General features: G+C 45.7%; 1 pseudogene; it reads left to right on the top strand.

The window, feature by feature from the left end:
* Positions 1 to 23,348: 23,348 nt before the first annotated feature.
* On the top strand, positions 23,349 to 60,032 carry LOC115087525 (annotated as a pseudogene).
* The last annotated feature ends 12,057 nt before the right edge of the window (positions 60,033 to 72,089 follow it).

Below are 72,089 nucleotides of genomic sequence, written 5' to 3'. Positions count from 1 at the left end.
ATAGTTGCAGGAGGAAAACCTTTGAGCAGTACATGATTTGTAAGAAATCCTTCGTGTTGCACTGAGGTACCTAAAATGGCAATTTAATTTTGATCAATCTGTTACTACAAATGGAGTGCATTAGAAATGGAGTGCATTAGAATTTCAGTAGTTTAAGCTCCATTTGGCCAAAGTCTTCATCTTTCTTAAGGAAAAAGGGAAGTGCAATGCAGACATTTGGCTGAATGGGAAAACTCATTTGGAAATATGGTACTTGGAAGTCGGTATTGAGGCAATCATAAGGAAGATACAGGAGCTAAGGTGCATTTCATTTATATTCAGTAAAGCTGTTATATGAAGGCTTCAGTAGCACAGAGAATGAGAGCCCATAAGTGATTCCTGAAACCTTGTACCAGGTAGAGAGCTTTGCCTGTCAAGAATGACGACAGTGCAGCAGCTTGGCATGGGGAGGTCTCTCTCTTCCTGCCACTTGCATGGCAAGCAATGAGCACAAGTCTATAAATGAACTAGAGAGTGATCTACCCAGCCTTCCTTGGATATATCTGCCCTCTTCAAACTGCAGGAAGGAAGCATAGTGATGCAGGGTGTAGGAATCATCATTAAAACCTGGGAACCTCGTTCAGAATTGCCACGTATGCAGCACAGATCACCTGCACATTCAGCGAATGACAGTGCTTGCTGTTGCAGAGCAAGGCTTCTCTTTCACTGGGTGGGACAAGTGCAATGTGTGTGCGTACAATTGCACTCATCACATTTGATACCCCAGCCATGTTATAAAAGTGCTCTTTGAGGTCTTGCTATTGTTGCCTCTGATTAGGGAATTCAATATGATTCCTGGTATGGTTCCTCATGGTTCGTAGTACCTGGTGTAAACATCAAGAGAAGATGGCCTGCCCCATTCCTCAAATTACAGCCACTGTCGCTTGAAAAAAAAAACCCCTGAAACAAGAAAATGTAGTGAGTTCAGGGATTGACATGATCAGGTGTGGCATAAGACCCATCTGTCAGAGGATCAAGATATTCTTTAAGATCCTCATATAAGACCAAAATGGCTACTGTGCTCAGTTGGTACCTTTGGACCAGCTTGAGAAGACCAAGGAGTGTGGAGCACTCATGGAAAATGCATGCATGATGTGGCCTTATTTCTCTTCTCTGAGGCCCAGCTTGCTGGGGCACCAACACCTGCTCCTGCTGCTGTCCCTGCTGTAGTTTATCTGCACCTACTGTTATCTTGCACTGCAGCTTCTGCTCTGCCTCTGGCGCCAGCTCTGGTTTAGCTCCATCTCATTCGGCATGCTACCTGCAGCAGACAACAGAAACCAAATGAAACCATGGTGACTGGACTCAAGTGACATGGCTAGGTACTCTTGTATAGCCAGTCAACTGTGTGCGTGTGGCTAGGATGATGCCACCATTAGTGTTGGTTACCTTGCTAAAATGCGGTAATGCGAGTTAAAGATGAAAATCAGTTTAATTCCACTTTCAAAACCTATGTTAGCATCAATATGCATTATTTCTCTGTTCGTTAATTTCAAATTTGGTTGTTTTCATAAATTTCTACCCCATTTCTGTCCCTTCCCTCATTAGCATAAAATTCTGCACTGTTGACTTAGCACATATTATTATTAAGTGTGGAAAAATAGGATGTAGTATTTGAATACTGTGCACTATTTTCCCTTGCTAAGATGTTTGTGCAGCATAGTAAATAGATCACTTACAGGCTGATACAGTACAGTGCGCTGTTTACCGGCATTTGGACGCATGTTTTCGACGTGCTAGCTTTACCCCTTATTCAGTAAGGGGAAATAGCGTTTTTTATGCGCTAGCATTACCCCTTATTCAGTAAGGGGTAATAGCGAATGAAAACGCGTATCCAACCCCCCCGAGACTAATAGTGCCCGCAACATGCAAATGCATGTTGATGGCACTTTAGTCATTCCCGCACGATACAGTAAGTAAAATGTGCAGCCAAGCCGCATATTTTACTTTAAGAAATTAGTGCCTACCCAAAGGTAGGCGTTAATTTCTGCCAGCACTAGGGAAGTGCACAGAAAAGCAGTAAAAACTGCTTTTCTGTGCACCCTCCGACTTAATATCATGGCGATATTAAGTCGGAGGCCCCCAAAGTTAAAAAACGTTAAAAATAAAAAAAAAACTTAAAATGGGCCTGCGGCTCGCGGGTTGAAAACCGGGCGCTCAATTTTGCCGGTGTCCGGTTTCCGAACCCATGGCTGCCAGCGGGTTTGAGAACCGATGCCGGCAAAATTGAGCGTCGGCTGTCAAACTCGCTGACAGCCACCGCTTCCATCAAAAAAGGTTAGTAGGGGGGGATTTAGGTAGGGCTAGGGGGGTGGGTTAGATAGGGGAAGGGAGGGGAAGGTGGGGGGAGGCGGAAGGAAAGTTCCCTTCGAGGCCGCTCCGATTTCGTAGCGGCCTCGGAGGGAACGGGCAGCGCGCGCAGGGCTCAGCGCGCACAAGTTGCACAAATGTGCACCCCCTTGCGCGCGCTGACCCCGGATTTTATAAGATACGCGCGGCTATGCACGTTTCTTATAAAATCCGGCGTACTTTTGTTTGCACCTGGTGTGCGAACAAAAGTACACGCGCGCTGTTTTTTAACAAAAGATTGGACATTTTGATTATTAAATAAATAAGCTTTTAGCATAACTTATGCGCGTAACCCTTTTAAAATCCGGCCCTATGGTGGGAGGACTATAAAATTAATAATCTACATCCAGATCTAGATCCCTCATGTTTTAAGGAAGCAAGTAAAACTGTTTTAAAAAACATACCTGACATAGCAAAACAGAACTATAAAAGATACAGAGCTATTACAGTTAACAAAAAAGGTGATTGATCCGAAGGCACTGGTACATATGAAAAGTTTATTAAATAAAGATAAGCAACTTCTAGTCTAGTAGGAAAGACTTGACTTCTCTCCAACAGAAAGCTATGTACTATCTACAGTATTTCAGAAACAAACTCCATACATTTGGAAACAAATCTGGCAGACTTGGCTAGAATGGTAAGTAGCCAAAATTTATCAAATCAAGCTACAGCTATTAAACATGAAAAAGGAATCCTAATAACTTAACTTTGACTACAGAATTAAAGAGGGATTTTTGTTCTTGTTATGCAAAACTGCATGCCAAATTCCAGGAGAACCTTATGAATAGAGAAACTTTTTTCAGTGATATCAGCTTGCCAAGAATGTCCCTGGAGCAATGACAAAAATTAAATGTTCCTAGTAATCTAGAAGGAATTACAAGGTAATCAAAGATCTCAAACTAACAAAGGCTCTTGATCCAGATGGTATAAAATCAGAATTATATAAGATCTTGGGAGACCTTATTGTTGGGAGACCTTTTTGTTCCTCATGAGACCTTATTGTTCCTCATGAGAGGCTTCTAGGAAAAGTAAAAAGTTATGGGATAGGTGGCGATGTCCTTTCGTGGATAGCAAACTGGCTAAAAGACAGGAAACAGAGAGTAGGATTAAATCGACAATTTTCTCAGTGGAAGAGAGTGGACAGTGGATGGAGTGCCTCAAGGATCTGTATTGGGACCCTTACTTTTCAATATATTCATAAATGATCTGGAAAGAAATACGACGAGTGAGATAATCAAATTTGCAGATGACACAAAATTGTTCAGAGTAGTTGACCTGCTACTAGACCTGCTCTCAAGTCTAAATTTTACCCCCCAAGTAAACCACCCCACACATAAAGCAGGATACGCCCTTGACCTGATTTTTACTAACAGTTTCTTCACGGACACCTCTATTTCATAACCCCAGTTCCCTGGTCTGATCACTATCTTCTATCTTGCAAGTCTCAATTGAACTACAACCTCCCTTCTAACGATAATAACAAACAAAAAATATTCAAATACCGTCCTCCCTTTCAAACTAATCCCCTCCTTCGTGAGCTGGGACATCAACTAGCGAATCTTGATCTATCAAACATAAACAACGCTATTCAATCCTGGTCTCATATCACAGAAAAAACTGCCAATATCGTTAACCCAGAGAAAATCAAACGTCTGAAGAACAAAAAAGAAAATCAAAACCCTTGGTACAACTCCACTCTAAAAAACATGAAAAATGCTCTCAGGAAAATTGAAAAAGAATGGCAAAAAAACAAGCTCCCCTTAACACTACAGAAGTACCGTACTCAACTAGCTGCATACAAAAAATCTATCCAAAACACAAAACGGGACTACTATGGTAAAAAAATAATAAACTCCACTAATAAATCGAAATCCTTGTTCAACATTGTAAACAACCTCATCACAGATAACAGCATCCCTACTGTTTCTGTCTCCAAAAAAAACCTAAGCCAAGACTTAGCTATCTTTTTCAACGACAAAATCTCCAAAATCATAGACTCCCTCAACTCTACATCAAACTTGCATATGCAAATGCAAACTTCAACAAATAACATCTCTCCCTGGTTCGAATTCAGACACATCTCCATCTTGGAAACTGAAAAAATGATTAAAAAAATCAACCCTGCACGACATGATTTAGACTCCATTCCCACTCGAGCTCTTAAGGAAATTGCTCATCCTTTAGCCCCAACAATTGCAGCAATCATCAACAAATCCCTAGAAGAAGGCGAGCTACCTCCCATGCTTAAAATTGCCACTATCACACCTCTTTTAAAGAAAAAATACCTCAACCCTGACGACCTTAACAATTACTGCCCGATTTCTAATCTACCCTTCTTTGCCAAATTGACTGAGAAGGCGGTACTGAAACAACTCAATGATCATTTAGATGACAACAAAATCCTTTACCCCACCCAATTTGGTTTTAGGAAAAACCACAGCACTGAAACCCTCTTACTCAACCTTTCCAATACAATACTAAGAGGTCTTGACAACAAAAAAGGATATTTACTGATTCTTCTAGACCTCTCCGCAGCCTTCGATACGGTGGACCACAATTTGCTTATTTCTAGTCTGGAAGCCATTGGTCTCGCTGAAAAAACCCTAAGTTGGTTTTCATCCTTCCTGAAAAATAGATTTTTCAGAGTCTCCTACAACAACTCTTCTTCAAATGCCATCCCCCTCAATACAGGTGTACCACAAGGATCAGCACTCTCTCCCATTCTGTTTAATATCTACCATATTCCGCTATGCCATCTCCTATCCAAACTTGATATTACCTATTACATGTACGCCGATGATATTCAAATTCTCATTCCAATTTCCTCCTCCATTGAAGATTCTATGTCTAGAGCTGCCTCACTCCTTGATTCAATCAGAAACATGTTACTCCAGCTCAAATTATGCTTAAACATGAACAAAACCGAATGCATTCTAATCGCCAGAAATAATGCCAGACCAAAAATTATCCCACCTTTCCAATTCAACAACACCACCATCCAACTCAAAGACAACGTTAAAGACTTGGGCTTCTGGATTGATAGCGATCTAAACTATAAAATACACATCTCTTCAAAAATAAAAGAAGGATTTCATAAATTACATGTAATCAAACACCTAAAACCTCTGCTTCACCCCCATGATTTCAAAACCGTCCTTCAAACCCTAATCTTCTCTGGTCTGGACTATTGCAATTCTCTACTAATTGGCTTACCTAAATCATCCCTAAGACCCTTACAACTTCTTCAGAATGCTGCTGCCAGAGTTCTGACGGGTAAAAGAAAATTTGATCATATCACACCCGTACTCAAGCAATTACAATGGCTCACAATTGAACAAAGAATCGAATTTAAGATCCTCTCAACTTTACAGAAAGCAATATACAAAGCAGACTACACCGCACTTGATGACATCATTCATATCCAGTACTCTCCACGCACAACAAGATTAACTAGTAAACTACAGCTAGTGATCCCATCACTCCCATATGCTAAACTCTCTTCCACCAGAAACAGAGCCATTTCTATCATCGGCCCAAAACTGTGGAACTCCTTACCTCAGTTCCTCACCTCTCAAGAAAACCCAAAATCTTTTAAGAAAGAACTAAAAGCCTGGCTACTCTGCCAATCTCATACTGACAGCCTGCACAACAATCTCAAAACTTAATCCCACAGCTTCCCTTATTTTGTCATTTATTCCCCCCCTCTGTCTAATCATCCTGTTTCCTACAGATATCTAAGACTATTTTATCATTATACTTGATCTCAGTCTATTCAATGTACCTTTCCTTTGGTACACCTTATCTGGTTTATATTCAATGTGCCTATCCTTTGGGATAGCTTGCCTTGTCCATATGTTTGACATGACAGTTCTCAGATTGTTAAATGTTGTTTTTTCTTCCATGTCTTCAATAGTTTTATGTAACAGGTTGTTATAATTGTAAACCGGAGTGAAGGCTACTCTGCTCTACCTCGGTATATAAAAAAAAATGCTAAATAAATAAATAAATAAATAAATAAATAGTTAAATCACAAGCAGATTGTGATAAATTGCAGGAAGACCTTGTGAGACTGGAAAATTGGGCATCAAAATGGCAGATGAAATTTAATGTGGATAAGTGCAAGGTGATGCATATAGGGAAAAATAACCCATGTTATAGATACACAATGTTAGGTTCCATATTAGGTGCTACAACCCAAGAAAGAGATCTAGGTGTCATAGTGGATAACACATTGAAATCATCAGTTCAGTGTGCTGCGGCAGTCAAAAAAGCAAACAGAATGTTGGGAATTATTAGAAAGGGAATGGTGACTAAAACGGAAAATGTCATAATGCCTCTGTATCGCTCCATGATGAGACCGCACCTTGAATACTGTGTACAATTCTGGTCGCCGAATCTCAAAAAATATATAATGGCGATGGAGAAGGTACAGAGAAGGGCTACCAAAATGATAAGGGGAATGGAACAACTTCCCTACGAGGAAAGACTAAAGAGGTTAGGACTTTTCAGCTTGGAGAAGAGACGACTGAGGGGGGATATGATAGAGGTGTTTAAAATCATGAAAGGTCTTGAACGGGTAGATGTGAATCGGTTATTTACTCTTTCGGCTAATAGAAAGACTAGGGGGCACTCCATGAAGTTAGCGTGTGGCACATTTAAAACTAATCGGAGAAAGTTCTTTTTCACTCAATGCACAATTAAACTCTGGAATTTGTTGCCAGAGGATGTGGTTAGTGCAGTTAGTATAGCTGTGTTTAAAAAAGGTTTGGATAAGTTCTTGGAGGAGAAGTCCATTACCTGCTATTAATTGAGTTGACTTAGAAAATAGCCACTGCTATTACTAGCAACGGTAACATGGAATAAACTTAGTTTTTGGGTACGTGCCAGGTTCTTATGGCCTGGATTGGCTACTGTTGGAAACAGGATGCTGGGCTTGATGGACCCTTGGTCTAACCCAGAATGGAATGTTCTTATGTTCTTGAACCTTTGCAACATGTCTAATAATTTTTATGATAAAAATAGATTCCTCTTGAACTCTAATTTAGCAGCTATAACTATCATTCATAGGAAAGGAAGGGATGCCTGAATCTGCCCTATAACTCTCACTAATCAAGATCTTAAAATTTTAGCCAGAATTATAACTAACAAATTTAAACTCATTATCCCTACACTTATTGCAAAAGACCAAATAGGTTTTGAACTAAATAGACATGCAGTCTCCTTTGTTCAATGACTAATTGCAGTTACACAGTCAGCTAAGAATAATGAAAATAAGGCTTTGCTACATAATATTCTTGCAGAAAAAACGATTGATAAAAGTATCTGGGAACTATATGGCTGATATACAGCTGCTGAGCAGTTAATTAGCTGGGGTTTATTGATCATTAGGGATGTGAATTGGGTGCCCAATCGTTCACGCTTTTGGGTTCGTCTGGCCGCAGGAAAATCTCGTTTTCCCGCGGATCACCATTTTTTTTTTTAGTGAAAAATCGTTTTCGGGTTAGTGCGCGCTAACTCCCGTTAGCGCGCACTAACTCATGTTAGCGCACGCTAACAAAAATAGCAAAAAGTAAAAAAAATAATAAAAATAAATGTTTTTTTGTTAGCGCGCGCTAACCCGAAAAATGATTTTTACGAAAATTCGGGGGGAAAAGTGATCTTTTCTTTTTTTACCCGATATAGTAATGAATTTAGAAATATCGCATGATATTTCAGTTCGTTAGAAAAACAATTCACATCCCTATTGATCATCTCTAAGAATGTTTGGAAAGCCAAATTTGAAGATCTAGGTGGGGATTCACAGTACGAAACTTTATTGCTTAGTTGTTACTGCTGGCTTTTCCATCTATTTGACTTACTGTCCTCCTAAACTATTGTTTGCGAATGTTTCTCCATTTTTTAAGCAATTGTTAGCTTCCAAAACTCACCTTAATAATATGATCATCTTAGGAGACTTCAATCTCCCAATTGACAATTCTTCTCCCTCTGCACATTGTACCTTGTTTTTGGATAGTCTTGCCTCTCTAGGCTGGCATTAGATAGTACAGGGTGCTACCGATCGGTTAGGCCATACACTTGACCTTATTTTTGTTAATTCCTTGTCCAAATCACACAGCCTGTGGTTCGTTTCTATTTAAAAAGTGCCCTGGTCGGATCATTCCTTAATTCATTTTTCTTTTTTAGCCCATTCCAAACCTAATACTCTGCCTAAAGTGTATCTTTCTCAATCTCATGAAGGACATTTTGATGACACCCAGTTTTTCTTCTCCCTTAATTTCTTCTCAACCCAAGAATTTGGATGATCTGATTATGTTCTGGAATGACTCTTTCACTTCTGTGCTTGACTCAATAGCACCTTTTAAATCCGTTAGGACTTTTCAAAAGAAGTCCCAACCTTAGCTCACCCCGATCTTAAATCTTTACGAAGGACATTCAGATGTAGAAGCGTCAGTGGCGCAAGTCACCTTCTCCATGTTTAGTGTCTAATTTCAAGTTACTTTGGAATCAGTATCATATGCAAATTTTGAAAGCAAAAAAAGGATTTCTACTCTAAACGGAGCAGGAAAATTACATAAAACCCCAATGCTTTATTTCAATTTGTCAGACATCTTACTAGTACTCCAATTCATCTTGATGTTTTCCTGATGATGTCCTTTCTGCAGAGTCTTTTTAAAGTAATTTTAGACTTAAAATTGAGAACCTTAGTTTAGGTTTCTCTAATGTTCTGGACTCCTGAATTTACTGATTCCACTTGGATGACTTTTTCAAATCTTTCTCAAACTGAGATGAGTAGTAATATTATTTCTGCTATGAGTAATGTGTACTGTCCAGAGAACAACTGACTAGTGGCTTTATTTAAAGTTATGAAGGAAGTCATCACTCCTATTTTGACTTCCATTGTCAACTTATCACTTGAGACGGGCTATCTTCCTGCTAGCCTAATAAAAGTAGTTGTCAAGCCCCTTTTGAAAAAGTCGGGTCTGGATATTTCAGATCCAAGTAGTTATAGTCCCATCTCTTCACTGCCATCTGTATCTAAGCTCATTGAGAGTGTAGTTTTACAGCAACTTACAGATTCCATGGAAACCATCAATTTGGTTTCAGACGTATGATGAGTACAGAACTGTTACTACTTTCCCTAACTGATACATTTAAAAGAAGTTTAGACCACAGCCAGCAGTATCTTCTTGTGTCTCTAGACATTTCCGCTGCCTTTGACACCGTTGATCATGGCATACTCCAGTATCGATTAACAGGTATGTGGCATTGCAGGCAAAGTGCTGGACTGTTTTACTTCTTACCTAAGTAATCACTCACAGCCAATCAAATGTAAGAATGACCACTCTCAGTGGTCTGTAATGAAAACGGGCATGATTCACGACTCTGCAGTGTTGGCAGTATTATTTAACTTCAGTAAATTGTTCATGAGTATCTGTGATGGCTATAAAATCTATGCCGATGATCTTCAATTTTTCATTCATCTTCATTCAACTTGGCATGATACCATCGAGCACTTGAAAATTTGTATGTATGGTTACATCACAACAAGTTGTCTCTTAATATGGCAAAAACTGAATTTTTATTGATCAGTAGAACACATTCCTCGAGCCAGCATACTTCTATTTCTTTTGTGAATGTCTTTCTCTACCTGTGAACCGATTAAGAGTCTTGGTGTTTAAATTTATTCTCATCTTTCTCTCCATACTCAAATTAAAGCTACTATTAGATCATTAAATATAATCTTTGTGAACTTGCAGGCTTAAAGCACCTGTTACATTATCACGATTTCCGCACTATTGTGTAGGCCTCTATCTTCCCTGTCATCGATTATTGCAACACCCTTTATCTAGGGCTGCCATATAGCTCTCTATAATCCATTACAACTTTTGATAAATGCTACTGCACCATTGATTTCTGGAACAAAACACCAACAACACATTACTCCAATGCTTGTAGATTTACAGTGGCTTCCAATAGAGCAGCCAATTGCTTATAAACCTGGCATGACAGTATTTACATTGATAAATTCAAACACATGCCCATGGGCTAATGCACTTCTCAAAATCTATTAGCCCTCCCGTCAATTACAATCATCCCAACGAGGTATGCTGGATGTGCCTTCTGTTAGACTTGCTCATCTTTTGACCACAAGAGTATCTGCCTTTTCTGTTGCTGCACCTGCATTTTTTAACACTCTCCTGATTGAATTAAAGGTAGGTCAGTGCACTAAAATATTTAGACTATCTTTAAAAAAACTTCCTCTTAAGGCAAGCTTTTGGTTAATCATCTTGACAACATAATTATAACTAGTTGAATAACCCAAAACTCTAGATACACAAGAAATTATAGGCCCTTTGAGCTCATTTGGGGGTAGATTTTTTAAAAAAGCGAGTTCGCGTACTTTTGTTTGTGCACCAGGCGCAAACAAAAGTACGCTGGATTTTATAAGATACGCGCGTAGCCGCGCGTATCTTCTAAAATCCTGGATCGACGCACGCAAGGCTGCCGATTTTGGGCAGCCGGCGCGCGCCAAGCCACGCAGCCTGTCTCCGTTCCCTCCGAGGCCGCTCCAAAATCAGAGCGGCCTCGGAGGGAACTCTATTTCGCCCTCCCCTCACCATCCCCTCCCTTCCCCTACCTAACCCACCCCCCTGGCCCTATCTAAACCCCCCCCTACCTTTATCCACGGATTTACGCCTCCTGGAGGGAGACGTAAATCCACGCGTGCCAGCGGGCTGCTGGCGCGCCAAGACCCGACCCGGGGGTGGTTCCGGAGGGCGCGGCCATGCCCCCAGAATGCCCCGGCCCGAAACCACGCCCACGGGCCCGCCCCCGAAACGCCGCATCCCGCCCCCAAAACGTCACGTTGTTCGGCCCCGCCCCTGGCACGCCCCGACACGCCCCCTTCGAAAAACCCCGGGACCTACGCGCGTCCCGGGGCTCTGCGCGCACCGGCGGCCTATGGAAAATAGGCGCGCCGGCGTGCAGGGCCCTGCTCGCGTAAATCCGGGCGGATTTACGCGAGCAGGGCTTTTAAAATCCGCCCCTTGGCCTTTTAAGTGAATTTATGTAATCTTTTTATGTTTGTTATTACTATGAAATGTTTTAGTCTTTGTTATTGTATAATGCATTTTATTTTATTTTATGTGTGTTTTGCTATACATCACTTAGGCTATCATGTTAAGCAATTAATAAATTGGAATAAATGAAATGAAATGAAATTAACCAGAATATTCAGCAGCACAGCATTGCCTCTGAATATACCCAGCTATCTTAAAAGTTAGCTGGATAGGTATATCTGACTAACTTTAGACTTACCTACAAAGCAACCAGAATTAGCTGGTTAGGTTAACTGGCTAACTCCGAATATCAGCTAACTCCGTTCTTATCCAGAATGCCTATCGTCCGTCCCAGAAATGCCCCCAACATATCCAGCTAAATTGCTTAACTATGATATTCAGTGATTTATCCAGCTAAACCCAAAATGAATTTTTCCCGAAATTTCAGGGAAAAGTCTGTTGGGTTTCGGGCTCCCCAATCCAGGACGAATTAAGCAATTTTGTTGAAATTTCCTAATTCATCCTGGACGAATGCATATCCTTAAGCAGCACAAGATACATGGCCTAGACCATCTATCTTGTGCATCTATATTGGGTGCCCAGAATTTTTTTTTCAAAACTTTGGTATTTTTAATTCAATCTGCTTTCTGTGATTCCTCCTACATATTATTGTGACGATATTAAGTGGAGGTATCACAGAAAGCAGGAAATGTTCTTTTCCAGTAAGTCCTTTGAGCGCAGCATACCCTTTCTGCATTACAATGGGCGCATTGGCTGCATGGGAAATGTTTCGAATCATGTAGATTAAATAATAGCCTCATCTACATGGAATTTACATATGATGAGCACTATTAGCTATGTGCTCAATTGGAAAAGAGTTTTGGATGTGCTAATTCCCATATTGCATTGGGGGTTATGGACGGGCATCCAAAACGTGTGTCCAATCATGTGTTAAGTCAAGCAGTGGTCGCAGCGCACAGTATTGCATCAGTCTGTTAATTTTTTCAGTCAGAACCCAAAACAGCAGCTGGCTGTGAAATCAGTGAGTCTCTTGGAGAGTGAGGATGCTGAGAAGGGTTGAGAATGGCAAAGGGAGGGAACCTCTGTATAATGGGGAAGGGCTGGTAGCAAGCAAGAACTTGACATCACGATAGAGCAGTGCTGAGATGATGGAAGTTGGTAAGGCACAACTGTGAGCACATGAGCAATAGCACAACAGCAGTTGGTATCTGAGACAGAGTGTGCATATGTGGGTTTCTTTCTTTTCTCTGACACATGGCACACACACACTCTCTCATGCTGTCAGTGTGTGCGTGTCTGTGACTGAGTGTGTGTGTGAGTGTGTGTGTGCGTGCACATGTGACCCAGCTTTGCCTGTAACTAAGTTCTCTTTGAGATTCTAGCATAGGCAGTTGTTGAGCTTTTGAATCCTAACCTACTCCTGAAAGAGGGGAGATCCTTTTATCCAGAATGGGATTTGGTTATTGGTTTTTGTACCCTTGCTACCAGTTTAAGGCAAGGGTAGGGAGAATAAATAATTTTCGTTGGTAGTTATAGACTGTTCTTTCAACCAGAGCTGCTGGGTTTTGGATCATCTTTAAGATTTAGTATTTTTGAACAATGGTGTTTTCACTTACCTGATGTGAGAGAGTATATAATACCTTAAAGGACTGGCCACAGCTATCTGTATCAGTCCTCTTTAAGTCCCAACCCAGCAAGGGATTCTGGGCTAGGATGGATCACTGCAGACCAGGGATAAGAGCAGGGGCGGTTCTATAATGAGGCAGGGTGAGGCGGCCGCCTCAAGCAGCAGAATTTTGAGGTTGCAAAAAATGTCTTCAGAAAACGGCCCCTACAGTGTCTGCCTCCCACTGCACCTGCCACTGCCTCGGCTGCTTGCCTCTTACACTGCCCTCGGAGTTTACAAACTGCACCGGTCTGGGAAAAAAAAAAGATGCAATTTCCTGTCACCGAAGTGCAGTCACTGCACAAGCTCACCACTTCCTACTGCCTTCCTTGTGCTTTGGCTGTTGAAAACATGGACCCTTGAGCCGGCTAGAGTTTGTAGAGAATCCGCTGAAGAAAGGCCCGCAGCGGAACCCGTAGCCAAGAGACAGAATTGAACCAGGAGACCCGACAGGACCTTCACCTATGCCAACCCACGTTCCCTGCAGGTTGAGCCCTTGGGTGCCAGGGCCAGCAGGACTTAGGTGGGGGGTCTCCTGGCAAAGAGGAATCCGGTGAGAGGTCCTAGTCTAGGCAGGCAGCGAAGCAGAGGAAACGGAGATAGTCCAGAGGTCGTGGCAGGCAGCAGAGATGCAAGATGAGAAGTCAGGCCGGAAGTCAGGGCAGACAGCAGACTGGCGGAGACCGGAGACAAGCAAAGGATCAGGACAGGCAGCAAACAAGGAATACCAGGAGACAAGCTGAAGTCAGGAACCAGAGAGTCAAGCCAAGGTGGGAGCAGGAACTGGAATACGGAGGCAGGAGTGGAGAAGGAACTTGAAGACAGTAATGCAGGAGCTGGAACGGAAAAACAGCAACTAGCTACTCAACCGAGTCGACCTATTGCTAAGGCAAAGCAGGAAGGACTGAAGTGGCCTATTTATAGGCCTGTGTGGATGACGTCTTGTTAGGGGCCGGGCCGAGGTTTCCCGCCGTGGCCCCTTTAAATCTTGCAGTGCTGCATGCGCACCTAGGGGTGTAGTCCCCTGCAGTGTTCGGTGGCTTCTCCTTCATTGGGAGAGAACACCGCTGGGAGTCCTTGCCACTTGACCGAGGAGCATGGAGGAGCTGGCAAGAAGCCCCTGCTTCTGCGGGTAAGTGAGGAGGGGGCCCGGTCACGGCTGCCCGCAGCCAGGTTTCCCAACAGTACCCCCCTTTTCACCCCCTTCCCAGGGGTCTTGGCTTGTTAGAGTATTCTTGATGGAACTGGAGTAGTAAAGACTTATCAAGAATGTTGGAGGCAGGCTTCCAAGTGTTCTCCTCAGGTCCAAAACCCTCCCACGAGATCAGGTATTCCCATCTGCGATGATAGAACCAAACATCAAGGACCTCGTGAACTTGATAGATGGGCTCTTCGTCAGCCACCACATCTGGAGTCTTTGGTGGAAGAGGGTGAAAGCATGAGAGAATCACAGGTTTGAGCAGCAAGACATGGAAAACATTGTGTATCCTCAGACTAGCAGCAGGCGTAAATGGTAGGACACTGGGCCAAGTCGATCGGTGATTACAAAAGGTCCAAAGTGCTTAGGTGCCAAGCGCATAGATGGGATGCGAAGGCAAATATGGCGCGTACTCAGCCAAACCTGATCACCAGGGTTAGAGTGGAGCCTTGCGACGACATCTATCAGTATCCTTTTTAGCGGCCTCCGCTGCTTGTAGCAAGTTGCCCTGCGTGGACACCCAGAGGGAATGGAGCTGTCAGGCAGAAAGTTGGACCGCTGGCGATGGTACAGTCAACGGAAGAGGTAAGGTTAGCTTAGGTTGCTTACCAAATACCACTTGAAAAGGAGAGGCTTTAGTTGCTGAATGTATGTGGAGACTGTAGGAAAATTCAGCCCAGGGCAACAGGGCTACCCAATCATCCTGTTTCTCATCCACAAAGGTATGTAGGAATGTCTTCAAGGAACGGTTGGTCCGTTCAGCTTGACCATTGCCTTGTGGGTGGAAGGCTGAAGTGAAGTCTAGGTGGACCCCAAACTTCCTGCAGAGTGCCTTCCAATATTTCGTCTTGAACTGTGGTCCTCTGTCTGAAGCAATTGCTGTGGTAGGCCATGCAATCGAAAGATATGCTGCATGAAGAGCTTGGTGAGTTCTGGTGCCGTAGAAAGCTTGGAGAGAGGCACGAAGTGTGCCATCTTCGAGAATCTGTCTACCGTGACCCAGATGACTCTATTTCCCTCCAATAGGGGCAGGTCCACTACAAAATCCATAGAAATATGGGTCCACGGTTCCGTTGGTACAGGCAAGGGCTGTAATAGCCCCCAGGGGCGACCGGGTAATGGCTTTTGCCGGGTGCATGTGGGGCAAGAACTGACGTATTCTTGAACATCCCGAGTGACTTGTGGCCACCAGTAGTGGCAGGTAAGGAGTTCTGGCCCTTCCTGGATGCCTGGCCAATAGAGAATCGTGTGCCCAAGCAAGAACTTTTCTGCAATGGCATAGTGGGATGACTGTCTTGCCTGCAGGGACCAAATCTGTAGCGGTCAAAAAGACCTTAGCTGGGTCTAGAATGTACTGTGGGACTGCTGGTGTGTCTTCGAGCTCTGTGGTGCGAGAGAGAGCATCCGCTCTAGTATTCTTAGCTGCTGGACGATATAATAGCGTGAAATTGAAGCGGCTGAAAAACAAAGACCAGCGGGCTTGTCGAGAGTTCAGGCATTGAGCTTTACACAGATATTCCAAATTCTTATGGTCGGTGTAAACTACAATGGGGTGTTGGGCCCCCTCCAGCCATTGCTGCCATTCCTCGAAAGCCATCTTAATGGCTAAGAGCTCCTTATCTCCTATGCCATAGTTCCTCTCAGCGGGAGAGAACTTTTGTGAGAAGTAGGAGCAGGAAAGAAGAGGGCCATTACTGGAAACCTGACTAAGGACTGCACCTACAGCCAGGTCTACCTCCACAATGAAGGGTCGCAAAGGATCGGGGTGCTGTAGACACACATCGAGTAGGAAGGCCTGCTTCAAATTGTCGAAGGCTTGGATTGCTTCTGGTGACCATTCCTTGGCATTAGCTCCTTTCCTTGTTAAAGCAGTAAGGGGGACTACTCTTTGAGAGTAGTGAGGTACAAAATGGCGATAAAAGTTCACAAAGCCAAGGAAGCGCAAGGCCTTGATTCCTGTAGGCTGTGGCCAGTTTCAGATGGCGGAGACCTTCTCGAGGTCTATGTGAAACTCAGTGGTGGATACTATGTAACCTAGAATCGGCGGGGATACCTGTTTGAAAACATATTTCTCCACTTTACCAAAGAGGTGATTCTCCTGGAAACGTTGTAGCACCTTATGTACGTCTCGTCGATGAGTGGTAAGATCCTTAGAATATGAGTACGTCATCCAGGTACACAATTACAGAGGATTGAAGCATGTCTCTAAGTACTTCATTCATGAGGTTTTGAAAAACCGCTGGGGCATTACATTTATTTATTTATTTATTTAAAGAATTTATATACCGGGGTTCCTGTATAGTATACATATCACCCCGGTTTACAAGGAACCAAAACTATCGCTAAGGAACCGTAACTATCGCTTCATTTAGCGGTTTACCTTGAACATTTAGCGGTTTACATTGAACATTTAGCGGTTTACATTGAACATAGTTAATTTGAGAAAACATAATAAAACATAAATAAACATAAATAAACATAAAATAGTTAATTTGAGAAAAAGTATATAATATGGTTAACCAGTTAATAACTAAAAGGCAGGTTAATAAGTACATAAGTAAGTAAATAACATTGAACTTGATAGAATCTGGTAACAGGATAAAATATAGTGTTGCATATGCTTAAGTACAGTTTCGTGTTAATTTCTTCAGAGAGATATAAGCTGGGGAAGATACGGAGGATATGAAATGCCTTTTTTCTTGCTCATTAGTTCTATGGGAAAGCTTGTTCGAACAACCAAGTCTTAAGTTTCTTTTTAAATAACCCAAAGGGTTTAAATAACCCAAAGGTTTTTTTTTTTTTTAAAAAAAGGGGTTTTTTTTGGGTTTAAATAACCCAAAGGGCATTACCAGGGACTCATAATGCCCAACCCGCGTGTTAAAGGCGGTTTTCCATTCATCGCCTGGTTTAATTCGCACCAAATTATATGCTCCCCTTAGATCCAGCTTGGTGAAGAGCTTAGCCCCCTGCAGACGGTCCAGGAGCTCCGGGATGAGTGACAGCGGGTATCTATCCCAGCGAGTAATGGCGTTAAGCCCTCGGTAGTCTATGCAGGGTCTGAGGTTTCCATCTTTTTTGGTGACAAAAAAGAATCCAGCTCCTACTGGAGACGTTGAAGGCTGAATAAATCCTCTGTCCAGGTTTTCCTTGATGTGCTGTGCCATGGCCTGTGTTTCGGGTAGTGATAGGGGTTACACACATCCCTGGGGAGGCATCGTTCCTGGTAGAATCTCTATAGCGCAGTTGAAGGATCGGTGCTCTGGGAGTATCTCGGCCTGTTCTTTAGAAAAGATGTCAGCGAATTCCATGTAATGCATTGGTAATGATACTGCTGTGGTTGCTAAAGAAATACTAGGGCTTGGTAAGTCGAGTAAACACTCTGAGAAACAAGTAAGGCTCCATGCTGTGACTTGGAGAGTATCCAGTTGATGAGTGGAGAGTGCTTTTGAAGCCAGGATAGGCCTAGAACGATAGGATGAATTGACTTTGAGAATATAGAAAGAGATCCTTTCTTCATGGAGCACTCCGGTGCGCGGGGGTACTGGAACAGTGGTAGCACCCACGCGGCCTGGCAGAGGCGTACCATGGATAGAAGAAATCCTCAGAGAAGGTGTGCACGGCAATGTGGGAAATTGGACCTGTTCCACCACATCTGCTAAAATGAAATTCCCTCCAGCCCCAGAGTCAATGAAAGCCATGGTAGAGAACAGACCTCATGAATAGGAGATGGATACTGGAACCATGCATTGGGAAGCAGGATTCACACAGCCTAGGGTCAGCTCCCCGGTGACTCCTAGGCTTGGGAGTTTTCCTGCCACTCCTTGCATTGAGCAAGTAAGTGCCCCTTGCCTCCGCAATAGAGACACAAGCCCATGGAGCGCCGACGATGTCTCTCCTCTGGGGTAAGCGGACTGCAACCCAGTTGCATGGGTTCATTCCCTCCAGCAACTTGGGGTTTAGGTGGCGGTGCCAACAGACAAGCAAAGGAAGGAGCTAGGGAGACAGGTCTTCAAGCTGGTTTCAACTCCTTAGCCCGTTGCTGTAGACGGCGATCTATGCGCCCAGTGAGATCAATTAAGGCCTCGAGATCGTCCGGGAGATCTCGGGTCGCAAGTTCGTCTTTAATTCTGGATGAGAGGCCTTCGAGAAAAATGCTTCTGAGGCTGTCTTCTCGCCAACCAAGTTCAGAGGCCAGGGTACGGAACTCGACTGTATAGTCAACCAGAGGCCTGGCACCTTGACGAAGGTGTAGAAGTTCCATGGCTGCAGTGGATTGCCATCCTGGTTCATCGAAAGTCTGCTTGAAAGCAGAAACAAACCGCTGCATATCTCCAAGCTTGGGATCTCAATGCTCCCACATTGGTGATGCCCAGGCCAGAGCGCTGTCATCCAATAAAAACAAAATGTAGGTTGTCTTTACTTGGTCTGATGGAAACTATGTGGGTAGCAGAGTGAATCGCATAAAACAGTGGTTAAGGAACCCACAACACTGTTTGGGATCCCCTGTGTAACGTGGAGGCGCAGGCAAATGTAGAGATGCGGCCAATCCCAAAGCTGAAGTTGGAGTGGGAGCCGGAGGCGGAGCTGCAGCTGAAGATACAGAATCCAAACGGTTTGCTAGTCTCTCCACGGTAGCTGCTAAGAGATCTAGGCAATGTTGCTGTTGCTGCAGACGTTGAGCCAGGCTGGGATGGCCTGGAGGCCAGAAAGATCTGCCAGGTCCATGGCCTTAGCAAACTGTTGAAAACGTGGACCCTTGAGCCGGCTAGAGTTTGTAGAGAATCCGCTGAAGGAAAGCCCGCAGCAGAACCCGTAACCGGGAGGTGGAACTGAACCAGGAGACCTGACAGGACCTTTACCTATACCAACCCACGTTCCCCGCAGGTTGAGCCCTTGGGTGCCGGGGCAGGCAGGACGTAGGTGGGGGACTCCGGGCGAAGAGGAATCTGGTGAGAGGTCCTAGTCGAGGCAGGCAGTGAGGCAGAGAAAACGAAGACAGTCCAGGGGTCGTGGCAGGCAGCAGAGATGCAAGACGAGGAGTCAGGCCAGAAGTCAGGGCAGGCAGCAGACTGGCGGACACCGGAGACAAGCCAAGGATCAGGACGGGCAGAAGACAAGAAATACCAGGAGACAAGCCGAAGTCAGGAACCAGAGAGTCAAGCCAAGGTGGGAGCAGGAACTGGAACACAGAGGAAGGAGCGAAGCAGGCATAAACATGGAGGCAGGAGCAGAGCAGGGATGAACACAGAGGCAGGAGCAGAGCAGGAACTGGAACACAGAGGCAGGAGCGAAGCAGGAACTTGAAGACAGGAACGAAGGAGCTGGAACGGAGAAACAGCAACTAGCTACTCAACTGAGTCGACCTGTTGCTAAGGCAAAGCAGGAAGGACTGAAGTGGCCTTTTTATAGGCCTGTGTGGATGACGTCTTGTTAGGGGCCGGGCTGAGGTTTCCCGCCGCGGCCCCTTTAAATCCTGCAGTGCCACGTGCACGCCTAGGGGCGGAGTCCCCCGCAGTGTTCGGCGGCGTCTCCCTCGTGGGGGAGAGAACGCCGCCGGGAGGCCTTGCCACGGGACTGAGGACCGTGGAGGACTGGCAAGAAGCCCCCGCTTCCGTGGGTAAGTGAGGAGGGGGCCCGGTCACGGCTGCCCGCGATCAGGTTTCCTAACACTGGCACCTGACAAAGCAAGATCTGTGCCGCCGGTTGCACTCTTCAGCAGCACTTGTGGCTTGCAGAGCTGCTTTCTGTATTGGGACTCTGCTTGGCTCCCATGCTATGACGCCAGTCCTGTCTGCCTTTTCTCTGCCTCTGTGGATCATCAGCAAACTGAGCTGCATCTGTTTTTCTGTTTCACTTTCACTGTAAATTTATTTATTTATAAACTTTTTTATACCGACATTCGTGGGTACATCATGCCGGTTTACAATATAACTGCATAAAAGTACACATAAGGAAATAGCCAGAGTCTGCCTCTTTTGTTTTCCTGGCATTTTCCAATTTGCTACTGCCCCACTTACCATACCCCAGTATATGCTGGAATTGCAATGAAAATTACCCTATCCTTCAGGGGGAAAGACTTTGGATATTGAAGCTGGTGCAACCGGGAGAAGAACACCTAGGAGGAGTAAAATGGGCTAAGAGACTATGATTTTTCTGGATGTTGTTTTTTTTTTTTTATGTTGTTCCTAATCATTTTTATTCTGGCATGAATTCTTATTTTCAAACTAATGAAGAGTCTATGAGGTCTCCACCAGATGGCCCTAGTCCCCAGCCCTCATGTTTTAGTTATCTATATTACAGGCTATGCCATTCAATACTGCTCCTCCCGCAGAGGCTTGCAGGCATAGGCAGTCTGTTAGGCAATGGGGGGGGTTAGATCATGTGACTAGGAGGCAGTGTAGCTTTGATTTCAGAGAGGAAAGAGTTGTGCTCAGTGTGCTCTCCACAATCAGGCCCTCAGCTTAGCAAAGGAAAAGGTGAAACACTGCCCTGCCAGTCTTGGTGATGGACTGGAGGAAAGAGGGATTTAGAGAGTGAAGGTTTTTTTCTATTCTTGCTGGTTTTGACCTTCACCTTCTGGGAGGCTGAAAACCCCTCTCCAGAGATGCAAGTTGGAATCTGTATACCCCTTTGCCACTACAAGAGGAGGTTGCGGAGACCTGTGAATTAGATTAAATATTTTCATAGATTGAGTTTCCAACTTTGGGAAGGAAGTATTTTTTCTGCCCCCTTCGCTGCCCAGATCTGGACTGTAATATCTGTTCCAGAACCAGCCTTTCCTTCAGGAGGATCACAAGCTATTCTTTCGAAGAACAGATTGGAAAAGAAGACCATCCAGAGTCCCCCCAATCAGAGTTTCCACCCTGGGACATGGGACACAAGCAGGTGAAGATCAGGCGTGCCCTTCTGGAAATCAGGTACCGTGGGGAAAGGGTCATCCACCCTGGTTAGGATACCCCCAGCCCTCGGGACAAACAATTATCCCTCATCATGGATGGATCTCAAGTTATAAAATCTCAGCACTATGGGACAGTTCCACAGATGGCTACATCATTTAAACTTGTACTGTGTCAAAGTCGAGGAATCTGGATGTAACTGGACATTTTATTTCTTCACTTTATTAATTTTCCTACAATCAATAGCAGTAAATATTATTTTGAACACCCATCCATTAGTCCTGCCTGTTTTGTCCAGGTAAATGTCCCGAAGAGCAAGACTAACACGCACACACACACACACACAAGGTTTCCATAGCCTGGGCCTCGAAAGTATCCTTCACCCCCACAGACAGAATCCCCCCTGGGAGAAAGTGAGCTGAGGACAAAGGTGAAGAGCTAGCCCACAGAAAGAAATTATTGAATGGCCCTTTGGAATCAGCATTATTCCCTGAAAAAGGGTTACACTAAAGTAAATTTTTCTTTGAACACCAGTTGGCCTCGGACATGTTTTTTTTCTCCTCCCTTCCTCATGTGATGAATGGACAGTAAGTGGAGTGGTTACTGGTAATTGTTTTGTTTATTTTGTTGACACCTTTGGGATCTCCTCTTGCAACTCCCTTGCCCAGCCATGGTTAATCGTGGGATCTGAGGATTGGGACTGCTAGACCATGCCAAGGGCCCAGCGAACCCCAGAGAAAGTAGCTCTCAGATGTAGTCAGAAAGCCAAACAGGGGGTCCCGCTGCTTGTGTCAGTGTGTATGTGCCAATAAAGTTTCCTTAATCGGAAAATCTATGTGGGTGCCTCACACTGGCTAGCAGTGTGATCGTCTCATTACTCCCAACTGGTTCAAGAGCTGAATGGTTGGCAAGAGATTTAACACCAAGCCAGGAATTCAGGATATGTATATAAGAGAAACCTTTGGGGGACCCAACCAATTGCATAGTTGGAAGGAGGACTGCACCTCAATGTTTTCATCGCTGGTCTAAGGTGGCTGTTTTTGTGGCTTAATACTGCCAGGCTCCAGTTCATATGATGTACTTCGAGGGTCAGCTTGGTGTGCTTTTGGAGCTGTTGAAGCACATGCTGCAGGGAAAGCGCACAAGGGAGTTAGATACCCAGTGGGCCAGTTTTGAAAAAATATCCTGGGCTGATATTTTTCTACAATCTGCCCCTGCTCATGGGAAAGGAAGCCTTCAGAAGTACCCATTTTCCAACTCACTTTCATATCCCACCAACTTCCAAATCTTATACAATCAAGATAAGGTTAGAAATGTGGTAGGTAAATGAATTTCTTTGAATGCTAGGATTTAATTATTGTGTATCGTGTGTGGCTCAGGCTACTTCACAGTAAATAAAAAAAAATTGTATGTAGTCCTCTTGACAAAATGTATTTTGACTTGCTGGGTAGTAGACCATCTTCCAATATTTAGCCTTTTAAATGGATGATGAAAGACTGTATAGTATATGAAAAGTTGGCACTTCAATTAGAAAAATACCCACAGAAAAAAGAATATATTAACCTTTGGTCTAGGTTTAGTGACACATTATTGCTAATACTGAGAGATTCCTTACATACAACTAATTTGCCAGGCTAAAAGAAGGATATGTGAGGTGTGATTCTGGGCAATTGTATGATGTACAAATGAGTGAATGACTGATGGATGTATGTGTGGGAGCAAAAAGAAAAGATAAATAAAAACCCTCATGATGGACTTATCGAGAATAATTCATGCTTCTGTTTTTTAGTACTTTGCAATGCTGTTAATTGCATCAGTGCACTTTGATTGATTTGAGTATATTCCTAAATAAAAGAAATTATTCAGATGCACAAGCAAGGTTGAAAAACTATTTTTGTAATGTAAAATAAGATTTACATGATTTAATATACAGAAGATGACACATATTTACACATATGTCCATAGAATTGTTTTACTTTTGCTGTAGAATCAAACCTCTGTGCTATCACAGGAAATTGGGTGCTATGACTATACCTCTGTTATATGCAGATTATAAAGACTGGAGTTCAGATCCTTCACCCACTGTTACTTGTTCCTTCTCTGGCAGGGAGAACGTTCCAATGTGGCTCTGGCTGCTGGTCCCTCCTGGGGCTCTACCTTCTGTACCGCTGGTATCAGGGACAGACAGATACTCCAGAACCTCCCAGATAAATATGTGCTCATCACTGGCTGTGACTCAGGCTTTGGAAACCTGCTGGCCCGGCAGCTGGACAGGCAGGGCCTGCGGGTGCTGGCGGCTTGTCTGACACAGCGAGGGGCAGAGCAGCTGAAGGAAGCCACCTCCCAGAGACTGCAAACGCTAATCGTGGATGTCGCCAATAGCCAAAGTGTTGCTGCTGCTGCCGATTGGGTAAAACAGCAAGTGGGAGACAGAGGTAATGATAAAAAGTTCCATGTGTGTAGGGAGTGGGGGTAGATTTTCATATTTCACTTGTCTACCAAAATCACCTGATTTATCAGGTTGTTGTTTCTTCAAGAAAGCAGGACTTCAAGGCCATAGATGAAGTGAGGCAAATTGGCATAGCCTACCTGAGTTGTCCTGAGTCAGGTGACCGTGACAATGCTTCAAGTGCCAGTAAATTGTCCTTTCTGTTAACATGACGTTTTACAGAACTCTTCTGACCAATCTGGAACAAATGTGGTCCTGGTGTTACCCTCACTGCATCTATAGACTTGTAGATGTAACCCTTAGCAGTATGGTTATCCCAAGGGTACACAAACCTCTTTATACTCTTCAGGGCTGCTCTGATTAGCACTCCTCCCATACATGACTCTCTTTCTCCCAAGGGTAAATTCTTTCTGTCGGGGGAAGCTCTCACTTATGGCCAGGGTAGTGGTGTGCGTGTGTGTGTCTGTGTGTGTGTGTGTGTGTGTGTGTGTGTGTCTCTCTCTCTCTCTCTCTCTCTCTCTGTATAGTGTTAGCTGCTACACCCCAGGTTGTGAGATGCTGGGGCAAACCAGGCAGCACAAGGCACTGGGTGTTATATTAAATGCTTACTGATTCTGTAATGGTTAAATCAAAGTCCATTTTCAATAAAGGTGAAATTACAACTGACTGATGAGTAGGTGTCCTTAATCTCTCAGGTATCTGGGCAAAGCTTTCCCATGGTGATTTTAAAGTACCCAAAAGCTTTCCCAGTGGCCTAACTAGAATCTTACTGGACGGTGTCCCCTCGACATGGTGAAAGTCCTACCTGAATCCAGTTGGTCGCGATTACCCAGCCTGCCCTGGTCCCATGGGGTTGAGATCTAAGTGGAAACTCCCAGAATCTCGAGCCTTCTCCTTGATGTTAATACTGATGTCTTCTCTGGTGGTAAAAGTCTCTAAACCATGGGAATCCTGTGGAGAGAGTGAGTCAAAAAACCTCCCACTACAAAATCCGAATACTTGCTTTCTGAAAATCGGTGGCTGCTGTTTTACTATCACTGGTGCTTGCAACATCTAGGTTGTAGATTAAGGCTCACAGATCTTTAGCATTTATCCTTTGTGACTAGGGGGAGCCTTATCCAAAGGGTGCAAGGTTTAAGCAGGAGTCCCCTCTGAAAAAAGTCTGGATACATCTTGGCCATCAAAAATCTCAGTCAGAAGATCTGTCCCTGGTGCTTGCCATATCTAGGGTGCAGAAGGGCTCACAGGTCTTCAGTTCTCTGGAAAGAGATCCCTTTTGCCCCAAAGAGAATCCGACAAAACCCTATCTCACTGCAACTAAATACTCTGCCAGGGTGTGCACAGAGAGGAACAAAAAATAAAGTTTCTGATGAGGTAGGGAGGCCTCAGCAGAGGGTGGAAAAACTATATCTTCACTGATCTGAATTGAAATCAAACTGACTCCTTGGAACTCTAAAATGGCTGGTCTAAATAGGAGCAGGCAACCAACCACAGCCCTCCTGCTGGGAGGGGCTAAGAGGGATGGAAAGATCATGGAAGGTGGCTTCTCCCCAGGGGCTGAAGACTCTGAATGGGTGTCCTCTAAGATCTTTTCAGTTCTTTTACTCATGGTTAGCAGCTTTTCCAATTCCTTAGGTTTATCACAGTCTCAGTCTCTCCTCTGGGCCCCTGATGGGAGGGATCCCTGGATGCAGGTATCTTCCTCTGCTCCAATGCAGGAAGGAAGGGGCAGACAAAACAATCTTCCTCCTGGATGTCTCAGCTTAATGTCCTTTCCGCTTAACTGAAAATAACACCGGAGTTACCCCTTGCAGGTAACCCATCACCTGGGTTTCCCAAACACAGGGTTCCCCATACCCTGAATCCAGGAAAAGGCCAGGTGTCCAGCAAGGCTCCTACCATGAAAATCTCTATCCTGAAAACAACCCAGAAGGATATCCCAACCAGCTACTGAGTAGACTGGAAGGAAAACCCTCCTCACCCTGGTCAGCCTGGGTTAGCCTGATTCCTCTGACTGGGCCTGGAAAACTAAAAAAAAAAAAAGGTAAACTCTTCACAGCCTCCTAACGTTTCGAAATTAAAAAGGACTGCCCACATTCTCTCGGGAGAGAGCTGTTATAAAACCTTTCAGGGGAATGGCCATTCCGGATCCTACGAAAAGAGGGGCTGAATTTGAATGGACCCTCCCTCCATTCACTAACCTATTCTATCTGGCACTTCCTAGAGCTTAGACAAAATCTGAGTATGTGTGAAACTCTTGCACAAATTTTCCAGTAGAATAGACATGTAATATTGCACAGCAATATCCTTGCCACCATTTATGACAAGAACACAGCATAAATCATTTCATCAGAGCATATGCAGCCATATGGGAAATATGAAATTACAAACATACCAGAACATTCCCACCAGAATTTGGATGGAAAATGATAATAATGGGATAAATGGCCAAACTGCTGCTGCTGCCATCCAGAAGGTGCTGATACCACCCTGATATGTAGTGCATGCTCTCACCATCCATGTTGTGATGCTGCTTGCAGGCCGAGCCGCAAGCAGCCTCTCGCCCCTTTTCCAGCTAAGCTGTTGCGTTCCTGATGCGGCCGGGAGGCTGCCGCCGGTACAACTTCGCTCCTGCCATGCTGCCGCTCCCCAATGCGGCCGGGAAGCCATCGAAGCTCCTGCCGCCTTGATTTCCTGCGGCAGGGAGCTGCCGAGAATTTGCTCCTCTTTTCAGCGGCAGGGAGGCCGCCGTCACTGCCACTGTCGCCACACCCTGGACCGCCGCGGACCTGATCCTCTTCAGCGGCAGGAAGCCGCCTTCGCTAAGGCCCTGTCTTGCGGCCTAGTGCCGCCCCTAGGCTTTCCCTCGCGGCAGGAACGCCGCCAACAGTCTGTTTCTGCTTCTGCCTGCCTCTAGGCGCGTGGCCGCGCCTCTCCACTATATTTAAAGGGCCCATGGTGGGAAAACGCCTTGGGCCCCTCCTGATGATATCTCCTGGGCGTCCTCTGACTAGCCCTATAAAAGGGCTTCACTTCCAGTCCTGCTTTGCCTTGCATCGGAGTTCTTTGCTCCTGGAATCTCCTGTCTTCCAGCGCTCCGCCAGGTCTTTGTTCTTCTTTGGAGCTCCATGTCCTGTCTTGGTTCCTGATCCTTTATTGCCAGTCCTGATGTTCCGTGATCCAGTCTTGATATTCCTGACATCTGTGATCCAGTCTTGATGTTCCGTGATCCGGTCCTGATGTCCCTGATGTTCCATGTTCCAGCCTTGATGTCCTGAACCCCTGGTTCCTTGTCGCCACCTTTCCTGGCATGCCATGTAATGGTCCGTGACCAGACCCACAGATGGGCTGTGTAGGGTACCTTGTGGCACAAGGCCTGCCTTCTTGCCTGCAGCACAAACCTCCAAAGGGTCATCCTTGCCTAAAGCCAAGTTCCATCTTGGTCCTGTGTCTTGAATCTCATTCCGGCCCTCGGATTAAGAACATAAGAACATAAGAAAATGCCATACTGGGTCAGACCAAGGGTCCATCAAGCCCAGCATCCTGTTTCCAACAGTGGCCAATCCAGGTCATAAGAACCTGGCAAGTACCCAAAAACTAAGTCTATTCCATGTTACTGTTGCTAATGGCAGTGGCTATTCTCTAAGTTAACTTAATAGCAGTTAATGGACTTCTCCTCCAAGAACTTATCCAATCCTTTTTTAAACACAGCTATACTAACTGCACTGACCACATCCCCTGGTAACAAATTCCAGAGTTTAATTGTGCGTTGAGTAAAAAAGAACTTTCTCCGATTAGTTTTAAATGTGCCCCATGCTAACTTCATGGAGTGCCCCCTAGTCTTTCTACTATCCGAAAAAGTAAATAACCGATTCACATCTACCCGTTCTAGACCTCTCATGATTTTAAACACCTCTATCATATCCCCCCTCAGTCGTCTCTTCTCCAAGCTGAAAAGTCCTAACCTCTTTAGTCTTTCCTCGTAGGGAAGCTGTTCCATTCCCCTTATCATTTTGGTAGCCCTTCTCTGTACCTTCTCCATTGCAATTATATCTTTTTTGAGATGCGGCGACCAGAACTGTACACAGTATTCAAGGTGCGGTCTCACCATGGAGCGATACAGAGGCATTATGACATTTTCCGTTTTATTCACCATTCCCTTTCTAATAATTCCCAACATTCTGTTTGCTTTTTTGACTGCCGCAGCACACTGAACCGACGATTTCAATGTGTTATCCACTATGACACCTAGATCTCTTTCTTGGGTTGAAGCACCTAATATGGAACCTAACATTGTGTAATTATAGCATGGGTTATTTTTCCCTATATGCATTACCTTGCACTTATCCACATTAAATTTCATCTGCCATTTGGATGCCCAATTTTCCAGCCTCACAAGGTCTTCCTGCAATTTATCACAATCTGCTTGTGCTTTAACTACTCTGAACAATTTTGTGTCATCTGCAAATTTGATTATCTCACTCGTCGTATTTCTTTCCAGATCATTTATAAATATATTGAAAAGTAAGGGTCCCAATACAGATCCCTGAGGCACTCCACTGTCCACTCCCTTCCACTGAGAAAATTGCCCATTTAATCCTACTCTCTGTTTCCTGTCTTTTAGCCAGTTTGCAATCCACGAAAGGACATCGCCACCTATCCCATGACTTTTTACTTTTCCTAGAAGCCTCTCATGAGGAACTTTGTCAAACGCCTTCTGAAAATCCAAGTATACTATATCTACCGGTTCACCTTTATCCACATGTTTATTAACTCATTCAAAAAAGTGAAGCAGATTTGTGAGGCAAGACTTGCCTTGGGTAAAGCCATGCTGACTTTGTTCCATTAAACCATGTCTTTCTATATGTTCTATGATTTTGATGTGTCTGCTCCATCCATGTGTTTGACGCTGCTGGAACCTGCACCGCTTCAGCGTGGTCTGCGACCAGCCACAGGCGGCTGTGAAGGACATGCCCCGGTGCAGGCCTCTACAGTATCTGGGACATGTTCCTCGCACTTGCTTCACTTCTCGTGTGGAGTCTGCCCCGCATCCAGTGTGGTCCATGACCAACCCCGTGGGTGGGCTGTATAGGGCATGCTGCGTCGCAGCCTCAACCTAGTACTTGTTCTTGAATCCTTGTCTTCAGTACTTTGTTCCTGAATCTTCGTCTTCAGTACCTTGATCCTGAGTCTTCGTCTTCAGTCTCTGCCTGAACCATCATCTGCCCTCGATCTCCGTCCGTCCTGGCGTGCCTGCTGTTTCCCAGCGGCGGGTCTGAAAGGGCTATCAGGTGGCCGGAGGGCTACCTCAGAGAACAACATTGCGTTGTTGGTTCTCACCTGGTACGCTCGGGTTCGGTGGAGGTCAGGGTCCTGAGTCTACAGTCTCCACCCATGCTCGGACAAGTCTCGCCTGCCTCAGTACTGCCTTGGAGCCCTCTGGGTTCGTGCCGTGGCCCAAGGACACACAATCCCCTCAGAAATGGAACCACTCTCCTAGCGCTCCCTAACAGAACAGATGACTCTTTTAGCCTCAGCTCACGCTCACTGGCAAGATATGGGAGGTATCTCTTCCAAAACCTGTGGAGAGAATTTATGGTTAATATGTCTTCTGTAGATGGTCACCTTCTTCTGAGGTCTCCTCCTGTAACAAAAATGTTATAATGCACTGGATGGGCAGTTGGCACCCAATCTATAAAGGAAATGATTATTTTACATGGCAGTTACAGTTAAAATAAATCCAAGGACAGTTTTTCCAAACAAATTTTAAGATTTTTGTAGAAATTTCTACAAATTTTAAGATTTATAGAAATCTTTTATGTGAAAGATCCTTCTTAGAACATAAATAAGTATTGTGTCATAAATAGTCTTTTCAAACAGAAATACATTTGGTATGTGTTCGCATACTATATAAACTCATAGAATTGAATTAATAGGATGTCATCCATTTTATGGTATTAAATGGCAAAGTCTCTTCCCACATAGGGATAGAAGCAGAGACCTTCCTTTCTTCTAGGCCTCTTGACCAGCCAGGTCATCTGGTTGATTGAAGATGTACTGTCTGGAAGAGTAAAAGTCCAACAGAAAATAGTCCTCCTTAAAGAAGGAAAACAAACCAGTCTCTGGTATGAACAAGTCCCAACATTCCACCATAACAAAGGTAAACATTCTCTTATAGCAAACCTTTCCTCTCTCTTAAGGGGTTACTGCCCATAGACTCTCAGGAGAGAGTTGTTATAAAGCTTCGCAGGGGAATGGCCATTCCAGATCTCAAAAAGGGAGGGGCTGAATTTGAATGGATCCTCTCTCCATACACTAACCTATTCTACCTGGCATTTCCAAGGGCTTACTGATAACCGGAAATGGCTCCTGGTTACACCTTATTGTGTCCTCTTAGGCTGGTCCCTTCCACATGACATCTCTCCTCTATTGCCCTGGTCTTTCAACCTTGCTCTTCCTCCATTGCCTCCCTCAACATATCCTTGGTGTTCTTTATCGCTACTTTGGTGAAGACTTCACAATGGAATTCAAAACTCTCCCAAATGTGACAAATAGTAAAGATCAATAACAGGGAAGCAAAAAGCAGCAAAGTGGGGAGAAACCAAGAAGTGACAAGAGTCCTTCCATCCCCTGGATGAAAAAGTAGCAAAAACCACTCTTAAGTCTATAATAGGTGTTCAAATAAAATAGTATTTACTGTGTTAAAAATGATGATCCAAGCCATAATACCAAATATCAAAAACAACATAAAAAATATGAGAGCAATGAATATTATTGTCAGTTTGCCCATCTTAGGTGTTATCTCCCTTATCACCTCCCTTGCACCATTATCAATGGAGAAAATGTTCTTACCCTGTAGTGTGGGGTAACTGGAATGGGGTTCCAGCATACAGTCAATCAGAGGGTATAAGAATATTTCCAGATACAAAAACTATAGGAAAACTATCCCCAAATACAAAAACATCCAAACTCCGAACTTCTCTCTCAGCTGGAAACCTTCTCAATAGGGATTCAGCCCCATTGAGTCTTTAGCTCAAAAGTATCAAAACTCTTCTTATCCTGGCTTCTTCAGGTAGCTCAGGCAACAGGATCCTTGCCCCAATCCTCTGGGAGACTGCGGATACAACTTTCCCTTTTAACTGGTCAGCTCAAAGTCCAAAAATCTTATTCAAAAGTACATCAATGTTCAACTGCAAAAAGTGATTGGAAAAGACACTAATCAATCTTCTCTTGAGACCCTGTAAAGAGTCTCAAATTCCACTCTCCTTCCTTAAGATCCTGGGGGGATCTAAAACCTCTCAACAACAGCTGGAATCCTGAGGGGATCTCTTAATCCTCCAACCACTGGCTTGAGATCCTGTGGGAGTCTCCAACTCTTCTCTTCCTACTTTCTAGTCCACTCCTCACCCACTAAAACACTGAGCATGATCCAGGAGATTATATACCCCAAATGCCATACCCCCAAAAAGATGGGGTTACAACAATGAGAGGGAATCAAAAAATATCAAAACCTTTCCTACTGCCCCTAACTAGAAAAATCACATAGAAAAACATTAGGAGGAGAAGTCCATTAACTGCTATTAATCAAGTTGTCTTAGAGAATAGCCGATGCTATTACTGGCATCAGTAGCATGGGATCTAATTAGTGTTTTGGTACTTGCCAGGTACTTGAGCCTGGATTGGCCTCTGTTGGAAAAGGATGCTGTTGGTGTTTGAGGTAGTTGTGGGTGGATCCTTGGGCCAATGGCAGATGACCACGCCCCCGGGGGAAGATCCCGAGAGGGACCACCGGTCAGGCTCAGAGTATGCAGACAGACACACACTAGTTCTTTTATTAAACAGTATATTGAACCACCAGAGGTGGCAGTAGTGAGCTGGAAGTGACCAGCAGGGCTGTAGTCCCTTTGGTACTGGAACAGCGATCCTGGATAACTGAGCTGTAGAGAAACTGAATATAGTGAGTAGGCAGGCTATGCAGAGTTCAGGAACAGAGCCTTGATGGTAACACTCACACAATAGTCTCTAGAAGTAGTCCAGATGTTGGAATAGGTTAGGCCCTCGAGGAGCGAGTACCTGGTTCCAGGGAAAGCTCTGAGAGAGAGAAGATAACTCACTGGTGTAGTAGGCAGCAATGACTTCCAGGCAGAAAGAGTATGCAGCAACCAGTCCTGGAACATGGGCCCTAGAGGAGTAAGTGCCGGTTCCTGACTGTGACCTGAAAAACAAAGAGAGAGCAAGGCCCCCGAGGAGCGGGTATCCCTGGTAAGTCCGAGGAGGCAGAGCAGCTTAGGTAGAGTAACCCTTGCTAACTCGATTAGTTAGCGATTTCTAAGACTTTAAATATCCAGTACTGATGATGTCATCTCAGGGGGACGCCCCTGAGGTTCGCGCCACTGCTGGTACATCAGTCAGGGCTGTGCCGCGCGCGCGCCCGCCCTTAGGCCCTTCTGAATCATGGCAGATCGCAGTGTCGAGCCGCTCCGAGGATGCCGGAGGGAGACGGCAGAGAGACGCCGCGGTGGCCAACCTTCCACTCGAGCAAGAGGGAGTCGCCAAAGAGGTGAGGAGGGCAGAGTGGAAACGTCGAGCAGCGACGGTAGCAACAGATGCTGGGCTTGATGGACCCTTGTTCTGAGCCAGCATGGCAATTTCTTATGTTCTTATGCTCTTATGAGTATGTGCGTGCGCTACCCGGTGCACGCACATGTACGCCTGATTTTATAACATGCGTGCGCAGGCGTGCGCAAGTTATAAAATCAAGGGTCGGCACGCGCAAGGGGGTACACAATTGTGCACCATGCGAGCGCCGAGCCTCACTGCCTTCCCCCGTTCCCTCCCAGGCCACCCTGAAATCGGAACGGCCTGGAAGGGAACTTCCCTTCCCCCTAACCTGACATTCCCACCCCTTCCCCTAACCTTTCTCCCCCTAGCCCTACTCTAACCCACCCCCAAAATGTTTATTTTACCTTTTGCACCAATGCGATCCTCCGACAGAGCAGCAATGGCCGCTCTGTCGGAGGCCTCTGGCCCCGCCCCCGCACTGCACTGCCCCTTTTTGTCCCGGGGCTTTACGCGTGTCACCGGGCCTTTTTAAAATAGGCCTGGTGAGCGTAACCCTTTTAAAATCCGGCCCTTAGTGACTGGGAAAGCCCCGTCACATCCCAACAGGAGCAGGGCCAGACTGTTAGGCATAGCTGGACAGGGCCTTCCGCTTGCTCAGCCACCTCACCCTCGGGTTGAGCCTGCAGATTCTGGTGGCTGGCAGAACTTTCCAGGAGCAGTACATGGCTGGCAGAAGTCAGGGCAGGCAGCGTTCAGACAATGCAAGAGTCAAAGCAGGAGGTCTAGGCAGGCAGTGAACAGATGAAGTCAGGGTCCAAACAGGAGGTCAGTGTAGGCAGCAAACCAGCAAAATCAAGGTCCAAGCAGGCGGTCAGGGCAGGCAGCGAACTGACGAAAGTCAAGGCCAGAGACAGTTCAAGTCAGCAATGAGACCAGTCCTAGGAATGCTGGCAGGGAAGTTGGGGTGACACAGCACAAAGGAACCAGGCAAGAGATGGGGACCGGCACAGGAGGCAAAGGCTGGGAATGGAAACAGGAACAGGAACAGGAGGGCAAGGCAGATGAGGGAGACAAGGGCTCAATCCGAAGGGCCAAGGAGAGCAGGGGCCACAGGAAGGACCAGGCAGGACAAGAAAAGACAAGGCCAGAGAGGGCAGGACAAGACTAGGACTGGAAAAACACGAAAATAGATGCCTTGATCTAGGACTGGACAGGACCATGAGAACAGGAAAAAGAATGAGCAACCCAGGCTAACTGTAAACTAACATGAAGCAAGGTACATATAAAAGAGAGAAGGGCGAAACAGACAAGGCGGTCTAATTGGCCACGAAGCAAGGCAGAGCGCAGCTAGTAGGTCTCAAGTCCAAGGAGGCTGAAGGACAAGGAGGGAAGGCTGAGGAGGCCGCAGGACATGGCGAAACAAGAAAGCCACAGATGCCACTCAATAGCAAGGCAAGGCAAGGTGGACCAATGCAAAAGAGCCAAGGTGACTCAATGAAGAGGCACTGAATTGTGGGAGCTGGTCTTACTGAATCGTGGGATCATCAAGGTGGTGGCTAGAGCGGGAGAGAGTGTGGCTCCATGAGTACCTCTGTTGACAGGGGTACTGCCTAGCAGCCAGTGTCATTATACTCTCATTTCTTTCCTCTGAGCAGGTCTCAGCCTCCTCTCAGGGCAGATGGTGTTCTCAGAAGTGTTTTGGTGGTGGTTCCTCTCTGCTGCCTCCTGGCTTCTGATAATACCTTCCTCCCTTCAACAATAGCAGAGGCACAGGACTGGCTCAGAGTCTCTTTCGGAAGCAAAATTCAGATTCCATGTAGGCTAAGCAGTGAGAGTAGGCCGGGCCCAGAATAGCTACAATGGTTCCTCATTCTTTTCCTGTGCCCCCACCCCCCAAGGCATCACCTCAGCTAGAGTATTTTTGGAGGGACTGAGTCTGTCGCTTCCAAGGGTTCTTAGTCAGAAATGAATTTATTCCTTTAGATTTAGCTCATGCCTTTTCATCAGTAGCTCAAGGCAAGTTACAATAAGGTATTTCTCTATCCCAGAGGGCTGACAATAAAAGTTCTCTACTGAGGCAACACAGGATGGCCCCAAGGAGCATCAGTGGGATTTGAACCTGGCTTATTTAGTTCTCAGCTCATTATTTTTACCATTAAGCTACGTCTCACAAACCATTTGGCCACTGCTTTTCATCTGGCCTGACGGAGTTTAGACCCCAGAGACCCTCTATGAGTAATTCTTTCTATTGCACCATGGCAAGAAAGAGGGAGACCGCTTGGCCTATGCAATGCCTATGAAACACATACAAACACTCACTTTTTGGTGGTTCAATTGGGCCTTGGCTTCTACACAGCAGCTGCCACTGTAACAGGGTGAAACCAGGACTGGCTCTTGTGATTTGAAGCTTGTTGGCAACCTTAATCTAGTGTCATTTTATTTTTTTCCTGTTTTAAGTCATTTCCAAATGTTAGCGTGCACTATAACCATTTAAATCAAGTTTCTGCAAGCTAAACAATCAAAATTTCTGTTTTGTTTGAAAATATCACAATGTACGTCATCAGTGTTTTCATGGTTTCAAATGGCTGAACCACCTCCTTCCCAAATCAAGGATGATATTTTGGTAGGGAACAGGACCAGATGAGAGACAGATTGCATTTACTGCCTTTTTGTCACAGGGCTCTGGGGCCTGGTGAACAATGCTGGGATTGCAATCCCAATGGCCCCCTACGAGTGGCTGACCAAAGCTGACTACCAGAAAGTTATGGATGTCAATCTGATGGGACTAGTCGATGTGACCCTCAGCTTCCTTCCTCTGCTGCGGAGAGCCAAGGGCAGGATTGTCAATGTTGCCAGCATTATGGGCAGAATATCATTCGTAGGAGGAGCATACTGTATGTCCAAATATGGTGTGGAGGCGTTTTCAGATGGCCTCAGGTACGGAAAATATCACCAATAATACAACTCCATTAGTCGATGGTAGCTTTTTTTCCCTCCATACTCCTACTTTGTCAGGCCAGCTGCGGCATGTGACACTTTCCACTCCAGAACTATGAAGTTTCCAGCCAATGCAAGCTCAGAATTTTTTTGCTGGCTGTGACAGGCCAAGGTTTAGGCATAGGCAACTGCCTCTGGTGCCAAATTTTCATAGGTGGTGTAATGGGATGCCACCGCTGCTGCCAAGCCAACATCTAGGCCTGCTGCCACCCAGGTCTTCTCTTCCAAACTCCTGCAACTTAGCATCAGCATGAGATGTGAGCAGCACACGCTCACAAGTCCTGCAATGCCCTGTGCCTTGTATGGGTTTCCATGGCAAAAAGCCCTGTAGGAGGAGTGGGCAGGGCTGCTGCAGGGCCTGTGAGTGCGTGCTGGCTCACAGTCCCCATTCTGAGGTTAAATGGTTTATTATCTGGTTATTTATTATTTAGTTAGACCCTAAGTTCCATGTAAACCGGTTTGATATGAATCCTTTTCATGAAGGTCGGTATAGAAAAATGTTAAATAAAATAAATAAATAAATGCATGTTCGAATGGTATAGATCATTGGTTCCCAAACTTGTCCTGGAGGACCCCCAGCCAGTCAGGTTTCCAGGATATCTTCAATGAATATGCATGAGGGATATTTGCATGCACAACCTCCCCTGCATGCAAATTTATTTCATACATATTTATTGTGGATATCCTGAAAACATGACTGGCTGGGAGTCCTCCAGGACAGGTTTGGGAACCACTGGTATAGATTTTTGAGTATTTAAAGGATTTTTATTGTAGTTTTTATCTTTATGTGTATTTATCTGCACATTTTTTATTTATCATTTTATGAATATATTTTAATTGTAGTTGTTTTGCCTACTATTCTCATACCACTTTTGTTTTGTTTTTTTCCACACTTGTGATTTCCTGGCCTCTCTTATTAGTTGTTTGATACCTTTTTACTGAACCAGCACCAGAATTAGCCAAAAATGATGCAGTACTTGAGTTTCCCAAACCGTACAGGCCCTTTTTCAGCCAAGAAAATCATGGATTGATACTCAGACCTGACAAGTAATCTTATGAAATTAATAAAATCTCCCTGTAATTCATGGCCCTAAGTTCAATGTCCCCTGGCACAATAGCTCCATCTGCATCACTGGTCAAAGATGGTGCAAAGCTTTATTCTGATTAAAGTTTTATCCACATACTTCATGTGGATTAAGGTAACATAATATTGATGGCAGAAAAAGAACAAATGATTCATCCAGTCTGCCCAGCAAGTTTCTTATGGTAGTAACTGCCGCTCCATGCAGGTTACCCCCATGTGTCTGTTAAGGGTAGTAACTGCTGCTCCATGAGCAGGCTGATACAGTGTATCTGGATTTCCAGAAAGCATTTGACAAAGTCCCTCATGAGATACTTCTTAGGAAATTTAAAAAAATTATGGGATGGGGGTAGTGACCTATTGTGGACTGGGAACTGCTTAATAGGCAGAAAACAGAGAGTAGGGCTAAATAGTACATTTTCTCAATGGAGAAAGGTGAATAGTGGCGTGCCCCACGGATCTGTTCTGAGACCACTGCTTTTTAATTTATTTATAAATGACCTGGATAAGGGAACAACAAGTGGGGTGATAAATCTGCCGATGACACCAAATTATTCAGAGTTGTCAAATCACAAGAGGATTATGAGAAATTGCAAGAGGACCTTGCAAAACTTGGAGATTGGGCATGCAAATAGCAAATGAAATGTAATCTGAGCAAGAGCAAAGTGATGCCCTTACAGGTAGATTTTAAAAGTGTTGTTCGCACAAAAACGGCACCATGCACACATATGTGGGCCATGCACAAGCAACGCAAATTTTAAGAAATCGGGAAGTAAGCACGTACATACCTGTGCACATATAAAGAATAAGAAGGCTGAAAAGGGGAGAGACAGTCAGACAGACTCACTCTATATGTCTCCCATTGTAAGAGGGGAACTTTCAACAGGGTGGGTTTTCAGGGGGGCGGTGTTACAAGGATCTGTCTAGGGTGCAAAGGTCTGTAGACCCTTGTAACACTGCTCTCCCCGCAAAGCCCATCCTGAGTTGAAAGTGCCCCTCTTACAGTGGGAGATATATAGAGTGTCAGATTCTCTTGCTCTCCCCCTCCCCCCCCCCCCCCCCAAATATGGTCATTTGTGCGAGTGCACTTGTAAAGGCTGCACACATACACATGGCAGGGATATTTTAAATGATACACGTACACTTGCACGCACGATATAAAATTAAGTGCATCTTTGCTTGTGAGCCCAATACGCGCATTTATGAGCACATACGTGCTTCTTTTAAAATGTACCTGTCTGGAAAGAATAAGCCAAATTAAAGCTACACAATGAAAAATTCCACATTAAGAGTCACCATTCAGAAAAAGGATTTAAGTGTCATCATTGAAAATACGTTGAAATCTTCTGCCCAGTGTGCCGCAACAGCCAAGAAAGCAAATAGAATGCTAGGGATTATTAGGAAAGGAATGAAGAATACTACTGAGAGTACCATATATATTGCCTCTGTATTGCTCCATGGTGCGACCTCATCTTGAGTATTATGTGCAATACTGGTCACATCTCAAAAAAGATAAAGCAGAATTAGAAAAGATACAGAGAATGTCGACCAAAATGATAAAGGGGATGGAAGATTCCCTTATGAGGAAAGTATAAAGAGGTAAGGACTCTTCAGTTTGGAGAAGAGACATCTGAGGAGAGTTATGATAGAGGTTTATAAAATATTGAGTGGAATGGAATGAGTAAAAGTTAATCGGTTGTTTATGTTTATTCTTTCAAAAAGTACAAAGACTAGGGGAAACAAAACAAAGTTTCTAGGTGATACATTTAAAAATAATTAAAAAATTATTTTTTTACTCAATGCATAATTAAGCTCTGGAATTCATTGCCAGAGGATGTGGTGAAAGCTATTAGTGTAGCTGCGTTTTAAAAAGGTTTGGACCAGTTTGGCAAGTCTTATGTTCTTATGGTCAGTAAGTGACCAGAGGTCAGTGAAACCCAGGTCTATCTTTACCAGTGATGAAGTCAATACAAAAAGGTGAAAACAAAATATATAATCCCTCCCCATCCCACAGACACACACTAGTCCCTTCCACATCTCTGATCACTTGCAATGCACCTGTTCAGCAGTATGGCAGGCAGTGAATATGTTTAAAGTCCTTGGTTTTCTTCCAGGCGTGACCCTGGCAGTTTTGGAGTGAAGATCAGCATAGTGGAGCCTGGCAAATTCAGGACACCCATTACAGAGTCTCATCCCATGGAAGAGTATCTGCAGAGTCTCTGGAGCCACCTCCCGGTGGAGATCAAGGACATCTATGGACAGAACTTCTTTGATGCCTGTGAGACACCCATTAACTCTTATAATTCAAGCAATCATTGGGGTAATGGAGTGTTGCGGTATCACACCAGTCTGATCCCTCTGGGTCTCTTTTATCGTGTTCAGCATACCTGTTTCTTTTTTGTGTGTTGTGTGAGTGTATATGAGAGGGAAGCATCTGTGTATATGTATGAAAGAGAGGGAAATGTCTGTGTGTGTGTGTGTGTTTGTGTGTGTGTGAGTATGTGTGTTTTTGTGTGTGTGTGTGTGTGTGTGTGTATAAGAAAGAGAGAGAGAAGTATATATATGTGTGTCTATATGAGAGGGAAGTGTATGTGTGTGTATGTGAATATAAAAGAGAGGGAAGTATATGGGTCTGTATGAGAGATAGGGAAGTGTGTGTGTGTGTATGAGCGAGAGGGAAGCATATTTGTGTGTATGAGAGAGGGAAGCGCATGTGTGTGTGCATAGAAATGACGGCAGAAAACCACCAAATAATCCACCCAGTCTGCCCAGCAAGCTTATGTCAGTATCTGCTACACTGTGCAGGTTACCCCAATGCTTATCAGTTTATCAGACTGTAAAAGTCAGGGCCCTCAGATACTGTTTAGAATCCAATTTCCCTTAACTGTTGCGTGAAAGCAGAGAGTAATGTTGGAGTTGCATCAAAAGCATTGGGCTTAGTGATTCAGGGCAGTAAGCACCACATCATGTAGTTACCCCCATGTTTATTTGTTCCCCAAAACATAAAAGTCAGGGCCCTTGCTGGTTGCTGTCTGAATCCGATTCCCCTGTGTGTGTGTGTGTGTGTGTGTGTGTGTGTGTGTGTGTGTGTATGAGAGAGAAGGAAGTGTGTGTGCATATTATGAGAGAGGGAAATGTGTGTGTGCGTATGTATGAGAGAGAGGGAAGCTTTTGTGTGTGTATATGTATGTGAGAGAGAGCAAAGCGTTTGTGTGTAAGTATGTGTATATGAGAGACAGAGAAGTGTTTGTGTGTGTGTATGAAAGAGAGAGGGGGCGTTTGTGTATGCTTATATGAGAGAGAGGGAAACATCTGTGTGTGTGAGAGAGAGACGAGACAGTTTCTCACCTCTCCTACCCTACTAATCCATGAAGATTTCTGAGTGACAGGAAATCAAAAGTTCCTAGGTATGGAGAGTGGGGTATTTTTTTAATCTTTTAGTTTTAATTATTGGGTGTTATTTGATGTGTCTGCTGTTTTGAAATATTTCATTGGTGTTTTGGACAATTTTAAACATTTTTATGAGTTTTTAATTATTGGATAATTTGTCAATTATTTTGAAATATTGGTTTTATTAGAATTGTTTTACTATTATGAATGATTGTTTTATATTTCTTGATTTTCTTGATTATTTTATGAGAAAGCAGAGTTGCTTACCTGTAACAGGTGTTCTCCCAGGACAGCAGGATGTTAGTCCTCACATATGGGTGACATCATCAGATGGAGCCCTGTCTCGGAACACTTTTGTCAAAGTTTCTAGAACTTTGACTGGTACACTGAGCATGCCCAACATGCCACTAGCACTTTGGCCACCAGGGGTCCCCCTTTAGTCTCGATTGTAGCAAAAAGTACGAGCGAAAAATAAAATAAGAAAATAAGAAGACGGTATCGAACCCAACTCCGCAGGGTGTCGGGTGGGTTTCGTGAGGGGCCGCGTGCCCTTAGGATTCTGGGAAACATGGCGGATTGCAGCGTCTAGCTGGTCCGGGGACGCTGGAGGAGGTTGGCAAGATGACACCGCGGCAGCCAATCTTCCATCAAGCAAAGAGGGAGTTGCCAAAGAGGTAAGGTGGGTGTAGTGGAGACATCGGGCAGCGACGGTTGCAACGACGATATTGTGCTACTGACATTGCCATGACCCTGACTGAGTGTGCCTTCACTTGTCCCTGACGTGGAAGGCCTGCTTGCTGGTAGCAGAATTCAATGCAGTCTGCCAACCAGTTGGAGAGAGTCTGCTTGCCCACCGCAATGCCAAGCTTGGTTTTGCCAAATGAAACAAAGAGTTGGGTGGACTTCCTATGGGCTGCAGTGCGATATAAATAAAATGTAAGTGCACGTTTACAGTCCAAGGTGTGCAGAGCTCGCTCACCCGGGTGAGTGTGAGGCCTTGGAAAGAAAGTGGGCAAGACTATGGACTGATTTAAATGGAAATCAGTGACCACCTTAGGCAGGAATTTAGGGTGAGTGCTAGGGATGTGCAGACAAAACGTTTGCGTTGATAAGTTGATAAGTTGAAGTTGAGGGTCGATTTCGTTCAATATGGACATATGGAGAATTCCATAAGTTGAGGGTCTGTCCATACGTTCACCGGTTCCCTAAATAAACATTTAAACCCCTCACCCTCCTTAATCCCCCCCCAAGACTTACCAAAACTCCCTGGTGGTCCAGCGGGGAGTCAGGAAGCCATCCCTGTATTCCTTTGCGAGGAGCACGTGTCGTCGGCGTCACGTCGGAGTGACGTGGACGTCACGTGCTTCCCGCGCCTCCGCTCCGGGACCCCCATTGGACCCAACCGGAACTTTTGGCCAGCTTGGGGGGGCCTCCTGACCCCCCCAAGCTGGCCAAAAGTTCCGGTTGGGTCCAACGGGGGTCCCGGAGCGGAGGCGCGGAGAGCACGTGATGCCGACGTGACGTGCTTCACTGCGCCTCCGCTCCGGGACCCCCGCTGGACCCAACCGGAACTTTTGGCCAGCTTGGGGGGGCCTCCTGACCCCCCAAGCTGGCCAAAAGTTCCGGTTGGGTCCAATGGGGGTCCCGGAGCGGAGGTGCGGGAAGCACGTGACGTCCACGTCACTCCGACGTGACGCCGACGTCACGTGCTCCTCGCAAAGGAATACAGGGATGGCTTCCTGACTCCTCGCTGGACCACCAGGGAGTTTTGGTAAGTTTTGGGGGGGTCAGGAGGGTGGGGGGTTTAAGTGTTTATTTAGGTTCAACGTATTCAACATAGCTATGTTGAATAAGTTGAAAATCGCGATGCGTTGCGCATCATCACTTTTTTAAGTTTAAAAAAAAAAAAGTTGCGTTTTACATATGCGTTCAAAACGAATGCACACCCCTAGTGAGTGCCGAGAACTACCCGGTCATGGAGGAACCTTGTGTAGGGTGAGTAGGTCACAAGGGCCTGTAACTCACTTACCCTGTGAGCAGATGTAATGATTACTAGGAAAATAGTTTTCCATGTAAGATATCTGAGTTCACAGGAGTGTAGGGACTCAAAAGGAGGACACATGAATCACGACCGGTGGTTGTAGAGGAGGCTTAAGCTGTAGTAAGCCTCTCATGAAGCGACTCACCAGGGGTTGAGCCATTATCGGGGCATCCCCTATACCTTGATGGTACGCAGAGATGGCACTGAGGTGTACTCGTATAGAGGAAGTCTGGAGACCAGATTCCGAGAGGTGCCAGAGATAGTCTAATAATTTGGATGTGGGGCAAGAAAAGGGATCAAAGCCCTTCTGTGTGCACCACAAGGTAAACCTCTTCCATTTAGAGCGGTAAGATTTCCGCGTGGAAGGCTTCCGTGAAGCTACGAGGACTTGAGAGATGCCACTAGAAAGATTGAGTGGTTGTAGAATCAACCTTTCAACATCCAGGCCGTCAGAGACAGGGTCTGGAGGTTCAGGTGGCGTAATTTGCTGTGATTCTGTATTATGAGGTTGGGCTTCATGCCCAGGTGAATGGGATCCTAGACAGAGAGGTCGAGAAGAATGGGATACCAGACTTGGCATGGCCAATACGGGGCTATGAGTAACATGGTGCCTCGGTCCTGTTGTAGCTTCACGAGAGTCTTGCTTATCAGTGGAATTGGAGGGTACGCATATAGCAGACCTATGTTCCAGGGACGGGCGAAGGCATACATGGTTGGTGCTATCCAGTCCCTGTGCAGGGAGCAGAAACGTTCCACTTTGCAGTTCTGCTTGGACGGAAAGAGGTCGATGATCGGCTGACCCCACCAGTGGAAGCTTCTGCTCGCAACAGAGGGATCCAAGGACCACTCGTGGGGCTGGAAACATCAGCTGAGGCAGTCTGCCAGTGCATTCTCTGTGCCTGCCAGATAAGTGGCTCGCAGTAGAATTGAGTGCGACAGGGCCCAGGCCCAAATCTGTGCCGCCTCTTGGCACAGCAGATAAGAGCCCATGCCCCCCTGTTTGTTCAGGTACTACATTGCAACTTGATTGTCTGTTTGGATCAAGACTACCTGGTTGGAGATGCATTCCTTGAATGCATTGAGGGCGTACCGCATTGCCCGAAGCTCCAGGAAGTTTATCTGATAGGTCGCTTCGGTTCTTGTCCAAGTCCTTTGGGTTTGAAGGCTTTCAACATGGGCTCCCCAACCTAGGTTGGAGGCGACCGTGGTTAAGGTCACTTGAGAAGCTGGTTGCTGGAAGGGTAGACCTGTTTGTAAGTTGGCCTTGTGCATCCACCAAGCAAGAGACAAACAACGTTGACTGGTTATGTGGACAAGGGACATAAGCGGCTGAGTGGCTTGATGCCATTGAGATTTAAAGTCCATTGTGGCAGTCTCATGGCTAAGCATGCCATTGGGGTTACATGGACTGTTGATGCCATGTGGCTGAGTAATGTGAGCAGTTGGAGAGCTGAGGCTGTTTGTCGACTGCTGATAGAGCTGGCTAGGTTGGACAGTGTGGTTGCGCGGTCATTAGGTAAGAAGCCTTTGGCTACTGTGGTGTCTAGGTCTGCTCCTATGAAGGAGAGATGATAAGATGGTGTCAAGTGGGATTTCAGGTAGTTGATCAGAAATCCCAGTGAGTGCAGGAGCTGTATAGTGAGACCAAGGGAGTCGAGGGCTCCTTGTCTGGACTGGCTTTTTATGAGCCAGTCGTCCAGATATGGAAAGTTGTGTATGCCCTGTGGCGTAAATGTGCAGCCACTACTGCCAGGCACTTGGTGAACACTCGGGGCGCGGAGGCCAGGCCGAATGGCAGTACTCTGTATTGATAATGCCCATGCCCCACTACAAATTGTAGGTACTTGCAATGAGGAGGGAAGATTGCAGTATGATTGTGTGTGTCTTGAAGGTCCAGAGAACAGAGCCAATCCTCTTCATGTAGTAGAGGAAGCATGGTGCCTAGGGACACTGAACCGTTTCTTGAAAAAAAAATGTGCTCAATACATGGAGGTCCAGAATAGGCCAGAGGCCGCCGGTCTTTTTTTGGAATTAGGAAATACCTGGAGTAGAACTCTCTCCCCTGTTGGGTCAAGGGAACCGGTTCTAAGGCCCTGGCACACAGAAGGGTTGAGCGTTCTGACTCGAGAAGTGTTGTGTGATCGTCCCGGCTCCACGATAAACTGGGTGGGGAGTCCGAGGGTACAGTTGAAAAATTTAGACGGTAACCGTAGGTTATGATGGATAGCACCCACTGGTCCGTGGTAATTGGATGCCAATTGGTTGCAAAGTGACAAAGACGGCCTCCCACTGGTGGATTGAATTGCAGGATTAAGGGGGGATGGTTGCTGCTCTCTGGAAAGGAGTCAAAAACTAGTTGCAAGACCAGCTTGTGGAGCTGGCTGCACTCTGCCTCGTCTGGCGGGTATGTTCTCTCTGAGGGACCCAAGCTGGTCGAGCACGGGATGCAGGAGGATAATATCTGCATGGTCTGTAGAATTGCTTTCTGATGTCCCTACATAAGCCCCTGCAGGCTACGGAGGGTGCATCTGAGGTGGCAGTTGATAGTTGACTCAGGGTCTCAAGATAGTCTTTTAACTGGGCCACTGCATCTTAGATTTTGTCCCCGAACAGGTTTTCTCCTGTACAGGGGAGATCTGCAAGCTTATCCTGCACCTCCGGCCGTAAGTCTGAGGCCTTGAGCCATGCCCAGCATCTGGCACTGATGCCCGCTGCCGAGACTCTGGATGCTGCTTCAAAAGAGTCGTAAGCAGCTCTGACCTTGTGCTTACTGTTATGTTCGTGGACCCTTGGGCCGGCTGAGACTGCAGGTATCGTGCTGTGGATACCCACAGTGGGCGTCGCTGCCGGGAGGCAGTGCTGAGGAGAGACTTCGAAGACAGCTTCACCACTGGAAGTCTGAGGTCCCCGCAGGAGGAGCCCGTAGGGACCCAGGCCTCTTGGTCTTAGGTGGATCCTATGCGACCAAGGATCAGAAGAGCAGCCTGCCAAGGTAATCCAATGATGAGATGGCGCTGGCCGGGGAGTTGGATGGTCTGATGAACCCTCGGTCCAAGTTTTCTTTGATATAGGCGGACATGGCCTGGGTCTCTGGGAGTGATAGTGGATAGACCCTTCCTCGAGGTGGCGTGGTGCCGAGGATCAGGTTGATCACACAATCGAAGGGCCGGTGCTCGGGGAGTAGCTCGGTCTTCTCTTTCGAGAATACGTCTCGGAAGGCGTAGTACTGGGGTGGTAGCGCTAGTGGTGTTGTCAAGAGTGGTATCAGCGGTCGAGGCCAGGCAGACAGACGTTCATTAAAGCAGGTCAGCCCCCAGGACGTAATCTGGAGGGAGTCCCAACTGATCACGGGAGAGTGCTTCCGAAGCATTGGCAAGCCTAACACGACTGGATGTATGGATTTCTCCAGGATGAGGAACGAGATCTCCTCGAGGTGTAGGAGACCGGTGTGGAGCGTTAGTGGCTGAGTATGAGTGGAAATGGTTCCTGGAAGTGGGGTCCCCTGAATCAAAGACACACATAAGGGGGGTTTCTGAGGTTAGACCCCCAAGCTGGAGTTGCTCTACCAGGTCCCGGAGGATAAAGTTCCCCCCGGCTCCAGAGTCCACCAGGGCTAGGGTGTCGAAGTTCCCGTCCGGGAGAATCAAGGTTACTGGAACAGTACACGGGAAGGCAGAGGTGGTGATACCTAGAGTTAACTCCCTGACTGACTCTAGGTCCGAACGTTTCCCGGACGCTCGTGACAGCAGGCAAGGAAATGCCCCTTGCCCCCACAATAAAAACACAGGCCCTGGGCCTGGCACCTTCTCCTCTCCTCTTGGGAAATAGGACCCCGGCCCAACTGCATGGGTTCTGCATTGTGTAGCCCTGGGGAGGCCGGAGGAGAATGCCTGGTTCGGAGAGGCATGGTTCCGGAGCCCCCGAGTTCTTGAGTGGGTCTCCTCTCCCAGAACCGGCGTTGGATGCGGTGGTCTATGCGGCCAGTCAGGTCAATAAGATCATTCAAGTCGTCCGGGAGATCCCTGGCTGCCAACTCGTCCTGAAGTCGTAGAGAGAGCCCCTCCAGGAATATGCCATGCAGGCTATCGCTTCTCCAGTTCAGCTCGGCAGCCAGGGTCTGAAACTCTACGGCGTACTCCGCCAAGGGACGGTTACCCTGCCATAGCTGGAGCAATTCAGACGCGGCCATGGGTCCGTGGGAGGGCTCGTCAAAGATCAGTCAAAAAGAAGTGACGAATTGAACTAAGTTGGCTAAGCGAGGATCCTGGTGCTCCCATAAGGAAAAGGCCCAAGCCAATGGCCTCCCATCCAAGAGGGATATAATGTAGCTTGTTTTGATCTGGTCAGTGGGAAACTGCGCTGGTAATAGGTAGAAGCAGATATAACATTGGTTCAAGAATCCGCGACACATTTTCGCATCCCCTGAGTACCGCGAAGGTGCTGGCATCTGTATGGGCGCAGACGGCCCTGCATTAGGGATGGCTACCGGTACAGGGGAACCGGAAGCGGCGGCTCCTTCCACCCGATCCGCTAACCTCTGCAAAGTTGCCACCAGTGAGTTGAGGCAAGTTTGCTGCTGGTGCAACCTCTGTGCAATTCCCGGGATGGCTTTCAAGGTCGAGAGGTCCGCCAGGTCCATGGCCTTGCAAACTGTTATGTTCGTGGACCCTTGGGCCGGAAGAGACTGCAGGTGTCGTGCTGTGGATTCCCACAGTGGGCGTTGCAGCCGGGAGGTGGCGCTGAGGAGAGACTTCGAAGACGGCTTCACCACTGGAAGCCCGAGGTCCCCCCAGGAGGAGCCCGAAGGGACCCAGGCCTCTTGGTCTTAGGTGGATCCTATGCGACCAAGGATCAGAAGAGCAGCCTGCCGAGGTAATCCAACGATGAGATGGCGCCCAGGAGGTCAGGAGAAACTTCACTCTTGGAAGCCCGCAGTCCCCCCAGGAGGAGCCCGTGAAGACCCAAGCCGCTGGGGCTTAGGAGAACCCTCCAGGGGGGGATGAACAAGTACCTGCGGCAGTGGGAAGAGACGAAACCGAAGTCCAGGAACAAGCCAAGGTTGGGAGCCAGAAGTCAGATATCGGATGCCAAAACCAGGGATGGAAGCAGGAGCCGGAGTCGAAGAACAAAGCATGGTCAGGAACCAGGAATCAGACGTCTGATGCCAAAACCAGGGACGGAAGCAGAAGCCGGAGTTGAAGAACAAAGCAAGGTCAGGAGCCAGGAATCAGACGTCAGGAACAATCAGGAACTGGGAAACAGGAAGCACAACTAGCTACTCCGAAGAGTGAACCTTGTTGCTAGGCACTGGCTAGCTGTGGCTGCCGGGTTTAAATAACCCGGCAGCATCTGACATCAGCAGGGAGGCGTCCTCTGTTTTCCCGTGCTGGCCCCTTTAAATAGAGAACCCCTGCGCACGTGCCTAGGAGGCGGGGCTAGCAGCGGATCGCCAGCGGCGTCTCCCTCGCAGGGAGGACGCTGCAGTAGGCCGCGTCTCAGGCCTGGGCGGCTGCGTCTTGGGTTCGGCGAGCCGGAGGGGGCTCCCGCGGACAGAGCGGACCGGGGATCGCAACACTTACCTGTTTCCAATCCTTTCTGTAGGATGGAGGACAAGGTGTCTTCTTGTTGTTGTGGTATTTATTTATTTATTTATTTAAAATCTTTTCTATACCGTCGTTAAGATAAGTACCATCACAATGGTTTAAAGTAAGGCACATAAATTAATGTATGGAATCATGTAATCTAAACATGTGCCATAAAGGTTCGGTTACATAGATTTATAATAGATACTATTTGGTGAATGTGATAAATCTTGTCCTTTTATACCTGTAAAATTTTTGAATACAAGTATAGTTTTATAACTTTATCTATCCATTAGTGGTGAGATGAAATAAAAATTTGCACATATTTGGGTAAGTGCTGTGTGTGGCTGTTCTACTATCCGCACCCTACTCCTTTTCTATTCTCCATTCTCTTTGTGATAAGCTTTTTTAAAGAGCCAGGTTTTTAAACTTTTTAAAAAAGTTTTGATGTCTCTTTGTAATCTGATCTCTAGAGGCATGGTGTTCCATAGTATTGGACCTGCTAATGTTAGTGCCCTTTCTCTCACTTGGGTTAGTCTAGCTGTTTTGACGGAAGGGACAGTTAGGAGTGCTTTGTTGGCTGATCTCAGGTTTCTATGAGGGACATGTACACGTAGTGCTGTGTTCAGCCATTCTGCTTTTTCGTTATGTATTAATCTGTATATAGTGCATAGTGTTTTGTATTGTATTCTGTGCTCAATGGGTAACCAGTGTAATTCAGCTAGGGTATCAGTAATGTGGTCTCTTTTTCTTTTACCCGTCAAAATTCTTGCTGCAGTATTTTGTAGTATTTGTAGTGGTCTTAGTGTTGTGTATGGTAGTCCTAGCAGTAGGGCGTTACAGTAATCAGTACTAGAAAATATTAAAGCTTGTAACATTGATCGAAAGTTAGTAGTTGTTAGTAATGGTTTTAGTCTCCTGAGAATCATGAGTTTGGCTTATCCTTCCTTTACCTTTAAAGATATATGTTGTTTCATGCTTAGTTCCATGTCAATTATTACTCCAAGGTTCCGTACTTTCTCTGCTAATTCTATTTTCTGGTTGTTTTTGAGCGTAATTGGGTTTTGAATTGTCTCTATATTTTTTCATTCTAAATGTAGGAATTCTGTTTTTTCGATGTTAATAACTTGTTCCATTTGGTTTAGTAGCTGTTTGATAATATCTAGGTACATGTTAGCTAGGTTTAATGTTTTTTCGATTGTGTCATCAATGGGTTGGATGAATTGAATGTCATCAGCATATATGTAATATATATAATGCCCAGACCTGCTAGAAGGTGACATAAAAGCAGCAAGTATATGTTAAAGAGTGTTGCGGACAAGGCTGATTCTTGTGGTACTCCTGTTTGAAGGTTTATTTTTTCTGATATTACATCTTTGATCTATACTTGAAAGTATCTGTTGTTTAGATATGATCTGAACCAGTTGATTGTTTTGTTATGTAATCCTATTTCTTCTTGTCTTTTTAATAGTATGTCATGATTTACTGTGTCAAAGGCTGCTGACAGGTCTAGCATCTCTAGAATGTAATGTTTTCCACTATCGAAACCTCTCATGATATTGTCTGTTAGGGAAAGTAGCAATGTCTCTGTGCTGTAATGTTTGCGGAAACCATGCTGTGATGGATAAAGTATATTGTTGTTGTCTAAGTGCTCAGTTAGTTGATTTTGTACCGTTTTTTCAATTAATTTTGTAATTAGTGGTAGATTTGACACTGGTCTGTAATTGCTCAGTATAAGTGGGTCGCTGTTTTTTTTCTTTATAAATGGTTTTATGATTGCCCCTTTTAGTATATCTGCCATGGCTCCCTCCTCTAAGGATAGATTTATGATCTTTGCTAATATCGGAGATACTGTATTGGCTACTTTTTTTATGTCCATAGTTGGTAATGTATCAATTGCATGTGTGGCAGGATTTAGCTTTTTTACCATGGATTCAACTTCCAGTTCTGATATCTTGTTAAAAGTAGTCCATTGATTAACGTCTCTTTTTTGCATTTTAATTTCTTGCTTAGTTATATTTGGGATTTTGGTTTTTAGGTTCGCTATTTTGTCACTGAAAAAATTTGCTATTTCATTGCATCTATTTACTGGTAGGTTTTGGGGGATTCTGATTTATCATTGGTGAGGTTTTTTACTGTGGTAAATAAGGTTCTTGGGTTATTTGCAAACTTCTCTATTTTAGAGCTGAAGTATTGTTTTTTTGCATCAAGAATAATTTGTTTGTAGTAGGCTAGGTGTTTTCTATATTTAGTTAGGTTTTCGGTTGTTTTGTCTTTTCTCCATTCTTTTTCTTTTTTCCTAAGATTTCTTTTGACTTCCTTCATCTTTTCACTATGCTAGGGATTAGTTTGTTTGGGTTCTTTGATGCATATAAATTTTATGGGGTTTATCTCATCAGCTAGTCTGTTGGTTGTTTGTAGGTTCTCTGCAAAATCCTGGACTTGTTTCCAGAGATTTCTGTTATATTGGGTCATATATAATTGATATGCTGCTATTCGTGCTATCAACACGGACTCTTGAAAGACCCTTCGTCCCAATGCATCCAATGCCTTCTGATCCTTTCCAGGAGGGGCAGAGGAGTGTGGATGGGATCTTTTAGCCTTCTTTTGGGCTGATTCCACAACCACAGAATGGTGGGGCAATTGGCTCTTCTGAAAACCTGGGGCTTGTTGGACCAGGTAAGTAGCATCTGTCTTCCTGTTTACTGGAGGAACAGTACCTGGAAGGTCCCACAGGTGGTGCAAGAGGTCAAGCAGAACTTCATTAACTGGTATCGCAATCACCTCTTTTGGAGCATCTACAAATTGTAAGACCTCCAACATTTAGTGGCGAGCGTCCTCCTCCGTTATTAGTGGGAATGGTATGGACTCAGATATCTCTTTGACAAAGCTGACAAAAGAGAGGTCCTCCAGGGCAGAACGACACCTTTCCTCCAAGGGTGAAGGCTTTGAAAGCAATTCCTCAGAATCCTGTGAGGAATGGTTCGAGAATGTGTCCTCCATGGATCATAAGGAGTGTGTTCTTCACCCACCGGGATTCCTGAGGGAGGAAGGATGCCAGAATCGAGAGGACGAGAAAGCATCGATGGATGTCGAGGTGGCATTGATGGATGCGGCATCGGCATCGAAGGTGGCAGTGCAGGCACTGAGGGCATCGAGGCGGATGTGGTGCGCTTAGGCATCGACATTCCCGATGGCCCTGGAACGGGCTCTGCCATCGGTGGATCCCATGCTGGAATCAGGCTGGACGTCACTTCTTCTTCCTCCGAGGAACCTGGTAAGGGAATCGGGACCTGCGAAGGCCTCAATGTATGACTCGGTGCCGGCATGTTCGATGGCACGGGCTGAGTCGACAGGGCACTGATAAGGATGTCTGGATGCTCAAAGAGTGGTGCGAACATCAAGGACGCAGGTTCCAGTGCCGCTATGGGGGCTGGCACTGGTGGTGAATGGAAGCCCCGAAGGGCATTCAGCACTGTTTCCCTCAGTGCTCGGTCCGGTCCTTCTCCGGCACCGAGGACAATGACACCGATGCTTTCAATGGTGTGGGTGACGGATGGTCACCCGCTCCCTGATGTTCACGGCGGGCCATCTCCGAAGTCGATGAGCCCTCTCCAGTTGGTGGCACTTGAACTGGAGTCGGTGGAGCAGAATGTTTTGATGCAAACAACTGCTCCATCTTGTCCAGATGAGCTCACTGGCCTTTGGGGGTCATTTGAGCGCAACTAGGGCATCGACAGACGTCGTACGAGGGACCTAAGCACAAAACACAAACAGTATGCGAGTCCATGATGGACATAGTCCTCGGACACTAGGGGCATTTTCTGAACCCGGTCACCATCGAAAAAAACGTGGGTGCGCAGTCGATGACCATGGGGCACCGAGGAGAATGTCACCGGGAATCGACCACAAACCGTGGGGAAAATACTTACCGAGCCCCGGAGGGAATGGAGCACGATGGGGGACCCCAGTGAGGGTGATTTTAGGAAGATTAAACTTCAAAAGTTCCATGAGGAAAGTTGTGAGAAATTTCTCACAGAGCTCCTAACCGCGAGGCAACTTGCTGCGCAGAAAAAAAGAGACTAAAGGGGGATCCCTGGTGGCTACAGTGTTAGTGGCATGCTGGACATGCTTAGTGTGCCAGTTAAAGTTCTAGAAACTTTGGCAAAAGTGTTCCGTGACAGGGCTCCATCTGATGATGTCACCCATATGTGAGGACTACCATTCTACTTGTCCTGGGAGAAATGTTGATGTTTCCAGTGCTCCCTCCATGTGACAGGGGCAAGCCAATTGCACGGATACCCTGTCACATGGTAAGGGCAAAGGCCATCGGCGCCATTTTAATTAGTGGCAGCCGACGGCCTGAGAGCTGGAGATCGCTCCCGGGACCCCACTGGACCACCAGGTACCTGTAAAATGTTTTTTGGGGGGGGGGGGGTCGGGAGAGTGGGGGAAGCTAAGGGATTAGTTTTAAAGGGTCAGGGTGGGTTTTTTGTTTATCGGCTCAGGCACAGCTGATAAACAAAACCGCGATCGGGCCGGATGAAAATAAAACCACGATGTGAATCGGAACCGGAATCCGAACCAATTCCGGTTCCGATTCACATCTCTAACTATTACATCCAACCCTGTAAGGGGACATATGATCATGAATGGACCAATCAAAACTGAATCTATCAGAGACGTATAACCCAATGTGTAAAAGTAACATAGTTACAGATGTAATATAGATACAAGGGATATAGTCACCACAAGATTAGTGCAAGCGTTATAAAAAATGTATCCATTCTATATCAGCTTTCAAACCATGTGGGGAGGGATTACAAAGTAAAAATCCATTGCTGTTCCCTGTGCAGTAATTGGGCAGAGAAATTTCTGCCCTGAGGAGAGAGGCTGCAAAGTCCTACCATAGGACTTACTGGTTCCTCCTGGTTAGACATTATATGCCTTCAAAAATGGGCACATGCACAGAACTTCATGTCAGGAAAGGAGAATTCTCCATGGTCTCAAAATACAGAAGGAACCTCATTTGCACACATATGTTATTTGCTAACTTCATGGAATGCCCCCTAGTCCTTCTGTATCCGAAAGAGTAAATAACTGATTCACAGTTACCCATTCTAGACCTCTCATGATTTTATAGCCCTCTATTATATCCCCCCTCAGCCAACTCTTCTCCAAGCTGAACATAAGAACATGCCATACTGGGTCAGACCAAGGGTCCATCAAGCCCTGCATCCTGTTTCCAACAGTAGCCAATCCAGGCCATAAGAACCTGGCAAGTACCCAAAAACTAAGTCTATTCCATGTTACCGTTGCTAGCAATAGTGGTGGCTATTATCCAAGTCAACCTAATCAATAGCAGGCAATGGACTTCTCCTCCAAGAACTCATCCCATCCTCCTCCAAACACAGCCACACTAACTGCACCAACCACATCCTCTGGCAACAAACTCCAGAGTCCAACTGCGCTCCGAGCGAAAAAGAACCCTCTCCGACCAGTTCCAAATATGCCACATGCCAACCCCATGGAGTGCCCCCCCAGTCCCTCCACCATCCGAAAGAGCAAAATACCAATTCACATTCACCCGCTCTAAACTCCCCATGACTCCAAACACCTCCATCATATCCCCCCTCAGCCGTCTCCTCTCCAAGCCGAAAAGTCCCACCCTCCCCAGTCTCTCCCCATAGGGGAGCTGCTCCACTCCCCCCACCATTCCGGTCGCCCCTCTCTGGACCCTCTCCATCGCAACCACATCTTCCCTGAGATGTGGCGACCAGAACCGCACACAGCATCCAAGGTGCGGTCCCACCATGGAGCGATACAGAGGCACCACGACACCCTCCGCTCTAGTCACCATTCCCCCTCAAACAATTCCCAACATTCTGCCCGCTTCTCCGACCGCCACAGCACACTGAACCAACAACCCTAACACACCATCCACTATGACGCCTAGATCTCTCTCCTGGGCAGCAGCAACCAACATGGAACCCAACGTTGTGCAACTACAGCATGGGTCATTTCTCCCCACATGCACCACCCTGCACCCGTCCACATCAAATTTCATCCGCCACTCTGATGCTACAGCCCCACAAGGTCCTGCAATTCACCACAATCTGCCTGTGACCCAACCACTCTGAACAATCTTTAGCCTTTCCTCATAGGGGAGCTGATCCATCTCCTTTATCATTTGGGTTGCCCTTCTCTTTATCTTCACCAGTGTAACTATATCTTTTTTGAGATGCCGCGACCAGAATTGTACACAGTACTCAAGGTGTGGTCTCACTATGGAATGATACAGAAGCATTATGACATTTTCCATTTTATTAACCATTCCCTTCCTAAAAATTCCTAACATTCTGTTTGCTTTTTTGACTGCTGCAGCATAACTGAGCCGACAATGTCAATGTATTATCCACTATGATACCTAGATCTTTTCCTGGGTGGTAGCTCTTGATATGGAACCTAACATCGTGTAACTACAGCAAAGGTTATTTTCCCCTATATACATCACCTTGCATTTGTCTACATTAAATTTCATCTGCCATTTGGATGCCTAATCTTCCATTCCTCCTACAATTTATCACAATCTGAATGTGATTTAACTACTCTGAATAATTTTGTATCATCCGCAAATTTGATAACCTCACTCGTCGTATTCCTTTCCAGATCATTTATATATATATGAAAAGCACCGGTCCAAGTACAGAACCCTGAGGCACTCCACTGTTTACGTTTTTCCACTGTAAAAACAGACCATTTAATCCTACTCTCTGTTTCCTGTCTTTTAACCAGTTTGTAATCCACGAAAGGACACCGCCTCCTATCCCATGACTTTTCAGTTTTCTTAGAAACATCTCATGAGGGACTTTGTCAAAAGCCTTTTAAATATCCAAATACGCTACATCTACCAGCAGGGGTGGCTCAAGGCAATCTGCTGCCTGAAGTGAGGGATGAGATGGCCCCCCCCCCCCCGCCCCCTTCGCTCCCCTCTGCCTCCCTCTCTCCCTTTTCCACACGCACCCATACATGCATACCCACATATATGCTCATTCACGTCTCTCTCTCTTCCATACACACGTGTACTCTCATTGTCTCTTCTCACCTCTCATCCCCCTCAAGCACCCTCACACATGCTCTCTCACCCTCCCCCCCTGCCACGCAATCTGTCACACATACACACACCCACACCCACACCCATACCCACACACACACTCTTCTACACACTCTCACCGAGGCCTTCATATTCGCCACAAGTGGGACAAGCTCTGCTCACGGCATGCAGGGTTCTCCTCCGTCTTTGCCATTTTCTGCGCAGAATTTCCCTCTAGCAATTACAGTCATGTCTACTCTGTCACTGCAACCAGGAAATAATACCACTGGTTTTCAGCCTTAACTCCCCTTCCCTCCTATTACTGTGCAGACAGGGGTAATTTAAAATTAACATAGGAAGAGAACGACTTCTGTCGGCTTCAAAGGAAAGAATTTACATTGGCTAAGTCTAATCAACTTAAAGGACTGCAAAATGGACCACATGTCACCATCTATCTTTTGTAGTAGTTTTAATGTGATTCCCTAGCTTTTTGGCCTTAAAAAGAGGAAAGAGAGCAAACAATTTATCTTCTACAGCTTTATTTACCTTTGTCAGTTACTGACCAGCGCTTGCTGGGCTGGGACTTGCCTTCAGCCTTGCCTGCTGCCGCGGTGCTTCAATGTGGGGTCTCCCTGCAAGGCCCAGCATCTGCCAAGCGCTACTAGCTCCCCCAGTCTGCCTTCTGTGACTCTGCGTGCAGGATCCATTGCTTCTGCCTGGACGGAAGACTGCCACTCTACTCCAGTGGAAGCAGGCACAATTCTCGCTTGCCTCAGGATCATCCATCAGAGGCCCACAGGTCCTTTGTTGTTTTGGCGGCAGGGTGAGACGACCGCTAGAAGAGTTTGGGGGAGCAGTTTTTGCCGCTTCCAAACTTTACCGCCTAAAGCGGCCACCTCATCCTACCTCATTATAGAAACGCCCCTGTCTACCAATTCACCTTTATCCACGTGTTTATTAACCCCTTCAATAAAATGAAGCAGATTTGTGAGGCAAGACTTCCCTTAGGTAAATCCATGTTGACTGTGTTCCATTAAACCATGTCTTTCTATATGTTCTGTGATTTTGATTTTTAGAATGGATTCCACTATTTTTCCCGGCACTGAAGTCAGGCTCACTGGTGTATAGTATCCTGAATCACCCCTGGAGCCTTTTTTAAATATTGGGGTTACATTGGTCACCCTCCAGTCTTCAGGTACAATGGATGATTTTAATGATAGGTTACAAATTTTTACTAATAGGTCTGAAATTTTTTAGTTCTTTCAGAACCCAGATGATTTGTTACTCTTTAGTTTGTTCACCGTGATTTGGTTCAGTTCATCTGACTCTTCACGCTTGAAATCCATCTGTGGAACTGTTATCTCCCCAACATCCTCCTTAGTAAACACAGAAGCAAAGAATTCATTTAGTCTTTCTGCAATGGCCTTATCTTCCTTAAGAGCCCCTTTAACCCCCCTGTCATCTAATGCTCCAACCGACTCCCTCACAGGTTCCTTGCTTCAGATATATTTTTTAAAGTTTTAATTATGAGTTTTTGCCTCTATAGCCAACTTCATTTCAAATGCTCTCTTAATCTGTCTTATCAATGTTTTACATTTGACAAAGCTTATGCTTTTTCCTATTTTCTTCAAATGGATTCTTCTTCCAATTTTTGAAGGATTTTTTTTTGGATAAAATAGCCTCTTTCACCTCACCTTTAGCCATGCCAGTAATCGTTTAGCCTTCCTTCCACTTTTCTTAATATGTGGAATATATCTGAACTGTGCTTCTAAGAAGATATTTTTAAATAATGTCCATGCCTGTTGTACACTTTTAACCTTTGCAGCTGCACCTTTCAGTATTTTTCTAACTATTTTCCTCATTTTATCAAAGTTTCCCTTTTGAAAATTTACTGTTAGAGTTGTAGATTTACATATTGTCCCCTTCCAATCATTGGTCATTTGTATATTGTTGTAGATAAATTATTGTACATCACCTGGAGCTCTCTGAGATGGGGTGCTTTATAAGCTTAAGTTATAAATCAATAAATAAAAGAGAAGGGAAAAAAGGGCATGGGAAAGGAGTAAGGGAGGATGGAGGAAAGGAGAAGGAAGAATGGGAATATGAAAGGATTGCTAGAGACATGGGGAGATAGTTGTCATGGGAGAAATCCCCTGCAGGCCCATTATATGTAAGTGGTGGCATGTTCTTCCCACTTGCCCAACATTACCTGGTGACCCCTCCCCCATCCCCTATCAAACTTCCACCCCCACCCCACAGCCAGCGCTGGACTCTGGTTGTGTTTCCCCCCAACAAGACCCAGCAGTCAACATTCTGGAATCAGAATCTTGTTCTCCTTCCTCCATTAATGTGGGATTATAGACAGGACAAAGCTCATAATTCTGTCAGTAAGGTTGAATCTGCAAGGACTCAGACTGGCAGACACCGAGGGAGCATGTACACACCACCAGGGTCCCACATCTGCAAAGAGATTCATTTGAGCAGAGGCATGCTTTAATACTGGATAAGAAAGAAGGGAGACTTTATGCTGAATAAAGGTTAGGGAATGAACAGGGACTCATGCACCCCAATGACTAGAATAATTGTATACAGAGAGCGACTGCTTTTGAGGACCGTGGTGGCAGCTAACTCTAATCCACAGAGGTAAAAACACCTTCGGAATATTCATTAAATTGTCTGGGCTTACATTAAGGTACTCATAAAGCTGTGACTTTAATATTTGCAGACTTTAAAATTTGCACTGTGCTGTGTCTCCAAGGAGCCTTTAATGTCATTCTTATTTGTTTTCTTTTTATTTTATACTTATTTACACACAGACTGCAAAAGCATAAAAGGCTTGACGACTGCAGCCAACCCAAACCTGTCGCTGGTGACGGATTGCATGGAGCACGCTCTGACTGCAGTGCACCCCCGCACCCGCTACTCCGCCGGCTGGGATGCCAAACTTTTCTTTATCCCCCTCTCTTACCTGCCAACGGTGCTGGCAGACTACCTGCTGACTCCATCACTACCCAAGCTCACCAGGGTGTGACAGCTGTGCAGTATCAGAGGAGTGGCATTGCCATCGGGGATCACTGCTCTTGACCTTCTTCTGCAGCAGAGATCTTCTCAGCTATGGAATGCGAGTTCTTTCTGAACATCACATGGGTTTATTACTATACATTGTTATTGTATTCCTCTGCCCTGCAAGCCCTCTCTCCTAAATTCATCCATTCTGGCTTTCATCAGGATAGTATCATGCATGGCCTTTCACTTTACTCCTTCCTATCTAACTCTCATTGGTGGGTCCTCATGTACAGCCTCTCTTTTTATCCCTTCCCATTTCTCTCTCATCAGGGATCCATCAGGCAAGTCCTTTCCCCATATCTCTCCAAGCCAGCTCCCATATACACTAGTATAGATTTGCTTGTGTAGCCCCATCCTGGATGTAACCTGTGTGGTAATGGAGTCCCCCTCTGTGAGTATACTTCTGAGGTGAACTGTCCCTATAAACCAGCAAATAAATATACCAAAATGAAACAACACTGTTTTTATTTTTGCAGGAGATGAATTGCATTTCGAGTTATGCATAAATAAGGGGTTAAAAACATATACACAGTGTAGCATTTGCAAACAATGCAAATGGCCTAAAATAAGACATTTCACTTAAATAAATCACAATAAATGCCTGCTATACCTTTGAATTGCTAGTGAGCTCACTAAATCCCTGTGGGTATAATACTACATTAGTCACTGGGCCCAATATTGTTCATGCACAAGCAAAGATAATTGCCTCCCAGTTCCACCCAAGTCCGTGCTGTAGTACTAAATGTCCCTTAGCACATGGCAGCCAGGTGACTGTACCCTCTGACTCTCTGAAAGTGTTCATCAATATTGAAGCAGATGCTAGTGTAGCTGCCATGAACAAGTGGATGCCCCTTTCCCCCTTAGGATACATTGATGGGGGCCCTGAGGACTCAAAGGTTAATGTTTGAACAGCTCAAAACTGGATTAATTTGTAATCTGTGAGGTTTTAATGATGAAACAGATAAACACTGCCTTTTGTGCAATGAATGTCACAACAGATAGATAGCAGCTCAGAAGTTATCGTAAGCCCTGAATCAGGGACCTGCTTTCATGTGGGTGTGTGTATCAAAGTGCTCACTCCTGCCCAAGGCCACTCTTCTACTGCCAGATCCTGGAATCCCTCTGCAGCTATGCTGCCTGGAGATTCAGCAATCCACAGCTTCTTGGACTGCACTCATCTGGCTCAGCAATTCCCTAGGTAGCTCTCTCACGCTGTCTGGTCCCAGCTCTGACGCCTGGAAGATCAGCAATAATGACTTCCAGCCGTGCACTAAAACCATGAGTGGGGCAGAACAGGTAAATAGAGAACAGTTATTTACTTTATTTAATAGCACTCCTGAGTGGGATAAATCCCGGTTGCTGGACCCAGAGGCACACAATCAAAGTTTTGACCTTATTTGCAACAGTTCTCCAGGATAGCTCTAACATCTGAGTGGTCCAAGGATCCCTGTGGGGGGGGGGGGGGGGGAAGCATAGCTTCAAGGCCCTTTTGCATACATCACAGTTTCATAGCCCCTTAGGTCCCTTGGCATACAGCAATGATAATCTCTACATTCTATGGGGTCTATTTACGAAGCCTCGATATTTTCTTGCGGAAGGGCTAAAATATCACAGGGATGTGGCTCTGCAATATTTTGCCCCTTCCTGACATATTTTAGAAGCTTTCATGCTAAGACCCATAGATATACCTTGGCCTCCTCACCAGTTTAATCCATCCACTCCAGATTGTACAAAATTCGGCTGCCAAACTACTTACCATTAACTTGGAGAGTCCATTGGTGCCATCTAGGCCCAGAGCTAGCGGGCTTTCCGGTCTGCTTACTGACCTCTAATGACCTTTTTAAAGCTAGGAGGTGTCAGGGGTTCAGAGATGAGGGCACTAGCCAACTAGGGTAATGGGGTGAGAGGAGGACCCTACCTAGGATAGGCTTTAATGGAAAGGAGAGAGCTAGGGGGTGGGAAGGTTTAATTAAAGAGGGGCTTGCATTGGACTGGGATGGTCTGATATAATAGGGATGGGTTTGGGGAGGAGGCATGGCATTGCCCTGCTATTTACTTTATATCTTTATACTTTTGTTTGCAGGGCCTCCTCGAACGGCAGCCTTGGGGTGAGCAGAGGGAATCTAGTAAGACACCAGTAGTATTTTTCTACATTTTTGGGAGAGGTTCATTTTGGGCCACAAGGCCCTTGAATTCTAGTGTGAAAGCATCAGGACTCACATTAGGGCCACGGTTTTTCTGCATTAGAACAAGTTTCTGAAAAGGCGTAGCTAAAATAATATGGTTGAAAAATGTCTAAGTCAGCTGCATTGTTTTATTTACATAAAACTGAGTATGCATTATACAATGTTATGCATGCAAATGTATGCAAAGCAGCTAATTGTAATGGGACAGATTTTAGTAAAAGAAAACATGTGATATCATGAATATCACACTATATATGTGAATATATCATGCGATAAATGCTGTTTATCACACATTATAGCCCTATTGTGGATTTATAAATGACCCACTATGATAACAATAAACACGCTAGAAGCTAAGAGGTTTCCAACTTCTTTTTACTGTAGTTGATTAAATGATTTTTACAATTCTCTTCATGTTAAATCCAAAAAATTTTACAGGTTGAAATAATATAATTGTTGCGTCGGAGGTGGATCCTTGGGTCAAGGTGGGGTTGATGCAATCCGTAGGCAAGGACATATGGGTCCCCACCGTGGACAGGTGGAGTGGGCTGATAGGCAGAAGCCGCTGTAGCTTCAACTATACCAGCCCTCGTTCCTTGTGGGTTGAGGCTTTTGGGTGCTGGGGCCGGCAGGACTTAGGTGGGCCTCGAGTAAGAGAAGATAGTTCAGCCCAGAGACAGCAGGCAAGGGATGGAATCGTACTATTCTCGACTGGGTAAGGTTCTGGAAACCTGGGCGCCAATGGAACAAGGCAGACTGAGGGCGCTTGAGCAAAGATAGGCCGAAGCCTAATAAGTCCATGTTCAGGGAGTAGGCAAGAGAGGCGTCCGATGGCAGGCTTGGGTCAGGGCCGGCGGCAATCCAGGGGCTGTGGCAAGTAATGCTGAGATCTGATCACAGAGACAACCAATATCATAGTCGGTCAAAGCTGAGGTCTGGTCATGGAGAAATCAATAGCATAGTCGTACAAAGCGAGGGTCAGATCTGGAGACAGGCAGTACGTGGTCAGGCAAAGTGGAGGTCTGGGACTGGAGATAGGCTGTGGCATAGTCAGGCGAAGCAGTCAAAGACTGTGTAATCAATCCAAAGCATAGACAGGCTAGGAAAGAGGAAAGAGGAACCAGGAACAACGAGTTTCAGGTACTTGGAGTAGAGACGAATCTCAGTAGCACGGAGTACTCAAACAACGAGGAGACCTGTTGCAAAGGCGACGCAATGGAAAGGGGCCTGAGCTTAAATACTAAGAAGAAGTTGATGTCATCATCCAGGGCTGCAGCCAGGTTCCTGCAATGGGCCCTTCATAAGGATCAGCAATGCACGCGCTCCCTGAAGACGATCAAATAGTTCAGAGATTAGTGGCAATGCATATTTATTCTTATGGGTAATGGTGTTCAAGCCGCGGTAGTCAATACACGGTCTAAGTGACCCATCTTTCCCGCCCCAGAAGGAGAAGTAGAAGGGCGGATGAATCCCTTTGCAAGGTTTTCCTGGATATATTCTGTCATGGCCCTCGTTTCGGGCAGAGACAGAGGGTAGGTGCATCTTCGAGGAGGCGTGGTCCCTGGAAGGAGATCGATAGGGCAATCGAACCTCCGAAGAGGCGGAAGGTTTGCTTTTTGCTTGAAGAATACGTCCTCAAAGTCTCTATAAGGGGCAGGTATGCCTGAAGAAGTAACAGCCAAAGGAACCACAGATGGAGGTACCACTTTCTGGAGACAAGACTGGTGACAGGCAGGACCCCACTCCACCAGTTACAACAAACCCCAATTAAATTGGGGAGAATGCTTCTTTAGCCAGGGAAGTCCAAGGACTACTGGGTGGATGATTTCTCTAACACTAACTGAGTTCCTCAGTATGTAGAACGCCAGTGCACAGCTGGACAGGTTCTGTAGTATGAGATATTCAGCCGGGTAACGGCTCTCGATAGATGCAATACATAAGGAAGGTTCAAGCAAGCGAGTCTTTATACCCAGGAGTTGGACAAGGTCCCTAAGAATGAAATTACCTCCTGCTCTGGAATCTTCCAGAGCAAGATTGGGAAGGACGGGAATCCCAGATCAAGATAATTGGTATAGATGACTGAGGGGCCGGAGGGGTTGCGCCCAGGTTCAAGACCCCAACTGAACTCAGGCCGGGAGGTTTCCCAGACAGATAGGAAAAGTCTGTAGATGGTGGCCAGGTGCTCCGCAATACAGACACAGACTGGTTTGTCTCCACTGGAGGCACTCTTCTGGTGTCAGCGGTCCACAACCCAACTGCATGGGCTCTTCCGTCTTAGCCACTAGAGTGTCCCCACTTGGGGCAGGGTTGGTGGTTGGTGGCGAATGGACCGAACCCGAGAAGACTTCTTGGGCATCCGACTCTCCCGGTGACACTCTTGGAGACGGTGGTCGATTCGGCCTGTCAAGTCTATAAGGTCCTCAAGAGAGAAAGGGAGCTCCCTTGCAGCCAGCTCATCCTTCAGATGCGAGGAAAGTCCATCCAGGTAGATAGCTCATAGGCAGTCTTCCTGCAAACGAGCTCAGTAGCTAAGGTCCGAAACTTGATGGTATAATCGAAGAGACTTCTTTGACCTTGACGGAGGTGTAATAGGCTGGTGCTTGCCACGGCATGCCGTCCAGGATCATCGAAAGTTCGTCGAAACACAGCCACAAACTGAGACAGCTCCTTCAACAAGGAGTCTGAGCATTCCCACAGGGGGGAAGCCCAAGCCAGCGCCTTCTCTATGGAGACGGGATAAGATGAAGTCAATTAGTCTTTTTGTCCTGGAAGACAGAGGGCTGCAGAACGAATTGCATTTAGCATTGGTTAATAGAGATGTGAATCATGTCCTCGATCGTCTTAACGATCGATTTCGGCTGGGAGGGGGAGGGAATCGTATTGTTGCCGTTTGGGTGTTTAAAGTATCGTTAAAATCGTTAAAATCGTGAGCCGGCACACTAAAACACCCTAAAACCCACCCCCGACCCTTTAAATTAAATCCCCCACCCTCCCGAACCCCCCCAAAATGCCTTAAATTACCTGGGGGTCCGGAACGGCCTCCTGAAATCGAATCGTGTTGTCTTCAGCCGGCGCCATTTTGCGCCGCCATTTTGCAAAATGGCGGCGCAAAATGGCGCCGGCCATAGACCAACACAATTCGACTGCAGGAGGTCGTTCCGGACCCCCGCTGGACTTTTGGCAAGTCTTGTGGGGGTCAGGAGGCCCCCCCAAGCTGGCCAAAAGTCCCTGGGGGTCCAGCGGGGGTCCGGGAGCGATCTCCTGCCGCGAATCGTTTTTCCGGACGGAAAATGGCGCAGGCAGGAGATCGACTGCAGGAGGTCGTTCCGGACCCCCGCTGGACTTTTGGCAAGTCTTGTGGGGGTCAGGAGCCCCCTCCCCAAGCTGGCCAAAAGTCCCTGGGGGTCCGGGAGCAATCTGCTGGACCCCCAGGTAATTTAAAGCATTTTGGGGGGGTTCGGGAGGGTGGGGGATTTAATTTAAAGGGTCAGGGGTGGGTTTTAGGGTGTTTTAGTGTGCCGGTTTTCCCGCCCTCCCCCTTCCCCTCCCCCTTCCCCCGATTTACGATTTTTTGATGATAAATCGGGGGAATTGTTATTGTATCGTGGCTCTAACGATTTTTGACGATTTAAAATATATCGGGCGATATTTTAAATCGTCAAAAAATGATTCACATCCCTAACAAGTGGTGCTGACCCATAGCCTCCTTGCCTTATGGTTATCCTCTACTCCTGTCTCGCGGGAGAAACTTCAGGAAGGGATCAGCTATAAAGGACTTTGTGGAAGCAGTCCTTGATAATTAGCCCCGAGCCCAAAGTCACCGCTGAGAGGACCTGCCTCCAGGGGCACCATCATCGCCACAACTGGTAAACAAAGTTTTTGTTTCCTTCAGGCTTTTTAGTGTTCCAAATAGATTTTTGATGCTGATCACAGATATTACTTCAAAATTTGTACATCACGTAAGGTTTTGAGAAATGGCCAATTTTGTGTTACAGTAATTGTGAAATTTTAAAACATAATCTCACGTACATATATTTTTTTGCTGGACAGTAGTTTTATGATTTTTAAAATTCATGTCATATTTTTGACGGCCATAAGCAATGTAACAGAGACTAACTTCATGATCAAAAACTCTGTCTGATCATGCCAGAACTTGCTCAGGCAAGCCCCAGCTTGGCTGCAAGATTCCAACAAATGTTTCCATGCATAAGTGACACCAAGATAAAAGAAGGTGTTTTTGTTGGCCCACAAATCGGAGCTGTGATGAAGGACAGCCACTTTGATGGTCTTCTGCAAGGTACAGAATGTGTTGCGTGGACAGCCTTCAAGAATGTTGTTTGTAACTTTCTAGGCAACTATAAGGCAGCAGACTATGTTGAACAGTTTGAAAATCTGCTTCAGGCATTCAAATTGATGAAGTGCAACATGTCATTGAAGATACATTTTCTTCATTCCCACTTGGATTTCTCCCCAGACAACCTTGGTGCTGAGAGTGACGAACATGGTGAAAGGTTTCATCATAGCATTGTCAAAATGGAGAAATGGTATCAAGGCAAGTGGAACCCCTCCATGCTGGGTGACTATTGTTGGACTCTCATCTACGAAGTGTTGGACAGTGATTACAAACTAACATCTGCGGCAAAACATTTTTAGTTTTGTTTTCTGGTGCCAGCATTGCCATTATAGCTTATGCTGCTACAGACACTTAACAATGCTTAATGTATATCGCCCTTTTCTGGCAAACGGTACATGATACAGACATAATAAATACATATTTATATTCAGCTTGTTAAAATCTACTTGTTTCACTGAAGGTTGTGGAGGAAACAAAATGTTCCCAGAAATGTGTTTACAAGTGTTATCTAACAAAATGCATAATCTCAATTCTCATATCTCTTCTGAAGTCTTCTCTGTTTTCATAGATTTCCTTTTCGTAGTCATAGGGTAAGAAGATGTGAAGAAATTCAATGTCACATGAGAGGGCCAGAATAGGGCCCCAAATAAGAGAGAAATACAACTGGAGCCCAACCTGATCATAAAATACAACCCTGCTACCATTACAGAATTACAAGCAAGCATGAAGGCAGTGAGAGCAAGAATTCATGTGCTTTCAGAGAAATGACAGTCTCATTGAGCCATAATTGTTGCTATAAGTTATAAGTCCCTAGCTACCTGCCTGGGAATGACTCTGCAGCAAAGACGTATAAGAAACAATAGGATGAATGTATCCTTGACACAGTGAACACTGATCTCAAGACCATATTCAAAATGACCCGTATCAGTGTGCTGACCATTCCACATCAAGACCACCTTATCCAGAGACATTGCTGATAGTGCCAGGGTGAATTACTAACCAGAGAAGTGTCTTCTATATATATCTTTTATTTTGGGCCATTCTCTTAAGTGATCCTGTATATATTGTTTTTATATAACTTACTGTGTGTTGCCAAATACATATTCAGTTACTAGCTAGGACAAGATATTATCACATGCTTCGTTATTACATTATGTTACTGATTGCATTGCTTAGGATTTGGGGAAGTGTTTGCTGTGGGTTATATTACTGCTGTTAGTTTGTAGGAATAATGTTCACGTATATCTTACCAAACACTAGTGGTCCATTATAATTAAAAGGATGTTTACCATATGTTGTTGCATACATTGCATGCTTTTAATCACTGCCTTTTTCAAAATATATATATATTTATTTGCCAGTATCTGTGTGTGTGTCTTATTTCTGCTGGGTAACAAGGCAATCCCCATACTACAAGCACTAAGTGGACTCTCACCTCCCAGGTGTAGCACACCTGGCTCAATAGTGAAAACACTCTTGAAAATATCTTAATAATTCCTTCTCTCTTGTAATGGATGTGAATCCATTCTTCTGAATGATACAGCTGCTCCTCAGGTTCTTTCCATAAGAAAGACATCTCCTCCTCTAGATGTTTTGGAAATTGAGGTCCCGGTACCAAAAGGCACTCAGTCCCGATGTAACAAAAAGAAGAGAAATAAGAATTCAGATAGGACAACCAAAAAGAAAAGAAAGGATGGATGAAAAACAACCTTCTCTAAATAGAAAGTTCTCAGAAATCTATGGAGCAAAAACAGAGTTCAGATACTATGTTTCCATTCTCTTTACCCAGGTCTTTGTGAACCCTTAGAATTCTTTTCCTAAAAAAAAAAATAATCAAAAGAGGGACTGTACAAGCAAGGCTGTTCCTCAACAGGATAACTCAGGAAAAATCTGAAATAAGAATCCACACCCTAAGATGATGGCATGAGTTTATAACAGCTCAAAAACACACCATCTCTTTCTCCCACACGGGGAAGCTCAGACTCCAACCTCTTTTCACAAATCTCTCTGTTTCCTCCTAAGCACTTAGTTCACGTACACTAGGGTTCCTTACACTAGGAATAAGGAACACTTGGTGAAACTAACTGGCAATAGATTTAAAACAAGGCTAGTAGTACAGCTGAATTTTTAAAAAGTTTCTGGAGTCTGGGCCCATAAATATTTATTAATCAGAGAAACTTTGGTGTCTTCACTGTTTGCTTCTGGAAGTGATTCTTATTGGGATCTGCCAGGTACCTCCAAGTGACATGGACTGGCCACTGACTGAGACAGGATGCTCAATGGACCATTGATCTGATCCAGTCTGGAAGCTCTTAATTTTCCTTTCTCTTGTCTAAAGAACACTACAGGTGATTAGGACACATGATTTTAGCAGTTTTCAGTACTATACAGTGTTGCAGGTTACATTTTTATGATTTTTATGAATACCTCTTCCAAATTCTCTACTCTTACATGCCCTCAAGGGAACTCTGATCCTCCCAAATGGCTTTTTTTTTTCCTCAGCTGATTGCCACCAGATTTTCCTGCCTCTGGCAGGCGTAACTTGCGCACGCTGGCCAGCTGCCGGCACGCCAACCCCCTGTACAACCGCTGTGCCGGAGGTCTCGGGACTGCCGCCTCACCCCCGGACCACCCCGCGCGTCCCAGGACCACCGCGCATGTCCCAGGGCTTGCACGCGCCACCAAGACTATGCAAAATAGGCTCGGCGCACGCAGGTTTTAAAGGGTTACGCGTGTATATCCTTTGAAAATCTACCCCTATGTGATTATACCGGTTTATTGGTTATTCAGTATGTGATTATACTGGGATAACGGGTGTTGATATTGATATTAGGCTGTCCCTGAATTCAGGGAAAATGGGTTCAAAGGGTTAAGTGCAGGCAGTGACAGGCTGCAGAGAAAAAAAACCAATTGCATCATGTTATCAGTGCTGGCAAGCATAGAGAAACTCAGAGTAACTTAAAAGCCTCAGGGGAGGTGAGAAATCAGCTGTGACGGGTTTTTTGTTTTGTCTTCCTCTCCCCATCCAGTTACAAGGGGTGAACAGGACTGAAGTAGAATAGAGAAACTCAGAGTAACTTAAAAGCCTCAGGGGAGGTGAGAAATCAGCTGTGACGGGTTTTTTTTTAGTCTTCCTCTCCCCATCCAGTTACAAGGGGTGAACAGGACTGAAGTAGAGGGTGTAGAGAAGGAGGCACAGGGCTGCAGATTTTGATTGTCAGTTTGCTACATCAGTCCTGCTAGAGCTGATGGGAATTCCATGCTGAAGCGTAAGCAAATTACCAGCCTCCATTATCAGTTTATGAACTTTTGCATGTGGAGAGAGTGACTGGACATAAAAGAGAGCAGACTGATTCTGCCTTTGCTTCTTTCATAGGGCCTGTGTTTGTGTTCAATATTGTGAAATGCAGAGGGAATTTAGGAAACTTGTTAATGCCTGCATGTTTAATAGTGAATTAAGTTGTTTCAAGAGCATTTAATCCTAAGAACTCCAGGTAAGGTGCTGGACAGACAGATACTTGTAAATACAACTGGGCCATGTATTTTTTCCCAGTTTAATTGAGATAGAACTGATAAAAGAAGATATTGTATGAAAGAAAAATACCTTTAAAATTACACTTTGATTTAATTGTGTACCCTTTATGAGTTATTTGCCATACATTTTCTGAGTTCATTCAGATGGTTGTTTAAGCATCTGCTAACCCTGAGTTTCAGACTGATGGACAAGTAAACTGAGAGAGAAAAAAGAAATTGCAGCCTGGTGGCTGGTGTTAATAATCAGGTTATCAGAGTGGTTACTTTAAATGAAAGCAAAACTCTGCACAGAAGCAAAGTGCTAGAGGGGATCCTGTGTCTAATTTCAAGGAAAACCTGCCTAAATTGTGACAATACCTGTGGAAAAGTCAATGAATTACATAGGACAGTTTGAGAAATTACACAGGACTGTTTGAGAAACCAACATTAAGGACATTTGTCCTGGAGAGAGACATTAACTGCTATCTCCTTATTCCTAGCCAGGATAGCTAATATCAACCTAATAAATGAAGGTTGACCGACGTGCCGCAAATGCGCAGTAGAGAGCAGCTCTACCGCGCATGTGCAGGCGAGCACGTCGGTCTCAGCCAGCGTCAGAAACAAAAAAACAACATGGCGGCGTCGGGTGGCAGCGGCAGCGGCGTCGGGTGGCAGCGGCAGAAAAAAAAAACATGGCGGCGTCGAGTGGCAGCGGCGGCGGCGGCAGCGGGTGGCAGCAGCGGCAGCGAGCGGCGGCAGTAGGGAGGGAGGAGAGAGAGAGAGAGGGAGGGACGGACTGAGTGAGAGGGAGGGAGTGGGAGGGAGTGACTGAGTGAGAGGGAGGGACTGAGTGGGAGGGAGGGAGGGACTGAGTGAGGGGGAGGGAGGGACTGAGTGGGAGGGAGGGACTGAGTGAGAGGGAGGGAGGAGTGGGTGAGTGTGTGGGAGGGAGGTAGGGGGTGGGGAAGAGTGAGGGGAGAGGGAGAATGAGGGAGAGTTGAGAGACAGGGATGTGAGTAAGTGGAAGGGGGAGAGGGAGAATGAGGGAGAGGTGAGAGACAGGGATGTGAGTAAGTGGAAGGGTAAGAAGTTGTGGAGCAGAGAAAAAGGGAGTGGAGGAGGGCTGAGGGGGAGGGGATTGAGAGAGGGTGGGGAGTGACTGAGGGAAGGGGAGAGAGGTGGGAGTGACTGAGGGAAGGGGAGGAAGGTGAGAGTGAGGGGAAGGAGGCAGTGGGAGACAGAGGGTGAGTAAGACTGAGTGGAGGGAAGAGGAGGAGTGAACGAGGGGAAGGGGGAGAGAGGGAGAAAAAGTGTAGAAGGGTGCTGTGTTAGAAAATGGACTGAAAAAAAAATGTAATGTAGCCCGTTTTAACGGGCTTAACGGCTTGTTAAGAATAATGAAAACTGCATCAACCCTGACAATCTGAATAGCAGAGACAACAACAGAAAGGTGTGTGTACTCACATTTCTATACTTCCTTGTATATATTCTAGCAATTGTGACCTTGTATATAAACCTAACAATTGTGACACTCCCCATCTAAAGATTTTCTGTTTGCAGTTCCATTATGTTAATTTCTCTCATGGTAAGAATTTATTTACAGTTGTACTATCTTTCATCTTGACACCTATGTATCCCCGCCCCCAGTTTGCTATTTCCCTGTTACATGTACTTTCAAGCATTTCTGTTATATTGTAAACCGGTATGATGTCCATACGAATGCCGGTATAGAAAAGTTTTTAAATAAATAATAAATAAAAGAAAGGGAAGGGAAGAACAGTGGGATATTTTCATCCTCTATCCGTGAATAAAATATATCTGTCTTGGAACTCATGTCCCTTCTGAACCACAGAAATAAAGTGCAGAACGAGTGTGAAAGGATAAGAATGTAATAGTGTATGTCAGAAAGCACAAGAGTGAATAAGACACTGCTCATTCATTGATAGCCAGAGCAGGGTCTCTTGCTTATCTTTTTATTTCTTCACTAAGCTAGAACAAGTTCAATTAGACAGCAAAGACCCCGCATGTAGCAACACCAGTAGTACATCTTCAGAAGAGGGGGGATGTGATAGAATAATTAGGGAACACATGTTTTATTTTATTTACAGAATGTCAGGAAACCTGCGACACACAAGGAGGCGGCTGAAAGAACCGAACTACAGACAGCACACTCAAATATCCAGAGGCCAGTGGCAAAGATTCATAAAGGATCTATGGCATGAGGAGAATGAGTAACACTGAACATCATTTGGAAGAGCCAAGTGCATACACTCAACACAAACACTAAGATTGGTCCGCCTAGAGCGTAAGGGTCTGTAGACCCTTGTAACACCGCCGCCCTCCATCCCAGAACCCAGCCCGAGTTGAAAATGCCCTCCTTTAGTGGGATATATATAGAGTGTCAGATTGGCACTTTAAAAGAGGCTCTCTCTCTCTCTCTCACATCAGGACCAGTAGTAAAGTTACCTGCATGCCATGGTCAGCCTTGCAAAATTCAGGGGTTATGTGCATACATCTGGACCCCATAACAACATCTTTATTCTTAACATACACAAGTATGTGTGTATGTGTGTAGTGTACTTCCCAGCTTCTTAAAATTCACGTTGCCCACAAGCATGCGCCATTTTTGCGCAAGCAACACTTTAAAAATCTACCTGTGTCTAGCTAGACTGAACAGGAAAGCAAGAGATACAGTGATACTACACAAGGGGTAGATTTTCAAAACTTGCGCGTGGAAAAGCCCAGGGTTTACGTGCGTGGCCGGGCCTTAGGCGCGCCGGGCCAATTTTCAAAGGGCCCGGCCACGCGCATAAACCCCTGGGACGCGTGTAAGTCCCGTGATTAGAAAAGGGGGGGGCGAGGTGGTCCGAGAGCGGGGCAGGACGGGGTGAGGCTAGAGGCACCCGGCAGAGTGGTCATTTGGTGCTCTGGCCAATTATGGCCAGCCAGCACAACAGCACCCCCTACCACTACCCAATCCCGGGCCTTATTGCCCGGAGCCTATCCACTCCATATTCTCCCCATGCTCTCCCCCCCCCCCCCCCCCCCCCGGCCTCTAACTGCTCTCCCTGCTCTATCATAGACCCTCTGCCTGAAACCCCCCCCCCCCCCCCCCCCCAACCAACTGCTGAAATCCCGGGCTTGCTCCCTGAGTGCCCTGGCCCCCACATTACCTTGGCTGACCGGACTAACTACCACTAACTCTATGCCTGGAGCCATGCTACCTTAAGTTTAGAAAAGAAGCCAAGGCATGGTTTTTCACCCAGGCCTTCCCCGAGGCCTACTTCTTCTGGCTCAACTACAAAATAGGGACTCAAGTGGATCTTAAACTATTCACTAATGGATTTCCCAAGCCAGATCCCATCGCTGCTCTGATTGCACATTCTGATTGATTTTAAGCTACTCAATGCCTCTGTTCATTTAAATTTTATTGTAATCCACCTTGAGACCAATGTTGAGAAAAGGGAGACTATCAAACGTTCACAAATATGAAAATAAAATAATCAGAAGAAAGAAATATATTTCTGCCTCTTTTCACTGTTCTTCATGCATGCAGCATGCATTCACCCTTACTTTCTTTTTCATATCACTGGACTCCATAGACTTCTAAGGCATTAGAGTTGAGAAGGCACTGAAGACGCTGCAGGGGCAGTGTTCGGAACCCCTAGGGGAGAAAGAGTCTCAGCTATTGCTCAACAGCATTGCCAGTTTCCCAAGAGCAGATAAGGACCATTTGGCTCACCCAAGTCTAACCAGTTGTCTTCCTTTTAGTTTTTCTGCCACTGTGGACAGCTAAGCATATCAGGCCACATACCTAAATCAGCACCGGCTCCCCCCAATCTCTCAATCCTGTGCTTAGCCCTGCCTGCTAAGTCTGTGCATGATTACATTCCATTAGAGCACTGGACTGCACCACCTCCCTCAGTAGCCTGTTATAAATCTTGTCATCTTTCTCTTTGGTTTTTATTAGAGATGTGAATCGTGTGCCAGATTGTCTTAACAATCAGATTCGGCTGGGGGGGGGAAAAAATCTGATCGTTAAGATATGTGAATTGGAATCGTTTCCGATTATAATTCACATCGCTAATTTTTTTTTTAGGGAGGCCCGCGCCGCTAAAAAAAAAACCCACCCGACCCTTTAAATCGACCCCCCAAAACCTTTTAACATTACCTGGTGGTCCAGGGGGGCCTCGGGGGACGATTTCCCGTTCCCAGGCATCAGCTGCGCTAAAAAAAAATGGCGCCGATGCCCCTTGGCCCTTACCATGTGACAGGGTATCTGTGCCATTGGCCGGCCCCTGTCACATGGTAGGAGCCATGGTAGGAGCCATGGTAGGAGCCATAGTATAATAGGAGCCCCTATTATACTATTATAGTATAATAGGGGCTGATGAGTAAAGATGGCCGGCGCCATCTTTAAAGATGGCGCCGGCCATCCAGTGCTCCTACCATGTGACAGGGGCCGGCCAATGGCACGGATACCCTATCACATGGTAAGGGCCAAGGGGCATCGGCGCCATTTTTTTTTAGCGCAGCTGATGCCTGGG

The sequence above is a fragment of the Rhinatrema bivittatum genome, chromosome 3, assembly GCF_901001135.1.
Source record: "Rhinatrema bivittatum chromosome 3, aRhiBiv1.1, whole genome shotgun sequence".
In the NCBI taxonomy this organism is placed as follows: Eukaryota; Metazoa; Chordata; class Amphibia; order Gymnophiona; family Rhinatrematidae; genus Rhinatrema; species Rhinatrema bivittatum.
This window is presented reverse-complemented; position numbering and strand designations above follow the sequence as displayed.